The sequence below is a fragment of the Convolutriloba macropyga genome, chromosome 6, assembly GCF_964194025.1.
Source record: "Convolutriloba macropyga chromosome 6, txConMacr16.3, whole genome shotgun sequence".
Taxonomy (NCBI): Eukaryota; Metazoa; Xenacoelomorpha; order Acoela; family Convolutidae; genus Convolutriloba; species Convolutriloba macropyga.
The window spans coordinates 49106758-49167705 of NC_134473.1; the positions used below are offsets into that span (position 1 = coordinate 49106758).

Here is a 60948-nt window from a genome sequence, read left to right on the forward strand (position 1 = left end):
CTTTCTAGTACCCTGCCTAGTTGTTATTTCTACATATTTAGCAATAGTAACAATAAACGAAGTTATCAGAAACCGTAGAGTTATCTAGGCAAGTCCACCGGTACAATAATACAGTAACACCTCTCAAATGAAAGAGATTCACTCCGATATATACCATATATGTAAAACCAATATCGATATCATAGAACTAGAAATTTTTAAATTTATTAAAGTTTCACTTCTACTTTATTTCTTCCTTTGCATGTGTTTAGGTTTAAAAGAATATTTCATAAACCTATAAAAATTGATTCTATCCCAGATATAGAAGAATCAAAATACTACACACTACACTCCCAAAAATTCTATTTACAAATAAGATTCCCCGAAAATTCACCATTACACGGCAACGTTATTATTTATCAATTAAACCAACTAAAATAACGAAATTTGGATATCCAATCCAGGAGCACAAATCCAGCCACCACAACAAGAACTTATACCACTAATAATACTAGCACCACCATACATTCAACTTCCACCACACGGACCTAGTTCAGGAGCATAAATATAATCTGCAAAAATTGCGTCATCAAAGAATAATATCAACAACAATAACAATAAAGAAAGACCACATCATAACGAAGTCACAGATTTAACAAACATACCAACATCCCCGGAAATTGATGATAGTTTAAACCCAGGAAACGAAAACCCATACACTGTACGGCGAGGCCGCCCGGAAAGAAGAGAGCTCTTAAGAGCACGACGTAGATCTTCTTTATCATTTCCAACACAAGATTCAACATTAGTTTCATATGGTTCAATAGATATTGATTCTAACATAATTAGACCTATAGAAGCAGGACAGTCAGAACCTCCAAGTAGAACTGGAACACCAACATTGCACAATTTTAGTATAAACTCACCAAGTGATAATTCGGCTAAGAGTTCAATCCGAACACCATCATCTTCACAAATAAGAGCGAATCCTTTTCTACCACCAACTTTTCAACAAGGACAAGATTTCAATTTTGTTGAAGAATATTTCATTCTACAACCACTACATTCACCGAATAGTTCACTTTGGTCAGCAACTTCGCCACAGTCTGCGAGTAGTAGCATAACAACACCACAAAGAACAAATCATTCCTCGTCAAAAGACACTCCTCTCAGCATACCACAAGTCGATTTGACAAATTCCTTACAACCGCCTAGGAATACAGCTTTGTCACCATCGTCATTTATACCAGAAAAAAGACAACCATCAAGCCATCCAGGTAGAACAAGGTCAACACCAATCTTAAATCCAAATCCACCTACATGAAGTAGGGTTAATGAACACACATATCTCTTTGCATTAGATCATAAAACTTGCAATCCAACTCCGCCATTATACGGACCCACAAACCTCAGAGATACAGATACAAATTGGTCAAGAAATAGATTAATGAACATACTAAATCTTACAGCACGACAACGTAACACAGCACTTGAAGTCTTAGCTACTCCAAGTTTAGAACTAAAATTTAACACGACAATAAAATACGGAACTATATTTAACCACCCATTTCACGCAACTACACCATCCATTATAACAACAACAACTCCAGCACCATTTGTTTGCACTGAATTCATATATAAATTTGATAGATATACCAAACAGACACTAGGTTTCGCAACATTTTATAACCCACATACAGGTTTATCATATGCATGTCGTTTCAACTAGAAGCAATAATATTAATATTGTTATTAATAATAATATACATTTACATGCAAATTGAAACAAAAATTGAATTAGAACACAGGTTGCACGAACGTGTTAAGCAACGCCTAAAAGATCGTATCAATTACAGAATGACCGAACGTTTAAAGTGCTTCCGAAATAAAAACAAAACACTGAATAAACATTCAAATATTTCAAAAAAAAATACACAGGAAAACTCAATAACGTTACAAATCATCTAATACATAATCACAATCACACAAATTTCAAGAGCTACCCAGAATATTTTATATATAACACAAAAATAAATGAACTGGAAGAGTTTACAAACAGTTCAGACTACGAAGCAATGTAGGAAATAGCCATCGATAAATGGACACGAAATTGGAATTTCTATAGAGAACAATTAACAAACAGTATAGTAGAGATATTCAACATGAACAATAAAAGACAAAAAAGACAAACAAAAGTAGACTTTGTAGAACTACCAGGACAAAACATTAATGGTTCCGCAACTGGACCACAAGACATCTTCATAGAACATTACGATTGCGATGCAGAAGAAATTACTAAAGTAAAGTATTATGAACTAAACAAAATTAGTAATTTAAATTCAAACCGCTCGATTTAGATATGACAAAACCGAAGTGCAACTACTATCAAAAGCACAAGCAGTAGAAATAAAAGCATACGCAATTACAGGAACAATCAAAGAACGTGTAGAATGGTGTTCACAACACACCGATTATATTAGAGCTAACAGACCTAGTTATTAAGTCTCAGATTCACGAAGAACAAAAATATTAGATGCAGATGAAGTTCGAAACGAACTCGCTAGAATTAACATGCTAAAAAACAAAAAACATAAACCAACACGTTATAATAATTCATTCAATTACATAGCTAGCCCACCACTTCAGAAAAAGATCGAAGACATGCAAGGCAGAATCCAAGTCGAACTTGATACTCCAAACTGCATGAAAGGATCACGAAAACAAAACAGAATAGATATACTAGATTGGACATTAGAAATAAAAGAAGTATCTTTAATACTAAACGTAGACACTGAAGAAATCTCATATATGGGAACAAAATTACCATGTGATCTCCGGAAAGGAGAGTGTCTACCAACACTGTTCACAAAAGCAACAATAGTTTGGCAACCACAAACACATTGTCAATTATTCAAACTTATTAGATTTGATGCATTTTTGGTAAAATACCAAGACAGATATTGGATAGAAACAAATGCTGAATGGACAACAGTTCAACAGCATGATATAACACAAAAAATAAAAATGAACAAAACAGACACTATTGCCACCAGATTTGAAGTCTACCCATTAGTAGAACGCGAATGTGGTTCACTCCAACCAATACACAAAACAGAGTACGACGACATTTATATAATACACGAATACGGATTCAATATGCACACAGGACAAAAAGTAACAAGAAAGAAAGATAAATTTGAAGAAAAAATTATGAAAATTAAACCAAAACAAATAACATCACAATAAATCATGACTCCGGGAGACATTATTTGAAATAATACTTGTTCATATTCAATAATATAATCCAACATGCCAGAAAAATCACATGTCACTATACCGTTTGTTACTACATGTATCAAATGACTTCTCATTGTTGTCAACAACCTTCTTGTTGTTGCTCACCCGGCTACCCTCGATTTTTCTATCGAATTACATATAACATTTAGAACACACGTTTATTTTTTTTCTTTACAACCGGAAGGGATACTACGTAATAACAGAACATTAATACCGCCTAACTTGATAGGCTAAGTCAAAAAAATTCTGAACACCTAACAGCTAACATAAGCAACCCAAAATAATTCAGGTAAGTCAGGTAAGTCACTGGACATCAGGATCACCTTCTACATCAACATCGGGTCTACCCAAAAGGATCTTCATCCACTGGAAGTGGTACTGGAGTAGATACTTTGTGTTTGTTGATGTTCACTCCTTGCTCCGTGGGCAATCTATGTCTAAGAATTGACCTACTGACAAACCAGCAAAAGCGCAACACATTCAACAAAAAGAAAATAAAATCCTCCAGAGAGATTGAAGAGAAATTGAATGGAGTGCTCACAAAACTTCTAAAAAATTTAAACCCCGGAAAGATGGAGTCAATGTTGACTTCCAACAAAGAAGACTTGAAGACTTTATTTAAATAAATAAAGACTGAAAATACTCTTTCCAGATTGGTTAAAATAGAAGAAATACCTTTCCTTCGATGTTTACCTGTTTTCCCTCAGACGACACCTTTCAGTTGGTACCGATCAGAGTCATACCCAAACCTGATATAATAATAACGTATAATTCTCTCTCTTTCTCTACTCCGCTCTTGTTTTGCATTGAGATATACGTTAGACTTTAGCATTGGGGGCCGTGCACTGTCTACTGAAGCTCAGATAGAAGAGTAACAGACTAGAGATATAGAACTTTAGTTATTCAGGTAAGTCTCACTATTGCAATATAGTCTTGAGATACTATAAGAACTCAGTAGAGTAACCTCGCAAGGTAACCCTACTCGGGACACGTCTTAATTAATGTGGTTCAGTATTAATGAGTTTTGTCTTCTAAACGAAATAATGATGTGTTTGCTTTAGGGAACTTCCTTTCTTCTTTCATTTTCCCTGTCGCCCCTTTCTACATGTATCAGTTGTTTCAAATAGGACCCATACACTTCCCATCTCAAACGAGATAATCGAGCAATTTAATTGAAAACGAGAAACAGTGAATGAGAAAAATGCGTAAGATATTTAGCTAAGTCTAGGTGCAATAAACGCCGTTGTTATAGCTTCGATGCAACTTTACTCTAATTGTGCAAATTTAGCTCTGTTACAATTCCAAAAAGGCATATAAAAATATCATGCGCTCTAAACGATTATCGCCACCGGGGAAAAAAAGCAAAACCTGTGAAAAAAAGCTATAGAAAGAATTCAGCGAGAGTAACATTTTACTCTCGCTGAACTCTTTCCATAGCATTGTTTCACTTATTTCTTGGTGGCGATAACCGTTCAGAATTCTTGAAAAATTTGTACGCCTTTTTGGAATTGCAACAATGCTAAATTTGCACACGTAGAATAAACTGTATCGGAGCTATAACAACGGCGTTTATTGTACCAAGACTTAGCTAAATATCCTACGCATTTTTCTCATTCACTTTTTCTTGTTTGCAATTAATTTGTTCGATATTCTCATTTGAAGTGGGAAATTGTGTGAGTCCTTTTTTTGGAACAACTGATACATGTAGAAAGCGGCAACAGGGAAATTGAAAGGAGAAAAGAAGTGCTGAAGAAAAAAACTCTGTTCGATGAGAACATCCGCGTATTCTACTTTCTTTCTTGTGAATTCCGCTTTTTTTCTTTATTTAATACAGCTATTTGCATAAATGTTTGATCTTTATGATTTAATTGTTTGTGAAATAAGTTTCTTTGTTGCTGATGTAAACACAAAAATAATGTTCCCGAAGTTTTTGTTAATGAACCATGACTTCATTTCTTTCAACTGGGTTTTTCACTGATCTCTAAGTTTTCAGATGCTTGTTTTCTATGTTAGAAGTAGCTCTAAATTCAAAATCCAATGTGGGGTCAATCAAGTAATTGTTTTTAATTACCACTTCTATTGATATCTATAGCATTTTTGATATCAATAAGTTTTTCAGATTGTTTCAGATTACTCTCAGACTACTCATTTCTTATTATTATTATCCAGATATTATACCTGCACAAATAGAAATTTATATCTTCTCATGTTCTTAAGATTTTTTGTTGAGAAATATTTAGGTGACATTGATATTGTTATGATTATAACGCTTTCTTTTGTTTTCTGGTTTTGTTTTCTTTCCGACGTGTGGTCAATGTTCTTTTTGGTAGTGATATTCCTTATTTAGATGAAGACTTGAGCATCTTATTAGTGTTAAAAAATTTCGTTTTCAGTTTTTCGATTTGCCAATTTAATTTCAATAGCACCGGCTCTTACACTTTTAAGTTTCTAGTGCTTTTGGCGGTCTACGGATCGAAATTTTTAAAGTTCAACGTCGAATATATTCTCTAAACTCCAACTCAAATCAGTTTGTGTTTTTTTCTATTGTTCCCAAAATGCGGAGTTTTTAAAGCCTTACCGTTGTGTTAATAACGGAAAATTTCCTACTAGCTGTTTTATTTTTAGAAGGTTTACTCCAAGAGCGAAACGAATACAAAAAAATAGCATGTCTTCGCTGGCTTGTGAATTTTTCAGCTCTAATATATCTTAAATTAACGGCTGATATCGTAAATACAAATTGCTGTCTTCTTGAAATTCCTTAGCCGGCTTCATGAAAATCTCATTCAAAATTGCGAGAGCCAGGTTGTGAGTTATTTTTCGCTTTGCGTCGACGGTTTGCACATGAGATGAGTAGTAAAATTTGACAATTGCCACTCAACTTTTGTAAAACTTCGCTCTTTGATCGAGTCAAAAGTCTTTCAAAAGGTTTTGAGATAAAAAATATTCATATTTTTCTCTAGCTTCTATCTGGTCTTGTGGGCTCAGTCAAACAATTTCAATCCAGGACTATCACAGTGAGGTCATTTACAGACTTGCAATAGGTGTCTCGTTGAAATCCAGGGATTTTCCGTTTTAAACCCCCACAAAATTATAGCTCCAATGACAATATATTTATACGCTAATTGCGAGTATAGGTCAAGTCACTATAAAGCAAATTGAAGGGCTTCATTTGGAACCTTAGCTGAGGTGCACGGCCCAATCTAGCTCCGAATAGGCCCCGTTAGCAAACAAGTCGTTAATGTGTGACCCGCTGACAGAGTCTGGAAGGTAACTCTGCGGTGTTGTGTACATAGTGTGATCAGAGTCTTCAAGTCAAGGTATGATCAGAGGTAGATACGGTAGCGATAGATTGATCAGAAGAAAGTCTAGTGACTCAATAGTCTGCAGATGACATTCTCTGGATCGAATGAATAATGTGAAGAGAGCTTTTTTCAGAGGCTGTACGGTCTGAAATCAACCTTTTCCATAGTCTGGAAACTTTGATGTTAGAATTCCATCTCAGAACACATGTAAAAATAGTTACATCTTGTTTATTCAGCAAAGAATGCACTATTCTAATTGTCACTGCCTCAATCAATGTTAAGTCTAGGTCAGTGCTAGGAAAAATGGCCGAGAGATCCTTTCGCCGACAAAGAGAAAATGAGAAATTCAGCTGAGAGATAATCGTATTGGTCAAAAAACCTCATTTGTCGATCAGTCCATACTTTGGTGGACCACTATTTTTGATGCGTTTGGGTGGCGCTCCACTCGGCCTGTCCACTGCCGGACCCCCCCCCCCTGGCGATGGAAGGAGGTGGATGCAACCGCGGACAAAACGTTACGCCAATTGATTGAAAAACTGTGCTGTATATTTGTCAGCTTACGAAATGACGTTTAAATTCGCCAATCAGAGCTTCATATTTCATCTAGTAGCACTTTTTAAATTATTTGTTGCATGAATTTCTCATTTTTTGGTTGTCGGAGAAAAGTATTTTCGGTCGATACAGCGGCCACTGTCTCGGTCATCCCAATAGGGTCTGTACCAAAGTACGCTAACCAAGTAAGTCCGAAACACCTCTTGCGCGACAGTCAGATCAGAGCCAATTTTGGACGGGATGGGTATGGTTCACCCTATCCATGATCCAAGTCAGTCTGATCAAAACCAGCCTGGGAAATACACAAAATCTATAATTGGTTGGGAGGGAGCCAGTAGAGCCGAAAGGCGCACTGTTGAATTCCATAAAATGAACTTTAATTTTTCCCGTATTCTTATAGGGCTGATCTCTAACTCAGTAATTTAGAGGAATTTTTTAAGTTCGCGTAAAGCCAGTTTTTTAGGCAGCGCGTATAGTTCAAGTCATTATAAAGCAAATTGAAGGGCTTCATTTGGAATCTTAGCTGATATGCACAACCCAATCTAGCTCTGGCTAAGCCTGGGTAGCCAACAAGTCGTTAAAGCGCGACCCAGTGACGGAGTCTGGAAGGTTACTCTTGGCTGCCGTGTACACAGTGTGATAAGAGTCTAGTCTCCAAAGTATGACCAGATGGTTACATATGATCGTGATAGACTGACCAGAAGAAAGTCTAGACTCTCAATAATCTGCAGATGACAATTTCTGGATATAGTGAATAATGTGAACAGAGCTTTTTTCACATGCTGTACGGTGTCAAATCATTTTTTACATAGTCTGGAAAGTCTAATGTTAGTCCTCAAGTACAGCCACAGAAAACAGCTATTCCCATCCAAAAAGTAATAATGAAGCGCTGACTGTTTTTTGAAAAAATGCACAATATCAGTTGACGCTATGAAAAGAAGACGCAATATTTTCTGCAAAAGAACTCAGAAGACATGTAAAAATAGTTACATCTTGTTTATTCAGCAAAGAATGCACTATTCTAATTGTCACTGCCTCAATCAATGTTAAGTCTAGGTCAGTGCTAGGAAAAATGGCCGAGAGGTCCTTTAGCCGACAAAGAGAAAATGAGAAATTCAGCTGAGAGATAATCGTATTGGTCAAAAAACCTCATTTGTTGATAAGTCCATACTTTGTTGGACCACTATTTTTGATGCGTTTGGGTGGCGCTCCACTCGGCCTGTCCACTGCCGGACCCCCCCTGGCGATGGGAAGGAGGTGGATGCAAACGCGGACAAAACGTTACGCCAATTGATTGAAAAACTGTGCTGTATATTTGTCAGCTTACGAAATGACGTTTAAATTCGCCAATCAGAGCTTCATATTTCATCTATTAGCACTTTTTAAATTATTTGTTGCATGAATTTCTCATTTTTTTGGTTGTCGGAGAAAAGTATTTTCGGTCGATACAGCGGCCACTGTCTCGGTCAACCCAATAGTGTCTTTATCAAGAGAACGCGACCCAAATAAGTCTGATACCCCTGAAGGCGCCACAGTCCGATCAGAGCCAAATTTGGACCGGATGGTCTGGTTCACCCTATGCGTGATCCAAGTCGGTCTGATCAAAACTAGCCTGATTAACACTCGAAAGCTATAATTGGTTGGTTGGGAGGAAGCCGGTAGAGCCAAATGTGCGCAGAGCAGAATCCCATAAAATGAGCTTTAGATCCAAATATTTCCCTCTAACTCATTCTCATTACTTAAAAAGGAAGTTTTTTCCGAACAAATACTTACAAAATAGCCAACGAAGGTCTATCCCCCCTCAACCCCGTCAGGGGGTATTGCGGCCACAGAGAGGCCGAGTGGAGCGCAACCCAACCGCGGACTCCACAGATAATAAAGCGACAACTACTTAATTCTCTATTTCTTACATTTGTTGTAATTTAATTTAAACCACTCAGATTGTTTGCCCGTACCTAACCTCTAGAGAGAATCAGTACTGAATCAGAACAAATTCAGAGAAATTTAGGTTTTCAATACTGAATCAGAGATACTTCAGAACGGATCAGAGAGGGACATGATGAAATATGCCCATTTAACACATCATCTTTGGACTTTTTTACGCGCTGTTATCTTAATTTATTGCGACGCTAGATTTGTGAACCGATCAATCAAATTTTAGCATTTGGCTCCGATTCTCATTTTTTCTCATTCGGCTCTGAGCCCGTTTGTCTCTGATGCCTAGCTCCAATTAGTTGTACTAATGAGAAACCAAAGAAACTCTGCACCACACACATTGTATCCCACTTGATGTACTAGAAGTGAACCTAATTTCGTGTTGCGATATAATTTCTTGTTTTGGAAACAAATCAGTTTGCACCGTATTTTTGTTTGACAAGCTGTATCACGTTGTGCTCAAGGACAAAGAGGTTTTGTTCAGAATGACACAGCAAGGTTTATAACTAAAAATCACATTTATCAATTGTCTACTTTCATGGTTCGTTCTCTTATATGCGCTCACGGTTTATACATATATGTGTATGATTGTAAAGTATTGAATTAAATGTGCATAATAAAAAATGATGGCTGTAGTTTGAACCAATTTGATATTCATATTAACTTCTGTAAAATCTTCAATTGTGTTAAAAAAAACTTTGAGCAATTTAAAACTGCGCTTCAGCGACTCAATTTTCGCTTCAACAGCTGATTAACTTTGCGTGATCTGAAAATAAAGCTGATTAATTGAGAATATCTTCAATTTCATGTAAAAATTGACCCCAGCTGCCACTATTTTTTGATAGAGAATAGTAATTGTATCGATTGAAGGTTTGAGATGAATCGCTTGCAACAAAAACCCAACAAAATATCTCCTCCACCTGTACCTTCATTTTCGGGTCACCCTAAACACAGCTCTTCATCTAGTGACAGCTCACACAACTTCAACAAACAGAACTATTCGGGATCTTCCCTCTCTGTAACTTCAAGCAGACCCACTAGTGAACTTTTGCCATCTACTGTCACAACAGGGAACAGCTGCTGCGAAGCTGAAAACTTGGGCACACTTTTTAACAGAGAATTTTTCATCAAGTAAGGGAGTCTTTTAATTACTTCTATAATTCTAGACAGACGAAAATTGTCCCGCAATTTGATTAAAAGTATGTGTCAAATTTTGAAATGAGGAGCAATAAAATAGAGAAAAAAGATAGAATAGAAAACAATTTATTTGGTGTCAGGTCTTATTATAGTATAGCTATCTGGTCGTTTTTATTGATCCGGGAAAGCTAACTGGGAAACTAGACGAAATTCATAGTGAATTCTGTTTGGTTATAAAAATTATGAAAATTGGGGTTTGCTTAGAAATTTACATCCCAGAAAGAAATCAGTTCTTGAACCCGCAATGGGCATGTACAGACGGAAGATATACCTAGAGGGGCGTCGCGAGTTCTTAATCAAATAGTCTGGAAACTTCAAAAAACGCACAAACGTCCCAAAAATGAACGAACGCATTATATATCACAAATCATAAAAGTGTTTGAAATAATTGCCCCCTCTCTGTTTCTAAACACCGCATCAAACACCAATTACATTTTAAACACCGATTTTATTTAAAACCGATTCTATTTTAAATACCGATTGTATTTTAAGCACCGATTTTGTTTAAGCACCGATTGTATTTCGAACATCGGTTCTTTTAAACAGCGATTCTATTTTAAACATCGATTATAATTTAAACACCGATTTTATCTAAACTCAGATTCAATTGCAAGCACCGATTGTATTTTAAGCAACAATTTTAATTAAAAACCGATTGTATTTTAAACACCGGTTTTATTTAAACACCGATTCTACTTTAAACGCCGATTGTATTTTAAATACAGCTTTTATTTAAATACCGATTCTATCTCAAACCTCCTTCCTTACACTGAGTTAATTAAACAATGATTCTGTTTTAGAGACCGATTGTATTTTAGAATCCAATTATATTTAAGCAGCGATTCGATTTCAAACACGAATTGTACTTTAAACAACGAGTTTATTTAAACACTGATTCAATTTTAAACACCGATGGTGTTTTTTTAATGACCGATTCAATTTTAAACACTGATTGTATTTTGGAAGCCAATGTTATTCATACACTGATTCCATTTCAAAGAACGATTGTCTTTTAAACACCGATTAAGTTTTCATCGCCGGTTGGTCTTTTAAGTACTGGTTTTATTTAGACACCGATTCTGTTTTAAACACCGATTTTATTTTGAACGCCGATTTTATATAATTCCGAATTCATTTTAAATACCGATTGTATTCTAAACGCCGATTTCATTTATACACAGATTCGCTCTTAAAGAACGATTATTTTTCAAACACAGATTTTATTTAAACACCGATTCAACTTTCATCACGGATTGTATTATAAGTACATATTTAATATAAACACCGATTCTATTTTAAACATTAATTGTATTTTAGACACCGATTATATTTTAAACACCGATTTTATCTAAACACTGATTCTCTTTTAAACGCAGATTGTACCGGTTGTATTTTAAACGCCGCTTTTACTTAAACACTGAATCCATTTTAAACAGCGGTTGTATTTTAAATTCCATTTCTGTTTATACACTGATTCCAAATCAAAGAATGGTGGTCTTGTGAACACCGACTTAATTTGAACACCAATTTAATTTTAATCACCGATTGTCTTTTAAGTACAGATTTCATATAAACATTCATTCTGTTTTAAACACCGATTATATTTTAAACACCAATTGTATTCAAAACCCAGACTATTTTAAACATTGATTATATTTTTAACACCGACATTTTTAGAGATCGATTCCATTTTAACCGATTGTATTTTAGAACCTGATTTAATTTAAACAGCGATTGTATTTTTAACATCGATTGTACTTTAAACAACGAGTTCATTTAAACACCGATTGTTTTTTAAACACCGATTTTGTCTGAACCCCGATTCTGATTTAGAAATTTAATCAAAATAGGTACAGAACTCATTTAAACACCGATTCTGTTTTAAACACCAATTATATTTTAAACACAGATTTTATACAAACACCCATTCTATTTTAAACCCCGATTGTATTTTAAACACCGATTGTATTCAAAATCCCAGACCATTTCAAACACCGAATCCATATTAAACACCAATTGTATATTAGAGACTGATTTAGTTTAAACAGCGATGCTATTAAAAATACCGAATTGTGTTTTAAATGACGATTTTAATTTAAACAACGATTGTATTGCGATCAGTTTTTTTGTTCAAACACCGATACTATTTTAAGCACTGATTGTATCTTGAAAACCGACTCTATATAAGCACTAGTTCTATTTTTAAGGTTGGTTGGGTTTTAAATACACATTATATTTAGACACCAATTTAGTTTTAAACACCGATTTTATTTTAAACGCCGATTTTATATAATTCCGAATTCATTTAAAATACCGATTGTATTCTAAACGCCGATTTCATTTATACACAGATTTTCTTTTAAAGAACGATTATTTTTCAAACACAGATTTTTTTTAAACACCGATTCAACTTTCATCGATTTTATTTTAAAAGCCCACTTTATATAATTCCGAATTCATTTTAAATACCGATTGTATTCTAAACGCCGATTTCATTTATACACAGATTCCCTCTTAAAGAACGATTATTTTTCAAACACAGATTTTATTTAAACACCGATTCAATTTTCATCACGGATTGTATTATAAGTACATATTTAATATAAACACCGATTCTATTTTAAACATTAATTGTATTTTAAACACCGATTGTATTCAAATACTGAGACTATTTTAAACACCGATTTTATTTTAAACAACGATTTTATCTAAACACTGATTCCCTTTTAAACACAGATTGTACCGGTTGTATTTTAAATGCCGATTTTACTTAAACACTGAATCCATTTTAAACAGCGGTTGTATTTTAAATTCCATTTCTGTTTATACACTGATTCCAAATCAAAGAATGGTGGTCTTGTGAACACCGACTTATTTTGAACACCAATTTAATTTTAATCACCGATTGTCTTTTAAGTACAGATTTCATATAAACATTCGTTCTGTTTTAAACACCGATTATATTTTAAACACCAATTGTATTCAAAACCCAGACTATTTTAAACATTGATTATATTTTAAACACCGACTTTTTTAGAGACTGATTTCATTTTAACCGATTGTATTTTAGACCCTGATTTAATTCAAACAATGATTCTATTTTAAACATCGATTGTACTTTAAACAACGAGTTTTTTTACACACCGATTGTTTTTTAAACACCAATTTCGTCTGAACCCCGATTCTGATTTAGACACCTAATCAAATTAGGTACAGAACTCATTTGAACACCCATTCTATTTTAAACCCCGATTGTATTTTAAACACCGATTGTATTCAAAAACTCAGACCATTTCAAACATCGAATCCATATTAAACACCAAATGTATATTAGACCCTGATTTAGTTTAAACAGCCATGCTATTATAAACACCGAATTGTGTTTTAAATGACGATTTTAATTTAAACACCGATTGTATTGCGAACACTTTTTTTGTTCAAACAACGATACTATTTTAAGCACTGATTGTATCTTGAAAACCGACTTTATATAAGCTCTAGTTCTATTTTTAAAGTCGATTGGGTTTTGAAATACACATTATATTTAGACACCAATTTAGTTTTAAACACCGTGTGTATTGTAAACACCGATTTTATTTAAACACCCCTTCAATTTTAAACACCAATTCTATTTTAAACACCGATTGTAATCAAAAACCCAGACTTTTTTCAACATCGATTTCTTATTAGACATCGACTGTATTTTTGACCCTGATTTAATTAAAACAGCTATTCTATTTTAAACAACGATTGTGTTTTAAATGACAATTTTAAAATAAACTCCGATTTTATTGTAAACACCAATTTTATTGAAACATCGATGCTAATTTAAGTACCGACTGTATCTATGAAGAGCAATTTTTTAGCATTAGTTCTATTTTAAATGTCGATTGCTTTTTAAACACAGATTATATTTAGACACCGAACCCCAACGTATTTTAAACACTGATTGTATTCAAACGCCGAGACTAGTTTGAACTCCGAATGTTTTTTAAACACCGTCCTCTTTAAACACAGTTTCCATGTTAAACACTGGTTCTCATCTATACACCAATTTCATTTTAACTAAAAATTTTATTTAATTTCGATTCAAATTTAAACCTCGATTGTCTTTCAAATGCAAATTTTACTTTCGCTTTTAATGTAACTATAGATTTGATTTACACACTGATTCAATTCTGAACACTGATTGTATTTTAGACACCAGTTTTATTTCAAACACTGATATTGTTTAAACAACTATTCTATTTTAAACATCGTATAGATTTTGAGTACAGATTTCATATAAACACCTTTTCTATTTTACACACCAATTGTATTTTACACACCGATTTGATTAACTTACTGATTCTACTTCAAACGCGGATTGTGTTTTCAACACGGATTTTTTAAACACCAATTCTATTATAAATCCGATTGTTTTTAAAATATAGATTTTATTTATACAACGATTCTATTCTATACACCGATTGTGTCTTAAACACTGATTTCTTCAAAACTCGATTCTCTTTTAAACACTGTTTTTTTTAAATATCAATTTTGGTTAAACACAGATTTTATTTATAAATCCCTTGAACTTTAGACACAAATTTTGTTTGAATAGCGATTGGATTTTAAACACCGATGTTATTTAAACACCAATTATATCTTAAACAACAATTGTACTTTAACTTCAGATTCTCTTTAAACACCAAACCTGTTTAAATCACCGATTGTATTATAAACAACTATTTTATATAAAACAAGAGTTCTATTTTAAACACTAATTTTATCACAAATGCCAAATATATTTGTACTCTGATGACATTTGAAAAAACGATTGTCTTGTAAACACTGATTTCATTTAAACAACGATACAATTTTCATCACGGATTGTATTTTAAGTACAGTTTTTTTATATACACCGATTCTTTTTGGAACAGGAATTGTAATTTAAGCGCCGATTGTATTCAAAACCAAGAATGTTTTAAACATCAATGATTATTTAAACACCAAATTTTTTAGACACGGATTCCATATTAAACACCGATTTATTTAAACAGCGATATTAACTAAAGATCGTTTGTATCTTTCAGACCAATTTAATTAAGCATCGATTCTTTCTTAAAAGCTGATTTTACTTTAAATACAGATTTTAATTAGACACTAATTTTAACTTAAACACCGATTGTTTTGTAAAAAAACGATTTCCATTAAACACCAGTTCTTTTTTAAGTACCGATGGCATTGATTGTATTTTAAACACCGATTGCATCTTATTGACCGATTATTAAAGCACTCTTTCTATTTTAAAAGTCCATTGTATTTTAAATACTGATTATATTTAGACGCCGATTTAATTTTAAACACCGATTGTTTTTTAAACACCGAACTTATTTACACAGCGATTCTTTTTTAAACACAGATTGTACTTTAAACACCGAATTTAATTAAACACCATTTCTGTATTAGGAACCAATTGTATTGATTGTATTTGAAACACCATTTTTATATAAAAAAGGATTGTATCCTGAAAACTGATTTTATATAAGCATTAGTTCCATTTTAAAGTTCGATTGTATTTTAAGTGCAGATTATATTTAGACAACGATTAAATTTCAAACACCGATTGTATTGTAAACACCAATTTTATATATACTCTGTTTACATTTTATAGAACGAATGTCTTGTGAACACCAATTTTATATGAACACCGATTCATTTTCACCAGTGGTTGTACTTTAGGTACATATTTAACATAAACACCGACTCTATTTTAAACGCCAATTGTATTATAAACACCGATTGTATTCAAACACCAAGAATATTTTAATCTCCGATTCTATGTTAAACACCGTTTAAATTTAAACGGCCTTTCCATATTAAACACCGGTTCTATTTTATACACCAATTAAATTTTAAACATCGACTTTTTTATATTAATGATGCTATTTTAATCGCGGATTGTAATTTAAAAACTAATTTTTCTAAACACCGATTCTAATATAGACACCAATTAGGTTTTAAATATAGAGTTTAACTATACAAAGATTCTACTTTAAACACCCTTTGTGTTTCAAACAACAAATTCTTTAGACATCGATCCTGTTTTGAACGCCGATTGTATTTTAAACACTAATTTTGTATAAATTGTGATTGGATTTTAAACACCGAAATTATTTAAACACCAATTCTATCTTAAACAACAATTGTATTTTTTCAGATTCTCTTTAAACAACGATTCGTTTTGAATAACCGACTGTATTTCAAACACCATTTTTTCTAAAACACGGTTCTATAATAAACACAGATTATATTTAGACACCGAACCCGAACGTATTTTAAACACTGATTGTATTCAAACGCCGAGACTGTTTTGAACTCCGAATGTTTTTTAAACACCGTCCTCTTTAAACACAGTTTCCATGTTAAACACTGGTTCTCATCTATACACCAATTTTGTTTTAACTAAAAATTTTATTTAATATCGATTCAAATTTAAACATCGATTCTCTTTCAATTGCAAGTATTACTTTCGCTTTTAATGTAACTATAGATTTTATTTACACACTGATTCTATTCTGAACACTGATTGTATTTTAGACACCAGTTTTATTTCAAACACTGCTATTGTTTAAACAACTATTCTATTTTAAACATCGTATAGATTTTGAGCATAGATTCCATATAAACACCTATTCTATTTTAAACACCAACTGTATTTTACACACCGATTTGATAAACTTACTGATTCTACTTCAAACGCGGATTGTATTTTCAACACGGATTTTTTAAACACCGATTCTTTTATAAATCCGATTGTTTTTAAAAATATAGATTTTATTTATACAAAGATTCTATTCTAAACACCGTTTGTGTCTTAAACACTGATTTCTTCAAAACTCGATTCACTTTTAAACACTGTTTTTATTTTAAATATCAAATTTGATTAAACACAGATTTTATTTATAATCTCCCTTGCACTTTAGACACAAATTTTGTTTGAATAGCGATTGGATTTTAAACACCGATGTTATTTAAACACCAATTCTATCTTAAACACCAATTGTACTTTAATTTCAGATTCTTTTTAAACACCAAACCTGTTTAAATCACCGATTGTATTATAAACACCTATTTTATGTAAACAAGAGTTCTATTTTAAATACTAATTTTATCACAAATGCCGAATATATTTGTACTCTGATGACATTTGAAAAAACGATTGTCTTGTAAACACTTATTTCATTTGAACAACGATACAATTTTCATCACGGATTGTATTTTAAGTAAAGTTTTTTATATACACCGATTCTTTTTGGAACAGGAATTGTAATTTAAGCGCCGATTGTATTCAAAACCAAGAATGTTTTAAACATCAATGATTATTTAAACACCAAATTTTTTAGACACAGATTCCATATTCAACACCGATTGTTTTTAGACCCTGATTTAATTTAAACAGCAATTCTTTTTTAAAAACCAATTGTACTTCAAACAACTAGTTTATTTAAACATCGATTGTTTTTAAAACACCGATTTTATTTGAACTCCGATTCTATTTTAGACACCTATTTAAATAAAATACAGATTTTATTTAAACACGATTCTATTTTAAACACCAATTTCTTTAAACAGCGATTTCAACTAAAGATCGATTGTATCTTTAAGACCAATTTAATTAAGCATCGATTCTTTCTTAAAAGCTGATTTTACTTTAAATACAGATTTTAATTAGACACTAATTTTAACATAAACACCGATTGTTTTGTAAAAAACGGTTTTCATCAAACACCAGTTCTATTTTAAGTACCGATGGCATTGATTGTATTTTAAACACCAATTGCATCTTGATGACCGATTTTTAAAGCACTATTTCTATTTTAAATGTCCATTCCATTTTAAATACTGATTATATTTAGACACCGATTTAATTTTAAACACCGATTGTTTTTTAAACACCGAACTTATTTACACAGCGATTCTTTTTTAAACACAGATTGTACTTTAAACACCGAATTTAATTAAACACCATTCCTGTATTAAGAACCGATTGTACTGATTGTATTTGAAACACCATTTTTATATAAAAATGGATTGTATCCTGAAAACTGATTTTATATAAGCATTAGTTCCACTTCAAAGTTCGATTGTATTTTAAATACAGATTATACTTAGACAACGATTAAATTTTAAACACCAATTGTATTGTAAACACCAATTTTATATATACTCTGATTACATTTTATAGAACGATTGTCTTGTGAACACCAATTTTATATGAACACCGATTCATTTTCACCAGTGGTTGTACTTTAGGTACATTTTTAACATAAACACCGACTCTATTTTAAACGCCAATTGTATTATAAACACCGATTGTTTTCAAACACCAAGAATATTTTAAACTCCGATTCTATGATAAACACCGTTTAATTTTAAACGGCGTTTCCATATTAAACACCGGTTCTATTTTATACACCAATTAAATTTTAAACATCGACTTTTTTATATTAATGATGCTATTTTAATCGCGGATTGTAATTTAAAAACTAATTTTTCTAAACACCGATTCTAATATAGACACCAATTAGGTTTTAAATATAGAGTTTAACTATACAAAGATTCTACTTTAAACACCCTTTGTGTTTCAAACAACAAATTCTTTAGACATCGATCCTGTTTTGAACGCCGATTGTATTTTAAACACTTATTTTGTATAAATTGTGATTGGATTTTAAACACCGAAGTTCTTTAAACACCAATTCTATCTTAGACAACAATTGTATTTTTTCAGATTCTCTTTAAACAACGATTCGTTTTGAATAACCGACTGTATTTCAAACACCTTTTTTTCTAAAACACGGTTCTATAATAAACACAGATTATATTTAGACACCGAACCCGAACGTATTTTAAACACTGATTGTATTCAAACGCCGAGACTGTTTTGAACTCCGAATGTTTTTTAAACACCGTCCTCTTTAAACACAGTTTCCATGTTAAACACTGGTTCTCATCTATACACCAATTTTGTTTTAACTAAAAATTTTATTTAATATCGATTCAAATTTAAACATCGATTCTCTTTCAATTGCAAGTATTACTTTCGCTTTTAATGTAACTATAGATTTTATTTACACACTGATTCTATTCTGAACACTGATTGTATTTTAGACACCAGTTTTATTTCAAACACTGATATTGTTTAAACAACTATTCTATTTTAAACATCGTATAGATTTTGAGCATAGATTCCATATAAACACCTATTCTATTTTAAACACCAACTGTATTTTACACACCGATTTGATAAACTTACTGATTCTACTTCAAACGCGGATTGTATTTTCAACACGGATTTTTTAAACACCGATTCTTTTATAAATCCGATTGTTTTTAAAAATATAGATTTTATTTATACAAAGATTCTATTCTAAACACCGTTTGTGTCTTAAACACTGATTTCTTCAAAACTCGATTCACTTTTAAACACTGTTTTTATTTTAAATATCAAATTTGATTAAACACAGATTTTATTTATAATCTCCCTTGCACTTTAGACACAAATTTTGTTTGAATAGCGATTGGATTTTAAACACCGATGTTATTTAAACACCAATTCTATCTTAAACACCAATTGTACTTTAATTTCAGATTCTTTTTAAACACCAAACCTGTTTAAATCACCGATTGTATTATAAACACCTATTTTATGTAAACAAGAGTTCTATTTTAAACACTAATTTTATCACAAATGCCGAATATATTTGTACTCTGATGACATTTGAAAAAACGATTGTCTTGTAAACACTTATTTCATTTGAACAACGATACAATTTTCATCACGGATTGTATTTTAAGTAAAGTTTTTTATATACACCGATTCTTTTTGGAACAGGAATTGTAATTTAAGCGCCGATTGTATTCAAAACCAAGAATGTTTTAAACATCAATGATTATTTAAACACCAAATTTTTTAGACACAGATTCCATATTCAACACCGATTGTTTTTAGACCCTGATTTAATTTAAACAGCAATTCTTTTTTAAAAACCAATTGTACTTCAAACAACTAGTTTATTTAAACATCGATTGTTTTTAAAACACCGATTTTATTTGAACTCCGATTCTATTTTAGACACCTATTTAAATAAAATACAGATTTTATTTAAACACGATTCTATTTTAAACACCAATTTCTTTAAACAGCGATTTCAACTAAAGATCGATTGTATCTTTAAGACCAATTTAATTAAGCATCGATTCTTTCTTAAAAGCTGATTTTACTTTAAATACAGATTTTAATTAGACACTAATTTTAACATAAACACCGATTGTTTTGTAAAAAACGGTTTTCATCAAACACCAGTTCTATTTTAAGTACCGATGGCATTGATTGTATTTTAAACACCAATTGCATCTTGATGACCGATTTTTAAAGCACTATTTCTATTTTAAATGTCCATTCCATTTTAAATACTGATTATATTTAGACACCGATTTAATTTTAAACACCGATTGTTTTTTAAACACCGAACTTATTTACACAGCGATTCTTTTTTAAACACAGATTGTACTTTAAACACCGAATTTAATTAAACACCATTCCTGTATTAAGAACCGATTGTACTGATTGTATTTGAAACACCATTTTTATATAAAAATGGATTGTATCCTGAAAACTGATTTTATATAAGCATTAGTTCCACTTCAAAGTTCGATTGTATTTTAAATACAGATTATATTTAGACAACGATTAAATTTTAAACACCAATTGTATTGTAAACACCAATTTTATATATACTCTGATTACATTTTATAGAACGATTGTCTTGTGAACACCAATTTTATATGAACACCGACTCATTTTCACCAGTGGTTGTACTTTAGGTACATTTTTAACATAAACACCGACTCTATTTTAAACGCCAATTGTATTATAAACACCGATTGTTTTCAAACACCAAGAATATTTTAAACTCCGATTCTATGATAAACACCGTTTAATTTTAAACGGCGTTTCCATATTAAACACCGGTTCTATTCTATACACCAATTAAATTTTAAACACCGACTTTTTTATATTACCGATACTATTTTAATGGCGGATTGTATTTTAAAAACCGATTTTTCTAAACACCGATTCTAATATAGACACCGATTAAGTTTTAAATATAGGTTTTTACTATACAACGATTTTACTTTTAACACCCTTTGTTTTTCATAAACACCGATCCTGTTTTGAACGCCGATTGTATTTTAAACACTAATTTTGTATAAATTGTGATTGAATTTTAAACACCGAAGTTATTTAAACACCAATTCTATCTTAAACAACAATTGTATTTTTTCAGATTCTCTTTAAACAACGATTCGGTTTGAATAACCGACTGTATTTCAAACACCAATTTTTCTAAAACATGGTTCTATAATAAACAAAGATTATATTTTAAACGCCATTTTTAATTTAAACGCCGATTGCTTTTTTTAATACAGATTTTGTTTACACACCGATTCTTTTTTAAAAACCAATTTTATTTTAAACACCAATTTTATATAAACACGGGTTCTGTTTTAAACACCAATCTTATTTTAAAGGCCGAGTCTATTTTAAAGGCTGATTGCATCTTAAATACAGATTTCATTTAAACACCGATTCTTGTTTAAACACAAGTTGTATTTTAAACAACGATTTTTTAATAATACGGATTCTATTTTAAAAACCAAATTTATTCAAAATGCCGATTTTATTTGTACTCTGATTCCATTTGAAACAAAATTATTGTCTTGTAAACACCAGTTTCATTCGTACAACGACACAATTTTCATCACGGGTTGTATTTTAAGTACAGATTTGTTACAAACACCGATGCCCTTTAAGACACCAATTGTAATCAATCACCGAGACTATTTTAATCGCCAGCATATTTTAAACACCGCCTTTTTTAAATACCTATTCTAATATCAACAGCGACTTTTTTTTAAAAATAATTTTTTTTTCACAACGATTCTACTTTAAACACCCTTTGTATTTTAAACACCAATTACTTTAGACATCGATTCTGTTTTAAACACCGTTTGTATTTTAAACCCCAATATTCTTTAATTTGCGATTGGATTTTAAACACCGCATTTATTTAAACACCAATTCTGTCTTAAACACCAATTAATTTTTTTTCAGATTCTATTCAAACAACGATTCTGTTTGAATGACCGACTGTATTTCAAACACCAATTTTTCTAAAACACGGTTCTATATTAAACAAAGATTATATTTTAAAAGCGCATTCTAATTTAAATGCCGATTGTTTTTCAAATAAAGATTTTGTTTAAATACCGATTCTTATTTAAAAACCAATTTTATTTTAAACACAGATTTTATATAAAAAAGGGGTTCTATTTTAAACACCAATCTTTTTTTAAAAGCCAATTCCATTTTAAAGGTTGATTGTATCTTAAATACAGATTTTATCTAAACACCGATTCTTGTCTAAACGCCAATTCTATTATAAATCCGATTGTTTTTTAAAAATAAATTTTATTTTTACAACGATTCTACTCTAAACACCCTTTGTATTTTAAACACCAATTTTTTTAGACATCGATTCTGTTTTAAACACAGTTTGTATTTTAAGCACCAATTTTCTTTAATTTGCGATTGGATTTTAAACACCGCATTTATTTAAACACCAATTCTACCTTAAACACCAATTAATTTTTCTTTGAGATTCTCTTCAAACAACGATTCTATTTGAATCACCGACTGTATTTTAAACACCGATTTTTCTAAAAAAAAAAAGGTTATATTTTGAACACATATTATGTTTTGAACGCCAATTCTATTGTAAATGCGGACTGCATTTTAAATACAGATTTTACTTCAAATCCGATGCTTATATAAACATCAATTGTTTTTTAAACCGATATTATTTAAACACGGGTTCTGTTTTAAACACCAATCGTATTTTAATCGCCTATTCTATTTTAAAGGCCGATTGTTTACTTTATATACAGATTTCTTCTAAAAACCGATTCTTGTTTAAACACCAATTGTATTTTGAATGCGGATTTTATTTTTATTCTGATTCAATTTGAAAAAACGATTGTCTCATAAATACCGATTTCATTCTCATAACAACACAATTTTCATCACTGACTTTATTTTAAGTACAAATTTGTAAAAAAAAACACCGATACTATTTTACACACTGATTGGAGTTAAGACAAAAAGTGTATTCAATCACCGAGAATATTTTAATCACCATTATATTTTAAACACCAGCTTTTTTTATACGCCTATTCCATATTATAGACCGATTTTAAACAACAATTTTATTTGAACACAATTTTTTACTGAAACATCCGTTTCATTTTTAATACCGATTGTCTTAAACACGTATTCTATTCTAAACACCAATTCTACTTTAAACACCAATCCTTTTAAACACCGGTTCTATTCTATACACCAATAAAATTTTAAACACCGACTTTTTTATTTTTATTACTGATACTATTTTAATCGCAGATTGTATTTTAAAAACCGATTTTTCTAAACACCGATTCTAATATAGACACCGATTGGGTTTTAAATTTAGATTTAACTATACAACGATTCTACTTTAAACACCCTTTGTGTTTCAAACAACAAACTCTTTAGACATCGATTCTGTTTTGAACGCCGTTTGTATTTTCAACACTAATTTTGTTTAAATTGCGATTGGATTTAAACACCGAAGTTATTTAAACAACAATTCTATCTTAAACAACAATTGTATTTTTTCAGATTCTCTTTCAACAACGATTCTGTTTGAATAACCGACTTCATTTCAAACACCAATTTTTCCAAAACACGGTTCTATAATAAACAAAGATTAAATTTTAAACGCCATTTTTAATTTAAATGCCGATTGTTTTTTAAATACAGATTTTGTTTACACACAGATTCTTTTTTAAAAACCATTTTTGTTTTGAACACCAATTTTATATAAACGTGGGTTCTGTCTTAAACACTAATCTTATGTTAAAGGCCGAGTTTATTTTAAAGGCTGACTGTATCTTAAATACAGATGTTATTTAAACACCGATTCTTGTTTAAACACAAATTGTATTTTAAATAACGACTTTTAAATAATACGGGTTCTATTTTAAAGACCAATCTTATTCTAAATGCCGATTTTATTTGTACTCTGATTCCATTTGAAAACAAATATTTGTCTTGTAAACACCAGTTTCATTCATACAACGACACAATTTTGATCACGGATTGTATTTTAAGTACAGATTTGTTACAAACACCGATGCTATTTCAGACAGCAATTGAAATCAATCACCGAGACTATTTTAATTGCCAACAGATTTTAAACAACAACTTTTTTTAAATACCTATTCTAATATCAACAGCGATTGTTTTTTTAAAAAATAAATTTTTTTTCACAACGAATCTACTTCAAACACCCTTTGTATTTTAAACACCAATTTCTTTAGACATCGATTCTTTTTTAAACACCGTTTGTATTTTAAACACCAATTTTCTTTAATTTGCTATTGGATTTTAAACACCGAATTTATTTAAACACCAATTCTATCTTAAACACCAATTAAGTTTTTTTCAGATTCTATTCAAACAACGATTCTGTTTGAATGACCGACTGTATTTTCAACATCAATTTTACTAAAACAGGGTTCTATATTAAACAAAGATTATTTTTTAAACGCCGATTCTAATTTAAATGCCGATTGTTTTTTATATACAGATTTTGTTTAAACACCGATTCTTATTTAAAAACCAATTTTATTTTAAACACCGATTTTTTATAAACACTGGTTCTGTTTTAAACACCAATCTTATTTTAAAGGCCAATTCCATTTTAAAGGCCGATTGTATCTTAAATACAGATTTTATCTAAAAACCGATTCATATTTAAACACAACTGCGATTGTTTTTAAAAATAAATTTTATTTTTACAACGATTCTACTTTAAACACCCTTTGTATTTTAAACACCAATTTCTTTAGACATCGATTCTGTTTTAAACACAGTTTGTATTTTAAACAGCAATTTTCTTCAATTTGCGATTGGATTTTCAACACCGAATTTATTTAAACACCAATTCTACCTTAAACGCCAATTGATTTTTTTTCAGATTCTATTCAAACAACGATTCTGTTTGAATGACCGACTGTATTTTAAAAACCAAGTTTTCTAAAACACGGTTCTATTTTGAACACATATTATGTTTTGAACGCCGATTCTATTGTAAATGCCGATTGCATTTTAAATAGAGATTTAATTTCAAATCCGATTCGTATTTAAATATCAATTGGTTTTTAAACACAAATTTTATTTAAACACGGTTTCTGTTTTAAACACCAATCGTATTTCAAACGCCTATTCTATTTTAAAGGCCGATTGTTTACTTTTTATACAGATTTCTTCTAAACACCGATTCTTGTTTAAACACCAATTGTATTTCAAATGCCGATTTAATTTTTATTCTGATTCAATTTGAAAAAACGATTGTCTCATAAATACCGATTTCATTCTCATAACGACTCAAATTTCATCACGGACTTTATTTTAAGTACAAATTTGTAACAAAAACAACGATACTATTTTACACACTGATTGGAGTTTAGACAAAAAGTGTATTCAATCACCGAGAATATTTTAATCACCATTATACTTTAAACACCAGCTTTTTTTAAACGCCTATTCCATATTTTAGACCGATTTTAAACAACAATTTTATTTGACCACCAATTTTTATTAAAACACCGGTTTCATTTTTAACATTGATTGTCTCTTAAATGCAGATTGTCTTAAACCCCTAATCTATTCTAAACACCAATTCTACGTTAAACACCAATCTATTTAAACGCCGATTCTATTTTAAATACGGTTATATTTCAAACATCAATTTTTATTAAAACACAGTTTTTATTTTAAATCTCAAGTGTTTGATTAAAAACCGCTTTTGTTTAAATAACGACTGTATTTGAAACATCGATGTCAATTGAACACCCATTCTATTTTAAACATCGATTGTATTTTGCAATCAGATTTTCTTTAAACACCGATTCCAATCTAAACAACGATTGTATTCAAAACGCCGATTTCATTTATACACTGATTCCATTTTAAAGAACGATTGTCACTTGAACACCAATTTTGTTTAAACACCTATTCAATTTGAACTCAACTATATAGTAATAACAACGATTGTTTTATCTATTCAGATTCTCTTTAAACACCGATTCTGTTTTAAATACCGATTAATTTTTAGAAACCGATTTTTTTAAACACCAATTCTATTTTAATCAATTTATTTAAACAACGATTGTATTCTAAATGCCAATTTTTAATTATACACTGTTTCCATTTTTAAAAACGATTGTTTTTGTGAACACCAATTTTATTTAAATTTCGAATTAATTTTCATCTCCGGCTAAATTATAAACACCAATTCTGTTTGAAAAACTGATTCTATTTTATTGGCGGGTTGCTTTTTAAATACAGATTTTGTCTAAACACCGCTTCTCGTTTAAACAACGATTGTATCGACTGTATTTTAAACGCCGATTTTATTGAAACACTGAATCCATTCTAAAGAGCGATTGTAAATTAAATGCCGGTTTTATTCATAAACTGATTCCAATTTTAATTGAACACCAATTCAATTCTCATCACGGATTGTATATTAAAAACAGATTTAGTATAAACACCGATTCTATTTTAAACACTGATTGTGTTTTGAACACCGGTTGTATTCAATCAACGATAATATTTTAACACTCACTTTATTTGAAAAAAAACCAAATTCTTTATACACCGATTCCAAATTAGACAGCGATTGTATTTAAAACACTGATATTTTTTAAACACCTTTTTTATTGAACACCGGTTCCATTTTAAACAACGAATGCCTTTTAAATACAAATTTTAAATTAACACGGATTCCATTTTAAACACCGATTGTATTTTAAAAACCGATCCTATTTCAAAAGCCAGTTGTATTTTAAAAACAGATTTTATTTACAACACCGATTCTTGTTTAAACATCAATTGCATTTTAAACACCGTTTTTATATAAACGCCGAATCTATTAACAACACCAATTTTGTTTTGAGAACCGATTTTATCTAATTACCGATTCAATATTAAACACCGATTGTTTTATAGTAACAGTTTTATCCAAACACCGGTTCCATTTTAAACACCGACTCTATTTTAAAGGCCGATTGTGTTTCAACTACAGGTTTTCTGTAAACACCGATTCTGTTTTAAACGCCGATTGTATTTTAGGCACCAATTTTGTTCAAACACAGATTCTATTTTAAATATCGATTGTATTTTGAAAGCTAATGTTATTTATACACTGATTAATTTCAATTCAAAAAAGATTGTCTGTTAAATACCAATTCAATTTGCATCACCAATTGTGTTTTAAGTACAGATTTTTTATAGACACTGATTCTATTTTGAACACCGATTGTAACTTAACTGCAAATTTTTTAAAAATTGATTGTATTTTACATACCGATTGGATTGTAGGTACAAGTTCCATTTTAAAACTAATTCTATTTTCAAAAGCGATTGTAATTTTGATATTTTATATAACAAATTGAATTAAGATTTTATAAAAGATTAAATTGGGATTTTATATAAAAACCATTTCGATTTTAAACACCCAAAGTACTTTAAGTACAGACTTTATGTAAACACCTACTCTTTTTTAAACACCAAGTTGTATTTAATTACCGATATTTTTAACACCAAGACTTTTTTAACACCATTGGTATTTTTGACATCAATTTTATTGGAAACGCCGGTTCCATTTTAAACACCGATTGTATTTTAACTCGGGTTCTGTTTTAAACACCAATCGTATTTCAAACGCCTATTCTATTTTAAAGACCGATTGTTTACTTTATATACAGATTTCTTCTGAACACCGATTCTTGTTTAAACACCAATTGTATTTTAAATGCCGATTTTATTTTCATTCTGATTCAATTTGAAAAACTATTGTCTCATCAATACCGATTTCATTCTCATAACAACACAATTTTCATCACTGACTTTATTTTAAGTACAAATTTGTAACAAAAACACCCATACTATTTTACCCACCGATTGGAGTTTAGACAAAAAGTGTGTTCAATCACCGTACTTTAATCACCATTATATTTTAAACACCAGCTTTTTTTATACGCCTATTCCATATTATAGACCGATTTTAAAAAACAATTTTATGTGAACACAACTTTTACTAAAACACCGGTTTCATTTTTAATACCGATTGTCTTAAACACCTATTCTATTCTAAACACCAATTCTTCTTTAAACATCAATCTATTTAAACACCGGTTCCATTCTATACACCAAATAAATTTTAAACACTCATTTTTTATATTTATTACTGATAATATTTTAATCGCGGATTGTTTTTAAAAACCGATTTTTCTAAACACCGATTCTAATATAGACACCGATTGGGTTTTAAATATAGATTTTAACTATACAACGATTCTACTTTAAACACCCTTTGTGTTTCAAACAACAAACTCCTTAGACATCGATTCTGTTTTGAACGCCGTTTGTATTTTAAACACTAATTTTGTATAAATTGCGATTGGATTTTAAACACCGAAGTTATTTAAACATCAACTCTATCTTAAACAACAATTGTGTTTTTTTGGATTCTCTTTAAACAACGATTCTGTTTGAATAGCCGACTTTATTTCAAACACCAATTTTTCCAAAACACGGTTCTATAAAAAACAAAGATTATATTTTAAACGCCGATTCTAATTTAAATGCCGATTGTTTTTTGAATACATATTTTGTTTAAACACCGATTCTTATTTAAAAATCAATTTTATTTTAAACACCGATTTTATATAAACACGGGTTCTGTTTTAAACACCGATCTTATTTTAAAGGCCAATTCCATTTTAAAAGCCGATTGTTTCTTAAATACAGATTTTATCTAAACACTGATTCATGTTTAAACACAACTGCGATTGTTTTTTAAAAATAAATTTTATTTTTACAACGATTCTACTTTAAACACCCTTTGTATTTTAAACACCAATTTTCTTTAATTTGCGATTGGATTTTAAACACCGAATTTATTTAAACACCAATTCTACATTGAACACCAATTAATTTTTTTTCAGATTCTCTTCAAACAACGATTCTGTTTGAATCACCGACTGTATTTTAAACACCAATTTTTCTAAAACACGGTTCTATTTTGAACACATATTATGTTTTGAACGCCGATTCTATTGTAAATGCCGATTGCATTTTAAATACAGATTTTAATTCAAATCCGATTCTTATTTAAACATCAATTGTTTTTTAAACACAGATTTTATTTAAACACGGGTTCTGTCTTAAACACCAATCGTATTTTAAACGCCTATTCTATTTTAAAGGCCGATTGTTTACTTTATATACAGATTTCTTCTAAACACCGATTCTTGTTTAAACACCAATTGTATTTTAAATGCCGATTTTGTTTTTATTCTGATTCAATTTAAAAAAAAAGATTGTCTCATAAATACCCATTTCATTCTCATAACGACACAATTTTCATCACTGACTTTATTTTAAGTACAAATTTTAAACAAAACACCGATACTATTTTACACACCGATTGGAGTTTATACAAAAAGTGTATTCAATCACCGAGACTATTTTAATCACCATTATATTTTAAACACCAGCTTTTTTTAAACGCCTATTCCATATTTTAGACTGATTTTAAACAACAATTTTATTTGAACACCAATTTTTATTAAAACACCGGTTTCATTTTTAACATCGATTGTCTCTTAAATAAAGATTGTCTTAAACACCTATTCTATTCTAAACACCAATTCTACGTTAAACACCAATCTATTTAAACGCCCATTCTATTTTAAATACGGTTATATTTCAAACATCAATTTTTATTAAAACACAGTTTTTATTTTAAATCTCAAGTGTTTGTTTAAACACCGCTTTTGTTTAAATAGCGACTGTATTTGAAACATCGATGTCATTTGAACACCCATTCCATTTTAAACACCGATTGTATTTTGCAATCAGATTTTCTTTAAACGCCGATTGCAATTTAAACAACGATTGTATTCAAAACGCCGATTTCATTTATACACTGATTCCATTTTAAAGAACGATTGTCACTTGAACACCGATTTTGTTTAAACACCTATTCAATTTGAACTCAACTATATAGTAATAACAACGATTGTTTTATCTATTCAGATACTCTTTAAACGCCGATTCTGTTTGAAATACCGATTAATTTTTAGAAACCGAGTTTTTTTAAACACCAATTCTATTAAAATCGATTTTATTTAAACAACGATCGTATTCTAAACGCCGATTTTAATTATACACTGTTTCCATTTTTAAAAACGATTGTTTTTTTGAACAACAATTTTATTTAAACACCGATTTAATTTTCATCTCCGGCTAAATTATAAACACCGATTCTGTTTGAAAAACTGATTCTATTTTAACGGCGGGTTGCATTTTAAATACAGATTTTGACTAAACACCGCTTCTCTTTTAAACAACGATTGTATCGACTGTATTTTAAACGCCGATTTTATTGAAACACTGAATCCATTCTAAAGAACGATTGTATACTAAACGCCGGTTTTATTCATAAACTGATTCCAATTTTAAGTGAAAACCAATTCAATTCTCATCACGGATTGTATATTAAATACAGATTTAGTATAAACACCGATTCTATTTTAAACACTGATTGTATTTTGAACACCGGTTGTATTCAATCACCGAGAATATTTTAACACTCACTTTTTTTAAAAAAATCCAACTTCTTTATACACCGATTCCAAATTAGACACCGATTGTACTAAAACACTGATATTTTTTAAACACCTTTTTTATTTGAACACCGGTTCTATTTTAAACAACGAATGCCTTTTAAATACAAATTTTAAATTAACACGGATTCCATTTTAAACACCGATTGTATTTTAAAAACCGATCCTATTTTAAAAGCCAATTGTATTTTAAAAACAGATTTTATTTACAACACCGATTCTTGTTTAAACATCAATTGCATTTAAACACCGATTTTATATAAACGCCGAATCTATTAACAACACCAATTTTGTTTTGAGAACCAATTTTATCTTATTACCGATTCAATATTAAACTCCGATTGTTTTATAGTAACCGTTTTTTTTTCCAAACACCGGTTCTATTTTAAACACCGACTCTATTTTAAAGGCCGATTGTGTTTCAACTACATGTTTTATGTAAACACCGACTCTGTTTCAAACGCCGATTGTTTTTTAGACACCAATTTTATTCAAACACAGATTCTAATTTAAATATCGATTGTATTTTGAAAGCTTATGTTATTTATACACTGATTCATTTGAATTCAAAAAAGATTGTCTGTTAAATACCAATTCAATTTGCATCACCAATTGTATTTTAAGTACAGAATTTTTATAGGCACTGGTTCTATTTTGAACACCGATTGTAATTTAACTGCAAATTTTTTAAAAATTGGTTGTATTTTATATACCGATTGAATTGTAGGTACAAGTTCCATTTTAACACTAATTCTATTTTCAAAAGCGATTGTAGTTTTGATATTTTATATAACAAATTGAATTAAGATTTTATAAAAGAATAAATTGAGATTTTATATAAAGACCATTTCGATTTTAAACACCAAAAAAACTTTAAGTACAGACTTTATGTAAACCCCTTTTCTTTATTAAACACCAAGTTGTATTTAATTACCGATATTTTCAACACCAAGACTTTTTTAACACCAATTGCATTTTCGACATCAATTTTATTGGAAACGCTGGTTCCATTTTAAACACCGATTTTATTTTAACTCGAAATTTTGTTTAATAACAAGTTCTATTTTAGATGCCGATTGCATTATAAGTGCAGAGTTCAATTGAACACCGATTCTATTTTTAATACCGATAGTGTTTTCATATGATATTCTAAAAAAAAACTGATCAAACTGTTTCAAACATCGATAGTATTTTAAGTACAGATTTTATTTAGAAACACCTATTCTTCTTTAAACACTGATTATGTTTTAATTACTAATTTTATAGAAACAACGATACTATTTTAAACACCGTTTATAATTTTGAACAACGATTATTTTTTAAATACAGATTAAATTTGAATTAGGAATTGTTTTTCAACCACCGATTCTATTTAAACACTATTACTATTATCTAAATGCTAAATACTATTATAGACACCAATTCTAATTTAAACACAGATTAAATTTTAAACACCGGTTTTTCTAAAATTACATCTATTTTCTACATGCATTTTTTCTATTCTCAAAAGCGGTTGTATACCAAACAGCGATTGTTTTTTAAACACCGATTATGTTTAAACACTAGTTCAATTTTCACACCGACTGTATTTCAAACATCGACCTCATTTAAACACCGATAATATTTTAAATACAGATTTTAATTAAACACCAATTCTATTTTGGAAACCGATTGTATTTTAAACACTGTTTTGATACACATTTTGTTTAAACATCGATTCTATTTTAAATCTGAATTGTGTTTTAAACACATTTTAATCAAACACCGATTTTGTTTTAAACACGGATTGGTTTTTAAATACAGATTTTCTTTGAAAACCGATTTTATTTAAAACACTGATTGTTTTTCAAACACCAAATTTATTTCAATGCCAATTCTTTTGTGAACACCAATTGTACTTTCAACACCAATTTAATCGAAACATGGATTCTATTTTGAACACCGATTGTATTTGAAACACTGATTATATCTATAGACTGATTCGATTTTTCACACCAATTTTATTTAAGCATCATTTCCATTCTAAACACTGATTTTTTCTGAACACCCAGTCTATTTCAAAAACCGATTTTATATAAATACCAGCTCTATTTTAAACACCGATTTGTTTTATCAACGATCTTATCTAACCGCCGATTCTGTGTTTAGCAGCCATTCTATTTAAACACCAATTTTATTTTAAAGAACTATTTTTGCCTGTACACCGATTTTATTTCAAACCCGGATTTTAGATTAGAACCCTGATTTATACACTGATTTTATCTAAACACCGATTCTATTTCAAACACCGATCTTACTTAAACACCAGTTCTATATTTAACACCGATTGTATTTTAAACAACTATTTTATCTAACCACCGACTCAGTTTTTAACACTGATTTTATTTATACACCAGTTTTATTTTAAACAACGATTTTTGTCTAAACACCGATTGTATTATAAAGACGAATTGTATTTTAAACGCCGATTCTATTTTAAACACCAATTCTAATTTAAACACCAATTCTGTTTTAAACACGGATTCTAATTTAAACACCAATTCTGTTTTAAACACCAACTCTAATTTAAACACCAATTCTGTTTTAAACACCGATTCTAATTTAAACACCAATTCTGTTTTAAACACCGATTCTAATTTAAACACCAATTCTGTTTTAAACACCAATTCTAATTTAAACACCAATTCTGTTTTAAACACCGATTCTAATTTAAACACCAATTCTGTTTTAAACACCAATTCTAATTAAAACACCAATTCTGTTTTAAACACCGATTCTAATTTAAACACCAATTCTGTTTTAAACACCATTTCTAATTTAAACACCAATTCTGTTTTAAACACCGATTCTAATTTAAACACCAATTCTGTTTTAAACACCAATTCTAATTTAAACACCAATTCTGTTTTAAACACCGATTCTAATTTAAACACTAATTCTGTTTTAAACACCAATTCTAATTTAAACACCAATTCTATTTTAAACACCGATTCTAATTTAAACACCAATTCTGTTTTAAACACCATTTCTAATTTAAACACCAATTATGTTTTAAACACCGATTCTAATTTAAACACCAATTCTGTTTTAAACACAAGTTCTAATTTAAACACCAATTCTGTTTTAAACACCGATTCTAATTTAAACACCAATTCTGTTTTAAACACCAATTCTAATTTAAACACCAATTCTGTTTTAAACACCAATTCTAATTTAAACACCAATTCTGTTTTAAACACCAATTCTAATTTAAACACCAATTCTGTTTTAAACACCGATTCTAATTTAAACACCAATTCTGTTTTAAACTCCAATTCTAATGTAAACACCAATTCTGTTTTAAACACCCATTCTAATTTAAACACCAATTCTGTTTTAAACACCAATTCTAATTTAAACACCAATTCTGTTTTAAACACCAATTCTAATTTAAACACCAATTCTGTTTTAAACACCAATTCTAATTTAAACCCCAATTCTGTTTTAAACACCGATTCTAATTTAAACACCAATTCTGTTTTAAACACCGATTCTAATTTAAACACCAATTCTGTTTTAAACACGAATTCTAATTTAAACACCAATTCTGTTTTAAACACCGATTCTTATTTAAACATCAATTCTGTTTTAAATACCGATTCTAATTTAAACACCAATTCTGTTGTAAACACCGATTCTAATTTAAACACCAATTCTGTTTTAAACACTAATTCTAATTTAAACACCAATTCTGTTTTAAACACCAATTCTAATTTAAACACCAATTCTGTTTTAAACACCGATTCTAATTTAAACACCAATTCTGTTTTAAACACCAATTCTAATTTAAACACCAATTCTGTTTTAAACACCAATTCTAATTTAAACACCAATTCTGTTTTAAACACCGATTCTAATTTAAACACCAATTCTGTTTTAAACACCGATTCTAATTTAAACACCAATTCTCTTTTAAACACCAATTCTAATTTAAACACCAATTCTGTTTTAAACACCAATTCTAATTTACACACCAATTCTGTTTTAAACACCGATTCTAATTTAAACACCAATTCTGTTTTAAACACCGATTCTAATTTAAACACTAATTCTGTTTTAAACACCAATTCTAATTTAAACACCAATTCTGTTTTAAACACCAATTCTAATTTAAACACCAATTCTGTTTTAAACACGGATTCTAATTTAAACACTAATTCTGTTTTAAACACCAATTCTAATTTAAACACCAATTCTGTTTTAAACACCGATTCTAATTTAAACACCAATTCTGTTTTAAACACCAATTCTAATTTAAACACCAATTCTGTTTTAAACACCGATTCTAATTTAAACACCAATTCTGTTTTAAACACCAATTCTAATTTAAACACCAATTCTGTTTTAAACACCGATTCTAATTTAAACACCAATTGTATTTTAAACACCGATTCTAATTTAAACACCAATTCTGTTTTAAACACCGATTCTAATTTAAACACCAATTCTGTTTTAAACACCGATTCTAATTTAAACACCAATTCTGTTTTAAACACCGATTCTAATTTAAACACCAATTCTGTTTTAAACACCAATTCTAATTTAAACACCAATTCTGTTTTAAACACCGATTCTAATTTAAACACCAATTCTGTTTTAAACACCAATTCTAATTTAAACACCAATTCTGTTTTAAACACCGATTCTAATTTAAACACCAATTGTATTTTTAACACCGATTCTAATTTAAACACCAATTCTGTTTTAAACACCGATTCTAATTTAAACACCAATTCTGTTTTAAACACCGATTCTAATTTAAACGCTAATTCTGTTTTAAACACCAATTCTAATTTAAACACCAATTCTGTTTTAAACACCAATTCTAATTTAAACACCAATTCTGTTTTAAACACGGATTCTAATTTAAACACCAATTCTGTTTTAAACACCAATTCTAATTTAAACACCAATTCTGTTTTAAACACCGATTCTAATTTAAACGCCAATTCTGTTTTAAACACCAATTCTAATTTAAACACCAATTTTGTTTTAAACACCGATTCTAATTTGAACACCAATTCTGTTTGAAACACCAATTCTAATTTAAACACCAATTCTGTTTTAAACACCGATTCTAATTTAAACACCAATTGTATTTTAAACACCGATTCTAATTTAAACACCAATTCTGTTTTAAACACCGATTCTAATTTGAACACCAATTCTGTTTTAAACACCGATTCTAATTTAAACACCAATTCTGTTTTAAACACCGATTCTAATTTAAACACCAATTCTGTTTTAAACACCAATTCTAATTTAAACACCAATTCTGTTTTAAACGCCGATTCTAATTTAAACACCAATTCTGTTTTAAACACCAATTCTAATTTAAACACCAATTCTGTTCTAAACACCGATTCTAATTTAAACACCAATTCTGTTTTAAACACCGATTCTAATTTAAACACCAATTCTGTTTTAAACACCAATTCTAATTTAAACACCAATTCTGTTTTAAACACCGATTCTAATTTAAACACCAATTCTGTTTTAAACACCGATTCTAATTTAAACACTAATTCTGTTTTAAACACCAATTCTAACTTAAACACCAATTCTGTTTTAAACACCAATTCTAAATTAAACACCAATTCTGTTTTAAACACGGATTCTAATTTAAACACCAATTCTGTTTTAAACACCAATTCTAATTTAAACACCAATTCTGTTTTAAACACCGATTCTAATTTAAACACCAATTCTGTTTTAAACACCAATTCTAATTTAAACACCAATTCTTTTTTAAACACCGATTCTAATTTAAACACCAATTCTGTTTTAAACACCAATTCTTATTTAAACACCAATTCTGTTTTAAACACCGATTCTAATTTAAACACCAATTGTATTTCAAACACCGATTCTAATTTAAACACCAATTCTGTTTTAAACACCGATTCTAATTTAAACACCAATTCTGTTTTAAACACCAATTCTAATTTAAACACCAATTCTGTTTTAAACACCGATTCTAATTTTAACACCAATTGTATTTTAAACACCGATTCTAATTTAAACACCAATTGTATTTTAAACACCGATTCTAATTTAAACACCAATTCTGTTTTAAACACCAATTCTAAATTAAACACCAATTCTGTTTTAAACACCGATTCTAATTTAAACACCAATTCTGTTTTAAACACCAATTCTAATTTAAACACCAATTCTGTTTTAAACACCAATTCTAATTTAAACACCAATTCTGTTTTAAACACCAATTCTAATTTAAACACCAATTCTGTTTTAAACACCAATTCTAATTTAAACACCAATTCTGTTTTCAACACCAATTCTAATTGAAACACCAATTCTGTTTTAAACACCAATTCTAAATTAAACACCAATTCTGTTTTAAACACCAGTTCTAATTTAAACACCAGTTCTGTTTTAAACACCGATTCTAATTTTAACAGCGATTGTATTTTGAACACCGATTTTATCTAGACGCCGATTCTATTTTAAACACCAATTCTGTTTTAAACACCGATTCTAATTTAAACACCAATTCTGTTTTAAACACCAATTCTAATTTAAACACCAATTCTGTTTTAAACACCAATTCTAATTTAAACACCAATTCTGTTTTAAACAACAATTCTAATTTAAACACCAATTCTGTTTTAAACACCGATTCTAATTTAAACACCAATTCTGTTTTAAAAACCAATTCTAATTTAAACACCAATTCTGTTTTAAACACCGATTCTAATTTTAACAACAATTGTATTTTAAACACCGATTCTAATTTAAACACCAATTGTATTTTAAACACCGATTCTAATTTAAACACCAATTCTGTTTTAAACACCAATTCTAATTTAAACACCAATTCTGTTTTAAACACCGATTCTAATTTAAACACCAATTCTGTTTTAAACACCAATTCTAATTTAAACACCAATTCTGTTTTAATAACCAATTCTAAATTAACCACCAATTCTGTTTTAAACACCAATTCTAATTTAAACACCAATTCTGTTTTAAACACCAATTCTAATTTAAACACCAATTCTGTTTTAAACACCAATTCTAATTTAAACACCAATTCTGTTTTAAACACCAATTCTAAATTAAACACCAATTCTGTTTTAAACACCAATTCTAATTTAAACACCAATTCTGTTTTAAACACCGATTCTAATTTTAACAGCGATTGTATTTTGAACACCGATTTTATCTAGACGCCGATTCTATTTTAAACACCAATTCTGTTTTAAACACCGATTCTAATTTAAACACCAATTCTGTTTTAGACACCAATTCTAATTTAAACACCAATTCTGTTTTAAACACCAATTCTAATTTAAACACCAATTCTGTTTTAAACAACAATTCTAATTTAAACACCAATTCTGTTTTAAACACCAATTCTAATTTAAACACCAATTCTGTTTTAAACACCAATTCTAATTTAAACACCAATTCTGTTTTAAACACCAATTCTAATTTAAACACCAATTCTGTTTTAAACACCAATTCTAATTTAAACACCAATTCTGTTTTAAACACCAATTCTAATTTAAACACCAATTCTGTTTTAAACACCAATTCTAATTTAAACACCAATTCTGTTTTAAACACCAATTCTAATTTAAACACCAATTCTGTTTTAAACACCAATTCTAATTTAAACACCAATTCTGTTTTAAACACCAATTCTAATTTAAGCACCAATTCTGTTTTAAACACTGATTCTAATTTTAACAGCGATTGTATATTGAACACCGATTTTATCTAGACGCCGATTCTAATTTAAACACCAATTCTGTTTTAAACACCGATTCTAATTTAAACACCAATTCTGTTTTAAACACCAATTCTAATTTAAACACCAATTCTGTTTTAAACACCAATTCTAATTTAAACACCAATTCTGTTTTAAACACCAATTCTAATTTAAACACCAATTCTGTTTTAAACACCAATTCTAATTTAAACACCAATTCTGTTTTAAACACCAATTGTAATTTAAACACCAATTCTGTTTTAAACACCAATTCTAATTTAAACACCAATTCTGTTTTAAACACCAATTCTAATTTAAACACCAATTCTGTTTTAAACACCAATTCTAATTTAAACACCAATTCTGTTTTAAACACCAATTGTAATTTAAACACCAATTCTGTTTTAAACACCAATTCTAATTTAAACACCAATTCTGTTTTAAACACCAATTCTAATTTAAACACCAATTCTGTTTTAAACACCAATTCTAATTTAAACACCAATTCTGTTTTAAACACCGATTCTAATTTTAACAGCGATTGTATTTTGAACACCGATTTTATCTAGACGCCGATTCTATTTTAAACACCAATTGTAATTTGAACAACGATTGTATTTTAAATGCAGATTGATGTTTAAAGTAAGTTGTTTTATTTAGCTAAGAGTATTTTAGGTTTATAAAAAGGGGCACTGTTCTGGAGGGGAACATCCGCAAACTCATCTCCAACTCTCCAGTCACCTCTCCTGTTCTGAAAAGCAGTGACAGAAGCTTCCCACTTGCTGGTTATAGTGCTGCTGGAAGCAATGGAAAGCCAGCTGGTGGCCAGATGCTACAGAAGACAATAGAGCAATTGATGACTTTTCTGGATGACATTTGCAAAGAGTTTCATAAGTGCAACAATGTCATGGAATTGTTCCTTCACGGAGTTCAACAACTGCATCACAACATACACTTGATTATGTCAGCATTTCTCACATTGGAGGGGGTTCCAAGTAAGTGTACAAAACAACTCTGCTTTCGAAAAGGGTTTTATGGACATCGTACTGTCGTATATCTTCCGTGCAATCACAATCAACCAATTTTTCAGGTGATAAATGCATCTGATATGATAATTTTTCTTGTTTGATCAATAATCACTCAATGTTTTGTGTGAATGAGCGTATGAGAAAAATTGCCGGTATAAATGTAAATTTTTGTCGCAACATATATAATTTTTATAATTTATATATTTATTAATTTAGCGTCAAAAATGAAAATTGAAAAAATTGTTTATATTTTCAAGTTGACGGGCAATTTCAATTTTTGATTTGGACAATATATACGTTTGTAAAAACATGATAAAACTGTTTTGCAGAATTTTGAAATTTTTTGAGTTTTTTCGAAAAATGTTTTCTGAACTCCGTGGGAAAAAAAAAGTAAAACTAAAACAGAAGTGCCCCCGAAAGATACAAGTTTGGGTATTTGATGGGGGCTCTTGGATAAATCAACTAAAAATAGTCAAAAAAAATTTTGAAAGCTTTTGCATTTGTCACAAAATTCTCTATTCTCGTCACCCTTTAAAAGAATTCAATATTTTGTTTACCCTCAGCTAATTTCTTTTTTATTTGAAACAATTTTTGAATACAGAGAAATAGCAGAATTTGAAGAACAAAACAGTAATTTGGATTACATAACCGTTTTTCAAAATGCTAACTCATTTTTGAAAACAGATTTCCTTCCGTTTTGAATTGCGTGTTTTGTGAAAAACGCAGAGAACAATAAATTCAGTGCGAATAAGAGAGCAGAATTTAAAAATTAACATAGAATCATAGAAAAAAATTTAAAGTTGGTTTTAAGTGTGTTTCACGTTCTTGTTCTCTGAAAAAATTTTCAACGCAAATTTTCAGTTAGTTTCTCAACTGTTTAATTATGCAACAACTCAAAAGAAATAGGCGCACTTCAGTATGAATAATAGCTCAAGGACGTGGAGAAAACATTTGATTATACTTCGCTTTTTTTCTGTTTTTTTTTTCCAAAACCTGCATAAGGCTTATGTTCCTATTCATTGGTAAACCAAAAACCTAAAAATTTTTTTAAAGTTTCAAACCATTTTTTTTTCTCGTGAAAATCCAAAAATTTGGCAACGAGTTGAATAGAACGGCTCAAAACTTGACTTTATAATGAAGAAAAACCAAAAAAAATGATGTAGTTCTGTTTCCAAATTTTTCTTCCGTTAATGTATCCTTACCTTTTCGATACTCAATTGAAAAAAAATCCCTTTTTTGACAAAACAATTGTTATTAAATTGCAAACAGAACGTTAAAAGGTTTAGGATTTTACCAAAAAATCGCAAAAATAGTTTGATGACAAAAAACATAATAGAAGTCCTGATAATTATTCACTCAAATTGCATGGATTAATGAACAATAAGTCTTTTGTTGATAAGAAAACTTTATTGCGGCAGAGTTTGTTAGTAAACAAAACGAAAACCAAAACAAAACATTCAAGAGAAAGTCAGACTTGTGAAAGTCTTTACTAAAATTGTCAAAAGGATAATAGCGAGAGGTCTTTTTAATGTTGGCTTTGTACCAAGACCTAGAGTAAAAACTAATGCAGATTGAAAACTAAACAACAGACGGAGAAAAAAACCTTCCAAAAATTGATTAAGAAAAACTATTAGAAGTACATTTCACACCAAAGACTGGAGTTCCAACAAACCCTAACACAAAATAAAAAAATATACAACAAGGAGAAGGTGCATCCCTCCTAAAAAACGTACTTATACACAATAATCCGTATGCAATATACAATTTTTACCAAGAGAAGGCGCTTTTTTTTCAATTTTCATAAACAAGAATAAGATATTAATCATTAAAAAACAAGAGAAATGGAAGCGTGCTAGAACTGCCCTTATTTTGATCATGAAAGTGATTTCCAAGCCGTAAGCTGGAAAAAAAGCACTCAATAATTAAAGATACTCTCTATTAGTAAGCAGATGAAAAACTGTGACTGATTGCCAAAAAACAACAAACACGGTGAGAAATCAACTATCCTGCGATATTTTAGGAAAAAACTTCAGAACTTTAAAAGTATATGTTGTATATCTGCGATGTTGTATACTCTCTATTGTTTTCTGAACTCCGTGGGAAAAAAGTAAAACTAAAACAGAAGTGCCCCCGAAAAATAGAGGTTTGGGTATTTGATGGGGGCTCTTGGATAGATCAACTAAAATAGTCACAAAAAAATTTGGAAGATTTTGCATTTGTGACAAAATTCTCTATTCTCACTAACCTTTAAAAGAATTCAATATCTTGTTTACCCTCAGCTAATTTCTTTTTCATTTGAAACAATTTTTGAATACAGAGAAATAGCAGAGTTTAAAGAAAAAAACAGTAACTTGGATTTCATAACCATTTTTCAAAATTCTAACTCATTTTTGAAAACAGATTTTCTTCTGTTTTGAATTGCGTGGTTTGTGAAAAACGCAGAGAACAATAAATTCAGTGCAAATAAGAGACAAGAATTTAAAAACTAGCATATAATCATAGAAAAAAGTTTAAAGTTGGTTTTGAGTGTGTTTCACGTTCTTGTTCTCTGAAAAAATTTTCAACGCAAATTTCTCATTTCTGCCACTCATTTTTCAGGTAGTTTCTCAACTGTTTGTTTATGCAACAAATCAGAAGAAATATGCGCACTTCATTTTGAATAATAGCTCAAGGACGTGGAGAAAATTTTTGATTATACTTCACTTTTTTTCTGTTTTTTCCAAAACCTGCATAAGGCTTATGTTCCTATTCAATGGTAAACCGAACACCTAAAATTTTTTTTAAAGTTTCAAACCATTTTTTTCTCTTGAAAATCCAAAAATTTGGCAACGAGTTGAATAGAACAGCTCAAAACTTGACTTTATAATGAAGAAAAACCAAAAAAATTGATGTAGTTCTGTTTCCAAATTTTTCTTCCGTTAATGTATCCTTACCTTTTCGAAACTCAATTGAAAAAATCCAGTTTTTGACAGAACAATTGTTATTAAATTGCGAACAGAACATTAAAAGGTTTAGGATTTTACCGAAAAGACGTAAGAAAAGTTTGATGACAAAAAACATAATAGAAGTCCTGATAATTATTCACTCAAATTGCATGGATTACTGAACAATAAGTCTTTTGTTGATAAGAAAACTTTATTGCGGCAGAGTTTGTTAGTAAACAAAACGAAAACCAAAACAAAACATTCAAGAGAAAGTCAGACTTGTGAAAGTCTTTACTAAAATTGTCAAAAGGATAATAGCGAGAGGTCTTTTTAATGTTGGCTTTGTACCAAGACATAGAGTAAAAACTAATGCAGATTGAAAACTAAACAACAGACGGAGAAAAAAACCTTCCAAAAAATGATCCAAAAAACTGTTAGAAGTACATTTCCCACCAAAGCCTGGAGTTCCAACAAAACCTAGCACGAAATCAACAATATACAAAAAGGGGAAGGTGCATCCCTCCTAAAAAGCGTACGTATACACAATAATCCGTACGCACTATACAATTGTTGCCAAGGGAAAGCGCTTTTTTTCAATTTTCATAAACAAGAATAAGATTTTAAGCATTAAATAACAAGAGGAATGGAAACGTGCTAGAACTGGTTATATTTTGACCATGAAAATGATTTCCAAGCCGTTAGCTGAAAAATAAAACCACTCAATAATTAAAGATACTCTCTATTAGTAAGCAGATGAAAAACTGTGACTGATTGCCAAAAAACAACAAACACGGTGAGAAATCAACTATCCTGCGATATTTTAGGAAAAAACTTCAGAACTTTAAAAGTATATGTTGTATATCTGCGATGTTGTATACTCTCTATTGTTTTCTGAACTCCGTGGGAAAAAAGTAAAACTAAAACAGAAGTGCCCCCGAAAAATAGAGGTTTGGGTATTTGATGGGGGCTCTTGGATAGATCAACTAAAGTAGTCACAAAAAAATTTGGAAGATTTTGCATTTGTGACAAAATTCTCTATTCTCACTAACCTTTAAAAGAATTCAATATCTTGTTTACCCTCAGCTAATTTCTTTTTCATTTGAAACAATTTTTGAATACAGAGAAATAGCAGAGTTTAAAGAAAAAAACAGTAACTTGGATTTCATAACCATTTTTCAAAATTCTAACTCATTTTTGAAAACAGATTTTCTTCTGTTTTGAATTGCGTGGTTTGTGAAAAACGCAGAGAACAATAAATTCAGTGCAAATAAGAGACAAGAATTTAAAAACTAGCATATAATCATAGAAAAAAGTTTAAAGTTGGTTTTGAGTGTGTTTCACGTTCTTGTTCTCTGAAAAAATTTTCAACGCAAATTTCTCATTTCTGCCACTCATTTTTCAGGTAGTTTCTCAACTGTTTGTTTATGCAACAAATCAGAAGAAATATGCGCACTTCATTTTGAATAATAGCTCAAGGACGTGGAGAAAATTTTTGATTATACTTCACTTTTTTTCTGTTTTTTCCAAAACCTGCATAAGGCTTATGTTCCTATTCAATGGTAAACCGAACACCTAAAATTTTTTTTAAAGTTTCAAACCATTTTTTTCTCTTGAAAATCCAAAAATTTGGCAACGAGTTGAATAGAACAGCTCAAAACTTGACTTTATAATGAAGAAAAACCAAAAAAATTGATGTAGTTCTGTTTCCAAATTTTTCTTCCGTTAATGTATCCTTACCTTTTCGAAACTCAATTGAAAAAATCCAGTTTTTGACAGAACAATTGTTATTAAATTGCGAACAGAACATTAAAAGGTTTAGGATTTTACCGAAAAGACGTAAGAAAAGTTTGATGACAAAAAACATAATAGAAGTCCTGATAATTATTCACTCAAATTGCATGGATTACTGAACAATAAGTCTTTTGTTGATAAGAAAACTTTATTGCGGCAGAGTTTGTTAGTAAACAAAACGAAAACCAAAACAAAACATTCAAGAGAAAGTCAGACTTGTGAAAGTCTTTACTAAAATTGTCAAAAGGATAATAGCGAGAGGTCTTTTTAATGTTGGCTTTGTACCAAGACATAGAGTAAAAACTAATGCAGATTGAAAACTAAACAACAGACGGAGAAAAAAACCTTCCAAAAAATGATCCAAAAAACTGTTAGAAGTACATTTCCCACCAAAGCCTGGAGTTCCAACAAAACCTAGCACGAAATCAACAATATACAAAAAGGGGAAGGTGCATCCCTCCTAAAAAGCGTACGTATACACAATAATCCGTACGCACTATACAATTGTTGCCAAGGGAAAGCGCTTTTTTTCAATTTTCATAAACAAGAATAAGATTTTAAGCATTAAATAACAAGAGGAATGGAAACGTGCTAGAACTGGTTATATTTTGACCATGAAAATGATTTCCAAGCCGTTAGCTGAAAAATAAAACCACTCAATAATTGCAAATACTCTCTATTAGTAAGCAGATGAAAAATTGTTACTGATTTCCAAAAAACAACAAACACCGTGAGAAACCAACTGTCCTGTAATAATTTAGGAAAAAACTTCAGAAGATTAAAACTATATGTTGTATATCTGCGATGGGTACATAGTTCCAGTTTTGTTTTGTTTCAAAACCCATGGGGACTGCCACTAATAGAAAAAAGTGTCGAGACTACAAAACAAACAAAAAGTGAGGGAAAATTAAAGATAACAAAAGCTTCTATGGAAAAAACGAAAATAAACAAAGTCTTAACACAATAAAAAAAGTGATCAAATTTTGAGAAGCTGTTATTAATGCCACTTTAGAAACTTTTGAGAGTAATAATGAAGAGAATAAACGACGCTACATTTCCAACAAATCCATCCATGTTAGAGTACTATAGTCTAATGAAACATTGAGGTCCCCAAGGGTATTCATAAGCATCTCCCTTGAACTAATTATAATTACGCAACAGTTTTTAATATGCGCGTCAAATTAAAACAACTTCCGTTATGGCAGCAAAAAGGAGTGGAAAGGTAAATCTAACTGCCTCTCCTTTGAAAAACACACGATTTTTGTGATTTTCGAATTTTGGGAAACCAAGAAAGCAGCCAGCGCAGTAACTGTTGTAGAAATACTATCTTTAACAACATCAAGACTGTTAGTTGTATTGCATATCTGCGATTACTAACTAGCTTAAACTTACTATTTATTTTTTGAGGACTTTATTTGAATAAAAATTAGCTCGCACCTGAAATATCTTTAAAACTTTATATGTAGCGCTGCAACAATCAAAACTCGAATTTTGTTAGTACAATATAAATTTTTTAACATGTATACATATCTATATATATATATATATATATATATATATATATATATATATATATATATATATATATATATATATATATATATATATATTTATACATAAACAAAAAGGCAACTTTTAGATGAGTTAGGTAAATTTTTAGGTAATTTAGGCAAATTTTAGACAAGTTATCAATGCCAGCTTTTTTCAAGAAATTGGAACAAAAATAGCTTCACAATTGCCTAACATGAATTTTACTCACCTAACAAAAAAATGGCGGCGCAAAAACATTAGGCAATTTCATTGGATTTTAACATATAATTGGTGATCAAGGATAGCATCAATTTTGTTCCGCTGCTTTTGAAATTAGTTCGTCACCCAAAAAAGTTTATTTTTTTCCATTCCAAATTTTGCTGAAAATGGACTGTTTTTTGAACTTCAACTTCTTCCGAAAATAGACAAATTTCTCAGTTCTAATCCAACGAATTTTTCTCCTGTTGTTTTTATTCCACTGATTTTGTGGAAATTTTGCCTGAGATGCGATTGAAAAATATAATGAAATTTTTTTCAAGAAAGTTTGTTTTTTTTGAGTTTTTTTTGTGGATTTCGCAGTTTTTGCTCAGGATAAATCTTTTTGTTGATATTGGATATTTTAATCAATTCAGAGTTGAAATCGAAAAGGTTTTTTTCGAGTCAGATTACTAGAGTTTCGAACCTTCTTATGATACATCTACCTTGAAGCAATTAAAAAACAAGTCGGTTTAACAAATGAATTGGATTACAACATTTTTCATCAAGAAAACAGCACAAAAGTTTTGATAAGATTTTTCTAAAATCCTTTACGTTGACAGACACATGGTATTCATCCTTTATGAGGGTAGGAAGTAAAGAAAACAACAAACACGGCCAGAAACTAACCGTACTTTGACTTTTTAGGAAAAAATTTCTTCAACACCGTAAAGACTATTAGTTGTGTACCTGCGATGGCTTGATAGTTCCCACTCACTTTTTATTTTATTTTCATTTTTATATGGCCAAAAATACCTTGCAATTGAAGTAACATTTCTTAACCTTCAATTTAGAGGTACGTAGAAACTCGATTTTTTAAATTAGTACAACATATACGTCGGAGAAACACAATGAAAAAGTGCTGAAGATTCTTGCGTTTTTCGGTGTTTTTTTTTAAAAAACGTTTTGTCAGTTCTGCGGAATAAAAAAGTAAAGTATATAATCTGAAAAAGAGTATAATCTGTTTTAAAGTTTTTTTTCCGTTCTCCCTTTAAAAGACGTCAACGCTACGTTTAGGCACCGCCATTTTTTCCTTTGAAGCAGTTTTGGATATAACAGAAACATGGATTTCGTAAGTTTTTTCAAATTTCGAAATCACTTTCCAAAAACAAACTTTCACCGGTTTTTAATCGTGTGTTTTGTGAAAAAAGCATGTAAAATTTCAGTGCGACTAAAAAAGCGAAAGAAATATCATAATTTAAAACTTAACACAAAATCAGAGAAAACGTTTGAACGTTGGTTTTTAAGTGTTTTTTTCGTTCTTGCTCTGTGAAAAACTCTTATTCATTGATAAACAATGAATTTAAAATCATTTTAAAAACTACCAGTTGTTTTTTCCTCTTGGAAATTTGATGATTTGTTCTCCAAAAGTTTAATCCGTTTTTCATCATCTTTTACATTATCAACTCAATAGATCCAGTTGTGGGCTGAACAATGAACAATTGTTTTGCAATTACAAGCTGTTTTTTAAGGTTTAGAAGCTTACCAAATGGTCGGAAAAACAAATTTAGACGGCAAACAAAAAAGTAGCAGTAAATGGCTTGAAAATCATTCACTCAAATTGTATGAATTACTGACTTCTATTTTGTTTATTTTAAGAACAAAAACAATTTGCTGTAAAATATGCTTTAAAAACCACACAGAAAACCAAATCAAATTCAAGAAAAAAGTGAACGTTTTCTTTGAAACGGTTAAAAACATATTTACCACAGGTGATTTTTTGATGCTGCTTTTGTATCAACGCACATAGCTATTATAGAAAAACAGATTAAATAAATAAACAGAGTAAAAAATTATAAAGAAAAGTTATCACTTTTCCAATCTTTGTTTGCTGAGCTATTTTCTACGATAAATATTTTGTTGGGATGGTGTTTTCTAAATCAGTTCTTAATCAAAAGGTATATAAAATTCTTGTCAAAATTAGTTATAGATACAATGGAGACATGAAATCTTTTAATATATTCTTTTTTTCAATGAAATTTCTCAATCAAGACATAAAAACAAAAATCAAAAGTCAGATATCAGAAAAACTTGGAAGGGTTGTAAGCAATTTATGCAAAAATTAGACAAAAACTTCAATACCAGATTTTTCTTTTTCTCCAGAGTGAAAAGAACTCTCTAATTGCCTGATAAGGATTTTGTTCACCTAACAGAAACAGACGGCGCAAAATCATTGGACAAACCACAGGTAACAAATCACAAGCAGTCAGGGACGTCATCAATATCGTTTCACCACTTTTCAAAAAAGTGTCACCAGTCAAAAACGCCAATTCATTTTTTTGGTGAACTAAAATTTTTGACAATCCGATTTTTCCGATTTCATATTTTTTTTCAAAATAGAAAAGTTTTTCTTTTTTAATCCATCAAAGTTTTTGTGTTTTTTTGTCTGCTTATTCATTTGGATTGTAACAAATTACAGGCAACCTGTGAAAGAGTCAATATATTTTCATAGCCTTTAAAAAACTCGTCATCAAAAAATATTTTTTAATTCGAAATGTTGGTGAAAACGGACAGGTTTTGGGAATCCAAATTTTTTTTAAAAAATGGGAAAATTTCTTATTTTAATTTCAATCTCTTTTTCTGTTTATTCATTATTCCAATGTACTCATTATTCCAATTTGCCTAAAGGTATTTAAAAACTCAGCTTCGCCTCTGAGTTTCATAACTTCTGATGGCAATTTGAACCGTGTGCTAATATTCATCTGCATTTCAGGTTCGCTTTCAGAGAAAATAGTTGGGCTTCAGAGCTCACTGAGTGGGGATAACAATGACGACAATGAGGAGAGTCAAAGTGATAGCGACTCGGGTGAAGGAGGCATGAAAAATAATCACATCAACACTGCCAAACAACTTTCAAAACAATCAATCGTAAATATGACCAAACTAGCCATGACGTACACAAAAACTGCAAACCAAAAATGCTCCAAAATATTATCACAATTTGTGTGTTTACTTGACGAATCTGTGAAGAACAAGTACTCTGAAGCAGAGGTGATCAAGCTGATTCAGGACTGCAAAGAACTGGAGAGTAATCTGTTCAGAGAAGTTTCCAGTCTGGAGCGTCTCTGTGCAGAGTCACACAATGCGACAGAGGAGGCGAAACATTGTATGTCACAGCATAAGTGGAGGGACCACGATGCAGTTAAGTTGGCGATTGCAGAGTCACGTGTTAAAATACGAGAATTGAAAAACACCACAGATCGGTATGTATATCTGGATCTTTTCCGTTTGTGCCCCCCCCCCCCCCAGTACGTTATGCGCCCCCCAGTTGCAAAGCACGTTCCATTAGATAGTAAATCATGTAAAAATATGGCACGTGCGTCTGGGGGTTGCAAATAATATGCGCCCACTAAGATGGGGGGCACAAACGGAAATGATCCGTATATCTTTTGTTGTTTGCAAAGTTAATTTTTGTAAGATATTCCATTATGTAGAGAATAATGATCTATTCTCCCCCCCCCCACTTTAGTAGGCATACTTTTATACTTTTGCGCCCCACAGCTGAACGTGTTATTTTTTTACATAGTAACGTGCTATATAACAAAACATAATTTGTAATGGGGGAGGGGGCGAAACAGAATAGATCCGAGAATAGTTCATTTTTTAAAAAAGTTTTGAGGGGCTTTTCGACTTTATCGGGGACTACAGTGACAATGCCTGGTCACATAGTTCTGTTGAAGTATGTACTTTACTCTCACTATAATGCTGTTGACATAGAATCCACGTAACGAGCTAGCAGTTGCTCTATAATTTTCACTTTACGTCAATGATTAGAAATTTAAAGTGTTTCATAAACTGTGGATAGCGGTGGCGAAGTAAGCATTATTAAAAACAAGAATGGTGAAAATAGCCAAGCGCTAAAAGGAACTAGTTGTGTTCCCGAGTTGGGCTCCCAGTAAATCCCATCGATGGATCTTAGAAGTTTAAAAAAAGTCCAAAGATGGGTCATTGATGGTTCATTACCAATTTTTCTCTGATCATAGAAAATCCATTGACGAGATTTCACTGGGCCATAGAAAATCCATCGATATGATTTCACCGGATCATAGAAAATCCATCGATGGGAGTTCACTGAATCATAGAAAATCCATCGATAGGCTTTCACTGGATCACAGAAAATCTATCGATGCAATTTCACTGGATCATAGAAAATCCATCGATAGGCTTTCACTGGATCACAGAAAATTTATCGATGGGATTTCACTGGATCATAGAAAATCCATCAATAAATTTTCATTGGATCATAGAAAATCCAACAATGGAATTTCACTGGATCATAGGAAATCCAAGGATGGGATTTCACTGGATCATAGAAAGTCCACTGATGGGATTTCACCGGATCACAGAAAATCCATCAATGGCTTTTCACAGGATCATAGAAAATCTATCGAATCGGGCGACATCAATCAAAAAGCGTCCAAATGTTTGTTTTGCTGCATGTCTTTTAAAACAATTGTGTTGTTGAGTTGTTTTTCATTATAAACTATCTGTTGTATATCTCTGGGAGATTGGAACAAATTGTTGTGTGTTGTGCTGAGATCAATTGTTCGAGACCCTTTACTCTGTAGAAACAAAATGTTTTTAACTTAGATAGCACAAATTTTTTGAGGCGTCCAGCTGCTGCAAGTTTTGGAGACTCCTTGTCATTAACAATCTATTCACAAGAACAGTAAAAGAAAAACAATCGGTTTTGCATTTGTGAAAAAAGTCAAATCCCAAAAATTTGGTAAAGTAAATGATCAAGTTACGCTCCCTTGTATATTGACTTGAAGTTTCGGAAAACGTATTCCTTAGAAGCAATTGAAAAACAATTTCGGTCTTTTCACAAACTGAAGGGCTACAGACTGCCATGAAAAGACGACCACTAGTAAGATGATCAGTGAAACCACAATAAAAAAAACTATTATAGAAATTTGTGTAAAACAAATCCTCAGAGCGCGGTAATCAAGAGTTGCAACACCCTTAAAATCGTCCGACTTGCTTGGTTTTTATCATAAAACACCAAATCAGTGATACCTTTACATCTCCTTTACTGCCATCGGAATCCAATTAATCTTCTGAATGACTTATTTTGGAAGCAAATGACTTTCAAAAAAAATTGATTCAAAATTTCTTAACTGTTTGTTTATTATTCCTAAAGTTTATTGATATTCTTTGTCCTCCGCCTTATATGGTACTTTACACTTTGCTTGGAAGACGTAGTCACTGCCATAGCAGACGATTGACTCCGCCTTCTCTTCTCTGACTAACTCTTGAAATTCATCGGAGAGCTTCTCATCATCCAGCGGTACCGGCACTGGCACTGGATACTTGCGGGTAAGCAAAGGGGGTAGTTTTAGTCTATTCTTATTTTCTCTTGTTAAGAAATAATACATTTGAAAGTACTCCAGCTGTGAAAGTTGTTTTTTTAGTTTAAATTTCATCGCCATCACTAACTGTTTGTTGCTTCCTCAGAACTGTTTGTCTACGAGAATCAAGGTTCTCTTATTCGCGAGAAGTCACTGTCAACTGGTTATTACTTGCATTGCAACTGCATAGGGCTAAACTTGGAAATGATTTCACTTGAAAACTGAAAAATTTGCTTTCTCCACACGACGACTCATTAGATGATAGTTATATCCAATAATAGTACACATGTACCTTTCTCTTCGCACAATGCTTTTTCTTTTGTTTAAAGGGTAGTAAAGAAAAAGGAAGTGAAAAAGTCAAAATCTCTAATAGAGAGACAATTTCTTCAACTTTTGAGCATAACAACGCTTCTGACGTCTATCTGGATTTTCTGCAGTGTCTGCATCTACTCCTTTCCCTTTGCGTAGAATTTACCAGTAGGAAAATGGATCGTGATTGCTTTTAAAACTTGTGATAGAAACCATCAAGGATAGCTGCCAGTGTCCGCGAAATACCATGCAATTGCTTTCCTACCCACCGATGCGAGTTCCTCTTACTGGAGGTCAACGAGTTGAAAGAAACTATAGGAAGAAAAATAACCGTGTCTGAGTAGCTGTTTGAACAAAGATATATCTCTTTTATATTGAAACCACTCTCTTTGTCTTGAAAACTCTTCGAAATCTATCACAACGACCTCCGGACTCAACATTCCAATTCCGGAAAACTGAATAAGTTAACTTTAAACGCGTTTTCGTAAACTTGCAGAGGAGTTAACCTGTCAGGTGACCAACTTAAGCGTTTTTTATTGGACAAGGAAAAACTTAAGAGCATCCTGTACTTTTATGGCCATACTCTGCAATAGATTCACAGGCATCATAAAGAATTGCATGTAAGCGAAGCATTTAAACTGATTGCAAATAAGCATCCAATGAACAGTTATCGCTTCCAGTGATCCGCCATAGCAGCCCATCTTTAGTGCAACTTCGAGGTTAACATCAGGGTCCAAGTGCAAGCAGGTTGCTAAAAAGTACAGAAATCTTTCATCATGTTCTGGACAGTCTGCTTTTTTTAATGTCTAGATTTCTTGAATTGTTTCTAAATTTACCGTCGCGATAGTTGTTTTCATGCTGTTTTTGAGCAAGCAGTGTATAAAATTGAATAGCAGGTGACTTTTGCAGGGTATGATGATTACTTTTTTATTTTTGTCTACATGACACCTCCTTTTTCCTCAAGGTTTTAAAAGCTCTTCCTGGTTGATTTTATTGGTTTTTTCATCAGATTGTCCCTTCATCCCCCATAAGACCCAGAGGAGAAAAAGAAAGGAGAAAAAAATTCTAAGTGTCCCACCGCGTAGTGATTGTGGGAAGACACTTGTGACCCCCCGTAGTGTTTACGGGAAGACACTTATGCCCCCCCCCCGTAGTTTGCCTAGGAAGACACATCACTACTAGTGTCAGCCGGTTATGGTCGCCTTTTCAGTGCCTTGAAGGAGAACGGGCAACTAGAGGCACTACGCAGGACTGTTAACACAGACGTTGAGGCATTGGTGAGTGCTCGGAGTGCCCAAGAGAGGACAGAGATGCACGAGAAGCTTCAGAAGTCGCTAAGGGAGATGAAGGTGGCTCATCGCACGTTGCGAGAAAGAGCCTCGAACGCTCAGAACAACTTGCAAGCTGTCGAAAATGTGGCCAAACAGATCAAAGAACTGGATCCATCTGATACTTGGCCTCTCCTTAGGTTATATTCGACCCTTTTCTACATTTACAAGCCAACTTTTCTCAATTGGGAAAACAGAATAACGTTTAAGATATTTTGTAACTTTGGTAATTTTTAGTGTCATTATTGATAACTACACCCGTCAAATTGTGATTATTTTTCTATTCATCATGTAGAAATCGCATGTTTAAGGTTTGCTTAAAAAGTTTTGATGTTATGCTTTTGGAAAATTTGTCTTTTGGGAGTATCAATTGAAGGGCTGTTGAAATAATATTTTTACTTAAAAAAATTGTAGCTGTTTTTTCTAAAATATTAAAACCTTGATGAAGAATTAACTAAAAAAAGTTTTGACGTATCGCAATTTTAGTAAGATGCACATTTAGTTCGTTTTTATCAAAAAAGTGATGATATTGTTTTTCTCGGCAAAACATTTCAAGCAGTTCTAGATCCACTTAGAGCTGAGTAAGAAAATATTCACGAGCAACAGAAGCAAGTTAGCTGTATAAAAATTAGATAGTTTATTTAGGGTTCCTGTGAAAACCAATCAAACTCTCTGTTGTCTCCTACGTGGTCCACCCGAAACCATCAGCCACCTCAAAATAAGTTACAAAAAGCGCAACCATTCCAGACACGCCATTATGGCCCACATCCAGTCCTCCAATCCGACCTCCCCCTCCGCTTCCCCTTCCTGTCCCCCTTGTGATCAACTCCCCCCTCGCCTGTTGAGCGACGTGATCGAGATTGACAATTTGGCAACCACAGCTACTATTCAGTGGCCATTGATAGTGTGCATTCCGCAGAAGGAGCAGATAGCAGAAGAGAAGAGTAAACACGTGTGTGTCAAGTGGACTACTGACCCACAAGCTGTCAGTGTCAGATGGAATAGTGAACAGCCTCTGAGGTTGAACAGACAGTATCAACATAAACGATACAATCTCAAAGTAATCATTAACCTTCCCGCGTTCATGTTTTAGCCCTACTTGAGTTACTTCCCCAGTTGCAACGCATTTTTTTGTGCGAGATCTTAGCTTCCCAAGATGAGATAATTAACTAACAGCACTCGAATGAGACCAACAGGAATTTTAGACCCAGTAGACCCAAAAAAGGCTCTCATCATGCCCTCCCTTGGATTGGGGACAGTTTCTAGTTGTTCGTAGACAAAGTTTCCAGGCCAAATTCGACCGTGGACAGGGGGCCCTGTCTCTTTTTGGGTCGTGGGCAGGGGATCCTAGTCTCGAAAAGTCTCAATTTTGTCGATGACAAGGGTCTCAGACCCATTTGGGTCGCAGACAGTGGGTACCATCTCGGGCAATCTTGGGCAAACGGAAAAGAACGGGATTTTCACATTGAAAATGTTTTGAGTGTTTAGGGTGTTTTCTTCACAGAGGTCAAAATAACAGTTTTTTGTTCACTGGCAGTTGTATTCAATGGAACAGGGAAACTGTCGACATCTTTAGATCCAAATGAAACCAATCAACCTCTATTGTCACCCAAAAGAACAATCAAGGCCGCCACTTCGACTGTTCAGTCTGCTTCTACCGATGCAAACACTGCCCAACAAGAGCCAAGAGATTCACAGGTCACATTAAAATCTCTTCTTGCGCCCCGCACTTACATATTAATGTGATTACATATTATGTAATGTTATTTAGCACGTTATATATAAGTAATAGCAAAATGAACAGGGGTGCAAAAACTAAGCGGGGGGGGGGGGGGTTGCAGAATATATCCGTTTACTCACGGGTGAAACATTTCCTGCATTTCGGAACCTTAAAACTGCCAAAATTTTTTGTTGAATTTGCCCTGGATACAATTCAGAAGAGCACTTGTAGTTTCCAGATATTGTCTTTTTTATGGTAAGTAAGTTTGTTCAACCAGGGAAGTCAATGCTACCGGGACTGATTAGAATAGGCCCAGCAGTATTACGAGGACACGACGCCTTCACGAGAAAACCCCAGTGAAATGATATTTTTTGTTGCATTTCAACACAAGTCAGCATGTTAAGCAGAGCTCTCACGACAAAATTTGACATACCTTGTTCACACACCCGGACAAGAGTGTCACAGACTTTCATTACTGAATCAGTATATTCTAATAGTAAATCGACGATTCAGAACTGAATCAGAGTAAACTAAGGATACTTTGTTAGCCAAGTATGTTCAGTATAAATCAAGAAAGCCTTTTTTCTGAAAGTAGGATGAACATGATGAGTGTTCCAACAATTTGAGTCTTTCATAATGTTTTGCAACAAGTAAATTAAAATTATAACCATACGGTTAAATATACCTGAAAGAAAAAATATTTCAAATCATTCAAACAAAACAATATAATAAACATCAACAATTGTCTTAAAGAATCACATTATAAAATTTTCTTTCGATTGTTTTCTTTCCAGAAATAAAAATAACTATTAAAAGCTCCTACGTTATCATTCAGAGGAATGTTCATAGAGTTTTCAGAAAAAAAATGAAATTTTCGAATTGAACTTCAAAATTTTGGTTGAGCATGCAGATGATATTTTCAAGAAAACAACGAAGTGCTCATTTCTTGAAACACATGCAAACAGCTTGCAAGTTTGTTCATATCTAGTTTGTCTGACCGAGAATTGTTTGTTAATCTTGTGAAGATTTTTCAAGTCTTATTTCAATCAAAAATGAACCAATTCGGTCCCAGCATTTCATTCAAAATAACCTTACTAGCAGTGTGCTTATTTCTTACGTTTAATTTTTATGGCTTTTCAATATAATTGAAAGAAAATCGCAAAAATTTGGCGCAGAATTCATTCACAATTCAGAATAGAAAGCATTGCGGCCTATGCGTTCTGCTGAAAAACTTTTGGCTTTCTCATTGAAGCCACTTAGAAATTATAGCGCTCCTCATTAATTGATCATGATTAGGTTGGAGGTTCAAGAGCACTAACTTGTGAAGGGGGTGGTTATTGTTAGCAGGTTGAGAGAGAACAACCTTATGCAAACCGTGCATTAGATAAGCCTAACATAGCTTGACAAGAAGCTCTACTTGCTAACGTATAGTTCACTGGAGAAATGATCCCTGTGTAGCAGATGAAATACTAAATGTACACCTCCAACCAATCGGAGACTGAGAAGACTATATTCTCTTTTATAAAGTGCTTGTACGACTGAATTCAGTCAGTCTAATAGAGGTAGATAGCTACACTATACGTATATCCTACACCCTGACTCCAGTGATATGTACTTGACATACAGTGATATATTATACACCGTTATAAATGAATATATCTTCAGTGTTTTACAGAGTCGGTTAGTCTGAGAGAATTAGGTAAATCTACTTCGCGCGCAGAAATAAATAGCCCTAGTTCTATATTCCTTAAGGCTGTGAAAGGAGCCCTGCAAGGTCCTGCCTTACTTGATGAGCAAGAAATAACATGAGAATGGGTTTTAAGAGATGTCCAAGTTGAAGATTTTTGCAGAAGTTGAGGTGATGATTTGCGTACTAGGCTTCCTAAAAGAAATGCTTGGTTGAATCCAGTACCGGTCCATTTTCACACTAATTGAGCCTTCTTAGACCTTCCCCCTCCAACAGTTATGAAGGAAAAGGTCAGAAATTTTTTCATGGATTAACTTTTTTCCTTTAGATAATGGATCGCGTGATGAATTTGCGAAAACATGAAATGGACGTTGTTTTGAGTGACAGTTTCCTGTTGGACTTAGTCTCTCATTTCCAGGATGATTGGAAAAAGATCCTGATCTACTTAAATGTCCCTATCTCTCTCATCAAAATGCAAGAATTGAATCATCCCAACTCAAAAATAGACGTGATGCTAAATTGCATTTGTTCATGGAAAGCAGCTCAAACAGGAACAGCGAACAAACTGAACCAGTTGAAAGAGTCCTTCAAGCGCTGTAAAAGAGACGACCTGCTGCAAATGCTTGCCAGGCAAGAGGCAGAAGCCAACGCAAATGCTGACAGCCATTAAATTTGCCGACCTGGTTTCGGTTAACTCGTTCGACCTGGAGTCGTGAGTTACAATGTTTTGCATGATAACAAATGGCCACCTCACAGAATTTGCCTGGAATCGAAAACACATAGCAAACTTTGCGAAAATCTTTCAGAATTAAACTTTTCCATCCAAGATCTCCAAGTGCAGTTAGTTATTGATACATTTTGCGCTAATGCGTTCTGATTTGTTTAAGTATTAGTTTTTACATTGCGAATGAACCGATTTCATTGATGTGTTGCTGATTTTTTTTAAAATCTGTATTGAAAAATCTAATAAATTTATTTGCCGATTAATTTTCTGATTCGTCCCCAATTGAGCAGCGCACTCGTAGAGGTTTGGCTAAAATGTTGCGTTTAAAACTGTTTTGTAATTTTGTCAAAATCTTGTCCACATAGGTATCGTCCTGAGGTCAATTTCATTAAACATCGGTCTACAGAATTAAGTTTGTATTCAACACAGCTCAACAAGGGTTATTTTTGGTTCGACAGTACAAAAAAAAGAGCTGAATTTTGGTTTGACATGGCGTTACATATGCAATAATTTTCTGTATGAGAATACTGTTCAGAACAGACTTGAGTTTCGGTTGGACACGAGTCGGCAGAATTATGTTTTTGTTCAATACTCTCCACATAGGAAAGTTTAGGTTCGTTCGACATGTTTTCAGAGAGGTGAGTTAGGTGTCGAAGCGAGTCTTTAGAGATAGTTTTGGTTCAATAACACGACACAGATGTTGGTTTAGGTTCAACACAACGATACTCTTGTCATAACCTCTAATCAGACCATCCCCAGACCGAAGTGACCTCTGATCATACTTAAGTGCGCTCGAACCAAATCCCAGATCCTGTAATTTCGGTCTGGGAACACACCGTGTGCTTTGGACTTGGTCTGATCTGATGTCACTTCCGGATGGGACCTCAACCTGGGTTAGTTTCTTTTTTACACTACACCAGAGAAAAAAGTGGTATCCCAAAGCGAGTCCCTAGATGAAGTTATGGTTTTGACAAGAGAACAGATGTGTGCTTTGGATGGGAGCCTATGCCCCAAAGGTACTTTTCAGTTCAACACCAGTCTTCAGAGAAAAAAGTGGCATGGATACGTCATGACACTACAGCAAAGAGGTAAATATGGGTTCAAAAGTGTTCCCGAGTAAAATAGGGATGATTATCTTTTAAGATCTTGTAAGATTCTGTCAGAATTGTACAAGAGGATACATTGTTTTACAAGATTTTCGGACAGAATCTTATAAGATTAGCATTCGCCTTAAAAGATTCTTACAAGATAAACATTTGTCTTAATAATAATAATAAATTGTTTCCATCAGTCAATAAGTACCTTCAAAATTACCTTTACAAATACAATCACATATTTGACTGTGAGAGAGCACTTTTGGGCCGATGGCCCGTTTTCAAGTATCTCATTCAGTTTATCAGGATGAAAGTGATTCAAAATGAAATAAAAAGAGGAAGCACTGTTTGTCAAGGTACCATTAAACCTAGCAGTAAAAACATTATTCTGGTTTTGGAACGCCTTTGAGTTGTGATATTAAAACCCATACAACAGTCTGACTATGTCCTCATAACCCAAAATACAATTATCTAGAAATTGATGACAGAAATTCTTTGTTTCGGCAGTAGACATGTTTTCAATCTTGTTGATTATTTCATCATCGTAACTTAAAAGCACTCTTAAGACCCACCTTACCCTAACTATTATTTAAAAATTGTGAAATATATTTTTACCTAGAGTTATTTTGTTTTAAATCAACCGCTTGCTTTTCTTAAGGCAGTTTTGCATTGAGAAACCCTTTGAAATTGGTGAAATATTACATTGTCCCCTTATATTTTTAGTGTTGGCTTAAGTACCTCATAGGCATGTAACTCTGATGTTAAATTACAAGATTTGCACGAGATTGGCATTCATCGAAAAAGATTTTTTTTAAGATTACAGGTCTTTTCGCAATGCATGCAAGTCGTGGGAAAAATTTGGATAAAATTAAAATATAACAAGCGGTACATTTGTGGTTTTTGATAGCGTAAAACTTAAAAAACAAACGTTTTGCTCAATTTTTTGCAAAAAATACATTGAAACCCAGTAATAATTAAAAAGCCAAGCATAAAAGTGGCTCACTGTGTTAGTCAACATTGAGTGTCAATAAATAAATCTCAATTGAAAACTATTTAGTACGCATTTTTTTCAGAACAGGACAATCAAAATAAATTTTTAATTATAATGATTCAGTTCCTATATTTCGAATTCGCAAATTTTTTGGCATTATACCAAAAGTAAATATTAAGATTATTAACAGCAAATGAAAAGTGACTTTTTTATCTTGCGTGCCATTTTCTGATAAATAAATGCATAAAAATTACTCAAATCCGGGCAACTATTTCTATAATTTTTAATACAACAGATGAAGAATATTAAACAAACGAACCAATTGGAATGCAGCTCGACCGGAACAAACTTGCAAGAACCTTAAAAGAGAACCATTCATCTTTAAAGATCTTACAAGAAACATCTTTTGAAGGGAAAATTACGAGATCTCATAATGTCTTTGGTTTCATCAAAAGTCTATAGCGACATGTTTTGGACTTGTTGCGTTATGGGTTTTCCCGAGCGGAAAAAACCGTTTTTTACTAAGTAGAACAATTACCTTCTCAAAATGAGAGAAAAACAAAAATGGTATTTAACAGTAGAAATTAGAGATTTACAGGAGAGATCTGATTAAAAGATCAAGATGGTGATTTGATTTTTGGGGATGAAAAAAGGCGCAGAAATCAGTTGTATATATATACTCAATATCAATTCGAGAAAGTCAAGATACAAAACAAATCTTAGCACCAAAATTTACAGTGGGGGTCGCAACGGTTACCCAATATGGTTTGCTTCTGCAAATTTCCCAGAAATCAGTCGCACGGGGTACCACAGATGGTATGCATTTACATTTTTCTAAGAATTCACTCACATTTCCGATGGTATCATTATCATTCAAAACACACTGGGAAGATTTTACATCAAATAATCTCACTCAAAGAATAGTTATCTAGATTCACCAATTTGAACCGAATTTTGATTCTAAGCACAATTTCTTGACGACTCAATCAAATAAATTTTGTGATTAAAATCAATTTGCTCCTGTCTTGGTAATCTGGTAAGTTAAACTTTTGTTCTATTAGTCTTCACTAAGTTCATGACTATCGTTTGATCGATTTGACGTGAGCCGATTGCGTAGAGTCTGTCCCAATCAAACAGTTTTGAATGTTTCAACCTTCTATACGGGTAAGGATTTCGTGATGATGTCGGCTGGAATTTTGTCAGTAGGAACGTAATGAATTGAAATAGTCCCATCTTCAGTATTGTCCCAAACGAAATGAAATTTTGTCTCAATGTGTTTGCTCCTCTTGTACATGACTTGGTTTGAGGAAATTTGTTTCAGATACAATGTTTCTTGAAC

The 60948-nt window shown here is 31.4% G+C and overlaps 1 protein-coding gene across 1 annotated transcript; it reads left to right on the forward strand.

The window, feature by feature from the left end:
• Positions 1–9706: 9706 nt before the first annotated feature.
• On the forward strand, positions 9707–57787 carry LOC142341015 (uncharacterized). Its single transcript, XM_075391835.1, has 7 exons — positions 9707–10196; positions 39556–39875; positions 49122–49611; positions 53276–53533; positions 54039–54453; positions 54882–55091; positions 57129–57787. The coding sequence occupies exons 1-7, from the start codon at positions 9943–9945 to the stop codon at positions 57468–57470; spliced, it is 2289 nt and encodes a 762-aa protein (XP_075247950.1). The 5' UTR covers positions 9707–9942; the 3' UTR covers positions 57471–57787.
• The last annotated feature ends 3161 nt before the right edge of the window (positions 57788–60948 follow it).

Bases quoted from the DNA above. Each gene is read 5' to 3' on its own strand.
- LOC142341015 (XM_075391835.1), top strand. From the start codon at position 9,943: ATGAATCGCTTGCAACAAAAACCCAACAAAATATCTCCTCCACCTGTA. The intron at 49,612-53,275 runs GTATGTATATCT...TCGCCTTTTCAG, and splicing joins TTGAAAAACACCACAGATCG to TGCCTTGAAGGAGAACGGGC. The intron at 54,454-54,881 runs GTAATCATTAAC...TTGAGTGTTTAG, and splicing joins ATAAACGATACAATCTCAAA to GGTGTTTTCTTCACAGAGGT.